Source organism: Phragmites australis, chromosome 1 (genome assembly GCF_958298935.1).
Source record: "Phragmites australis chromosome 1, lpPhrAust1.1, whole genome shotgun sequence".
Classification (NCBI taxonomy): Eukaryota; Viridiplantae; Streptophyta; class Magnoliopsida; order Poales; family Poaceae; genus Phragmites; species Phragmites australis.
Genome location: NC_084921.1, coordinates 12,091,022 through 12,163,110, shown reverse-complemented (window position 1 = coordinate 12,163,110; position 72,089 = coordinate 12,091,022). Strand labels below are relative to the sequence as shown.

At 43.3% G+C, this 72,089-nt stretch overlaps 2 protein-coding genes across 3 annotated transcripts; one reads left to right on the top strand and one right to left on the bottom strand.

Annotated features, from left to right (window-relative positions):
* Nucleotides 1–28,131: 28,131 nt before the first annotated feature.
* Nucleotides 28,132–28,950, top strand: LOC133887798 (uncharacterized). The gene is made up of 2 exons (XM_062327784.1): nt 28,132–28,666; nt 28,762–28,950. The coding sequence occupies exons 1-2, from the start codon at nt 28,135–28,137 to the stop codon at nt 28,776–28,778; spliced, it is 549 nt and encodes a 182-aa protein (XP_062183768.1). The 5' UTR covers nt 28,132–28,134; the 3' UTR covers nt 28,779–28,950.
* A 22,617-nt stretch (nt 28,951–51,567) lies between these two features.
* On the bottom strand, nt 51,568–52,960 carry LOC133887782 (expansin-A11-like). 2 transcript variants are annotated; one of them, XM_062327774.1, is made up of 4 exons: nt 52,901–52,960; nt 52,678–52,818; nt 52,274–52,583; nt 51,568–52,184 (listed from the first exon to the last, which is right to left on the bottom strand). In XM_062327774.1, the coding sequence occupies exons 2-4, from the start codon at nt 52,799–52,801 to the stop codon at nt 51,881–51,883; spliced, it is 738 nt and encodes a 245-aa protein (XP_062183758.1). In that variant the 5' UTR covers nt 52,802–52,818; nt 52,901–52,960; the 3' UTR covers nt 51,568–51,880. The 2 variants fall into 2 exon arrangements, with proteins under 2 accessions (XP_062183758.1, XP_062183750.1); XM_062327766.1 differs by having other exon boundaries at nt 52,678–52,952.
* Between the last annotated feature and the right edge of the window lie 19,129 nt (nt 52,961–72,089).

Genomic DNA, 72,089 nt, shown 5'->3' with positions numbered 1-72,089 from the left:
ACAACCAACTGCACAGGCTGATCTTCTCTTCCTTGCTTAGGGTGTAGCAAGCCGTGGAAAGTTCGTTTGCCCCATTGCCTAGGATTTTAGGATGTAGAATTTTCCTTAGCTTCATATTTTCTAGGTCCAACCGTGCATTGAGTGTATCTTTTATTTTTGTCAGGTATATCTAGTAAGGTACCAATCAAGCTATCAAACATGTTCTTCTCCACATGCATGACGTCGATTGCATGTCAGACCATCAAGTACTTCCAATAAGGTAGGTTCCAAAAAATTGATCTCTTCTTAAACATATGAGTGAGTTTTCTAGCTGGAAATTTTGCACTGCTTTCCCCTTTCCAGGGACAACTCTAAGATTCTTTACCATCTTATATACAAGCTCCCTAGTGTGAACCTTCGTAGATCGACGAGTCTCCACTGTCCCATCAAAAGCTCTTTTATTCCTACGGTACGGGTGATCTGGGCAGAGAAACCTACGGTGACCCATGTAGACCATTTTCTTACAGTTCTTCAGCCACAACCCCCTGTTTCATCCAAGCACCATACACATCCATTGTATGCTTTTAAAGTCTTCCCTGATAGGTTAGCAAGAGCAGGCCAATCTTAGATCATTACGAATAGCATTGCGTGTAGGGTGCAATGCTTACATTTCTATTCATCCCACAGTCGTACGCCATCTTTCCATAGTATAAAGAGATTTTCAAGCAATGGTTGGAGATACACATTGATGCATATTTGCCCGATCTTCCAAAGGTAATATGATAAGTCGAATGGTGTAGTTTCGATATTGATGATCCAAAGGCTCCGACAAAGACAGATCGAGAATCCTCGTAACCACTATACCACTACTCTGTGGTTATCAACTGTGCAAAAACATGGTTGACCTCGCCAAGAAGGCTTTTCTTGCAAGCGAATCGAGAACACAAGCAAGAACAAGTAGATGCAATCTGAATATTACTAATTACTAATGAAGTGCTCGAGTTGGGGCTCCACAAACCGAACAAGCGGCGAAACTGTATAAAACAAAATAATATAAGCAAAACCTGAGCCTAAACTCCAATAGCTACTGCGCATATATAGGGGGGGGGGACGTGAGGAGGTCAACGTAGGGTTGTGTAGCTATGAAAAGAGGCGTACACAACCTGGACTCCGACCCCGACACGATTACAAGATCCAACTAGGTCCAAAACAGTGGTGTAGCACCTTATTTCTTTGACTCTGACTAAACTATAAGGAATATTTGGTCAATCTCATATCCATTGGAAAGGGCTCATCGTAAGCTTTCCAGAATGTACAAGATTGCCTAAAACGGATTTCGTATGAGAGAGTTATGCCCATTTTACTGACGTGGTGTCCTGCGACTCGACCACGACCACGACCACGACTAGAGCTCAGCCTCAAGTCCGAGTAGACTTGGCCTTCGAGGGGTGACGTCCCAGTAAGGTGGTTGTGCGTTTCCCACGTTCCTAAGCAATAAAATATCAAAAGAATTTAGTAGTAATCCATCCAAGAAAATATGAACAGCGAGAAACGAGTTCACCTGGTGATCTAATTGTCATGTACGTGCTCTTGTAATTGGACCTTGTATAATTTGAGGAATATTAATAGTATTGATCGTATCTGAAGGAGCTATGGGCTCATAACACATCGATATCGTTGTCAGGTTGACTTGGCCCACTAATTAGCAAAGGCATCATAAGGAACATCCGCATAATACACAACCAAGATAGAAGGTTATAGATACAGAGAGTCATGGGCTAAGTGCTATGACTATTGCTCATGTCGCCGAAAGGATTCATCCCATCCATACTCAACTCGACCCTTATATTCCTCACTTCAGCTTTAAATTCCTTGTATTTTGTATCGAAGTTCCTCCATTGCATTCCATCAACAGGGTGTCTAAGTATTCCATCTTTCTTATGCCCTTAGGTGTGCCATTACATCAACTCGGTATTCGCTTTGTTAGCAAACAATCGCTTTAGACTGGAGATTATAAGGAAATACCAAACCATCTTAGCGGGGGATCTTTTATCCTTACTCTTCTCCCCTACGTCATCGCTATCGATATTGTCATCGTTGCACACAACTCGTTGAAGCCCTTTTCAGACCAACAATTGCTAGACTTCATTTGTAGCAATGTCCCTCCGCATTGTGTAACATTTCGTCTAGGTCATCATCATCATTGCTGACAAAAGTATCTTTGAACGCCAACATATCGATGTCTTCGTTAGTTGTCATATCGTTGCCTCCGTCTTCCTCGACTGTGGGCTACTCTTCATGCACAACCTCACCATGTTCACTGTGCTCAGTCCAGCAGATATAGCAAGACTTGAAACCCCTACGAAACAAGTATGCATGTATCTGCTCTATGCCTGACAACTGCTTCTCATTCTTGTAATCAACGCACGAACAAACAACATATATAGTGATCATCACGCTTATTTTTTGGCTTTCTGTACGCCGCGATAGCCCTAAAAAAAACATCCATGCCATTAAAGAACATTGGGCCGCGACTGTCAGACTTATACATCCATGTCCGGTCCATATGTAAATTTATGATTATCATTACGTTTTAGCAATCAATAAAAAACCAATAAAATGATAACCATGTAATATTTCAAAATGTACATCTAATTTATTGAATTACCTCGCATCTTGATTGCTCAATGTTAGATGGCATATCACCTTCCGGCACTTGGTCCGGGTCGGAGGACCCACCTTCTAAATACTGCCATGTTCGCTTGCGACAAGCAGGTGGATTTTCCATCCCTATAGCACAATATTCATATTCAATATGTTCATCTATTTAGAGATAATTTTAATATTTTTTTATTTCTCCTTAATTAGTTATGGAATTAATAATTTATAGCACGATTAATGGAATAAAGGAATTTCACTATACTTTTTCAGGAGTGCATGTATTTTTAACATGTATATTACATCAATGTGAACACAACAAAATTAGTTTCACTTTTTTTGAGCTCTAATTATTTTTTACATATTTAATAATCTTTCGGTCGATTAAACAATACAAAATATATTCATTTCATCATTTCTCTGAAACTTTATTTGCTAAATAAAATAACAATGCATCACAATGAATGTGATGACATGCAAGGAAAGATGCCACACTTCGCATGATGACACTGGAGATGCAATGCATCATGCCTGAGTTTGAAAGCATCTAAATTTTTTCCTTTATTTTGATTATTATTAATCATTTAATAAATCCTAGGATTAATTGAGCTTACAACAAAACTTAATGCTAAATAGAAAATTAATTGTGTTTAATATGATAGTGACTATTTTTAATGAATATGGCATCAACTAACAAGATTAATTAAATTGGTTTCACCAATTTTGGACTTACCAATAATTAATTCTGAATTACCTAAGCTTAAAAACATTTAAATAATTAAAGGGACTTTAGTACATATATCATGGCTCCTAGTATTTTTAATATGTACACCATGATCAAACAAAGCTAAAACAATTGGTTTCACTATTTTTAGAGCTATATTTAATTACCTATACATTTTGCAAGTTTCAGCCAATTTAATGTTTGAACAATAATTTTGTTTAGTAATTTCCGAATTAAACAATTATTAAAAGGCCCTATTTCCTTTTTCACCAGGGGCTAGCTAGCCACCGTCACTGACCATGGGGCTAGGCTGTGCTGACTTGGGTTAAAGTCGACCCGCGCCCGGAGGCGCACAATGTCGGGCGGCACTGGCGAGCTCACCAGTGGTGAACGGTGGCACGACTCGACCAGCGAGCGGCATCATCGGCACTAGCACACTCCTGCAAACTAGCCTAAGGCACAGGTGATCGACGGTGATGGCCGGAAGGCGGCCAGCGACGACGAACAATGACGGCGGTGGCTCGACGGGCGAGGAGAAACACGCCGGCGGCGAGTGACAACAAAAATGGCCCTTCTGAGAACACCTAGAGCATCTATGCGAGCGTGCGGTCTCGACGGCGTGCCTAATGGCCGATGGGCCTGGCTGTGGCTTGTTTGGCGGTGAACACACACGGGTGGCGGTGGCTCGACCAACGCGGAGATCCGCACCAGCATCAGGCAAATGGGGAAGGGATGCGAGCTATAGGAAGAGAGGGACTCGAGGAAGCTCAGCACGGGATCGGTCACGGAGGAGGAGGTCGGAGGTGACGACACAACGGTGAGGTGGCGGAAAGGGGCGCTGACGTTAGGGGGAGAAGAAGGTGCCTTTTATAGACTATAGAGTTATTAGTGCTGGCCTGTAATACGAACCGACATCGATACTCATCATTAGTGTCAGTTTATGGTTACCAACTTACACTGAAGTATCAATGCCGGTTTGTACCAAGAGCCTGCACTGATACTGAGTATCAGTACCGAAAGTTATAAATCAACACTGATACTTTATTAGTGCCGGTTCTATTTTAATTGGTACTATTAGGGCGGCTCAGATAACTGTTTCTATTGTAGTGATACTACCAGCATGCTGGAAATTCCAGGTGTGCACATCTTAACATATGTGGGCATGCCCTCTATATGTCTAGGAATTCTTCTGAGAATTTTTTTGTGTGCACAAGTCCACCAGCCTAACAGTTAACTGACAATTAAATTATGCGTATGCATAAAGATTGAAAGGTGTATTGTCATATTGGTTGTCCGATCGAGAGGCCTACCCATGAATACGCCTAGTCAGCTTGCCTACACCTTAGGGCGGATTGATTTATTTTACATTTGTTTTATATTGTTTTTTTTCTCCTTAGGCCATGCACCGCTAGAAGATTTTATACTAAACCCAAACAATTATGAAGAATCATTGTTAGCTCTTGATAGAGCTAGCTAGCCAAGTATAATCATGCATGGTGTAGCAATAGCTTGCTATGCAGCATCATGTGCATGCATGTAAGTGAGCTCCAAGGCTTTACCAATATTTATGCAGGTCACAAGAGAATAATGGCATATATCATAAGCCCCACAACACCCACTTTGTAAAAGAAATTAGCAATCTAACCTTTTTCTTAATTCATCACAAATTTGCAGAAAAGACACTGAGACGATTGGTGATCCGTCAGTGATTAACATAATCCGGAGCAGCAATTGTTGACCTTGGAAAGGCTTCAGCATTTTAAAAACCAACCAGAACACAAGCACACTTAACAAACTATAAGAGAATCTAATCTCTCTTAGAAAAATAAAAAGGCCATCCATGAGTGCGACCACCAGGTGTCAAGGAAAAGTTTGGCAGGGCCCTTGTTGTTTATGGTTCCCCTGACGCAGCCTGATAAATTAACCAGTTCCAGCTTCAACTCTTTATTGCTTAGGGTGACATGTGTCATGCAACGTTTTGTCCGTTATGATTGGATCACTAATATTGCTAAGCTAATTACTCGACAATTTGTTTGCAAATTCCCTCAACCTTTTTGTGTCAATGTGCCACGTTGGGGCTCTGAATTTGGTGTGGGTGTCTATTTAGTGGAGTTCATTAGGATTTGGACCGATCAGGTATGAAGACGCCTTTTCCGAAGGGTTTTTCTCAACTGTTTCCATGCCTGAGGAGCAAACTGTGAGAGAATTTTTAGTTCGTTGTAAATCTATCCCTGATGGTAATTTCCTGACAATTCCCCGTGGGAAATATTTTTCCTGACGTATTTTTACATTTTCTTGACGGTTTTTGGCACACAGGAATATTCTGGTTTCCAGCAGATGTATAACCTCTCACATATAGAAAAACCCTATTCATATGATGACAAGCTCTAATCAGCTCAAGTTGCTCCAAATCCACTCCATCTAGATCAACATTGGGCTGTTCTCATTGTTCAGTTGTCAACAATGATAGAGGAGTTAGCACACGATACTTTCCTGCACAAGTAAAATATATAAAAGGGCACGGAGACTCTAAAAGAAAAGCCCATAAATGTAGTGGCTCATATATGGAGTAAGTATAATTAATCATCCCTATAGGTTTCTCACTACTGTAAAGAATGACTACCCCACCATATGTTTGGTCTATTACATAAGATGATCTTATTAGGTTAGGGCGCACCACTATAAAAATAGCTATGAGTGACACATAATAACCCTCATTAGTGATGGGTCCCGTACTTATCACCCCGAACACATCACTGATGATTAGTCATTGGTGATGGGTAAGGACCCGTCACCAATGATATCATCAGTGACAGGTCATAACCTCTATCCGTCACCTTTGAACGGACATAAGTGACGGGTAACCTCTTAACCCGTTACTTATATCCTAATATAAGTGACGGGTAACTAGATTACCTGTCACTTATGTCTGGCACCCATGTACTGGGGGGAATACATAAGTGACGGGTAATATAGTTGCTCGTCACTTATGTGTATGATACCCTATGGGAATATCCTGTTTTCAGACTACATCCTGGAGTGTAGCTAGTATTTAGCAGCCGTCTTCTCCCTGCAAACAATAGCAACACATCCAAATCTATATCTACAAACACGCATATAAGAACTCGTTTCATCACATAATCGCAAAGGTTACAAAGTTCCAATCAGTTCTTTACAGAATCACATGTTACAAAATTTCGATCAACTCATATTACATATGTAAGACCTCATAACCTAGGGATTCTATAGTGGAACTCGCCGTGTGGGCTTATGACTTAAACCACCAAGAATTCTGCGATCCGTCGTTGAATCTCCGAAAGTGCACCATCGTTGAAAAAAAGAGCGTCAAATTCCTGAATAATTTGACACGTAACTAATATCATGTTATCATGGAATTAAACTAATTACTGAAATTAGTTACGAATAATCTTGTATTAACCTTACATCGGGGGATTTGATATCTTTCATGCGGAGTGTGAGGAGCATGTTCCACGCAACATAGAATTCGCAGGTGTTGCCCGGTGGTTGTTGATGGTACAACTGGAAAGAAAATTTAGTGTTAGATTAAAAGGAAAAAAGCAGTAACAGAGAATATTTGGTATTCTATTAGGTAGCATTTACTGCGAACCCGGTCTTGTGTGTCAGTCTGCGACCGGCTTTTGCGTCATAGTTAGGTTGAGCTCGAATATACTTGTCAAAAGCCCTGCATAAGGATGGATCGATTAGGGAGCATTTGAATATTAGAAAAGTTTAATATGTAAACTAAATCAGGCAAAACTTACGAGTTGAACATTCCTTTTATGTAAACCAATTGTGCCTCATTTTTGTTGGCAAACAGACGCTTTAGACGGAGAATTACAGGAAAATACCACTCCATCTTCCTAGGACCACCTTTACTTTTCTTGCCTCCATCTCCATCACCACCGTCATTTCTACGCTTATATCGATAGGTTCCACAAACGGTGCACTGATCCAGCTCTGCATACTCTTCACGAAACAAGATACAATCCTGCTTACATGCATGTATTTTTTTCTATTTCTAGTCCTAAATGACAAATTATCTTCTTCGCGTCGTAAACGCCCTCAGGCACCAAATTCCCCTTCGGTAGAATGTCCCTTAGCAGATCGAGCAATGCTTCGAAACTCTTGTCAGTCCAACTATGGGTTGCCTTTAGCTGTAGAAGCTTTAGGTTTCTAAATATCCACGTGTACTTCTCCCTACAGTTGGGATAAAAGTGCGTCTTGGAATCCCGCACAAAGTCCTGGAATCTAGCAAACTCACTATTGTTATACTCGTTGTGCCGCTCGACTTCCCATACCATAAAATCCTTGAGATCATTATCATTGAAACCTAATATATCATCATCCCTGAGATCGATCCATTTCACCAAGTGTAAGTCCTTGATTCACACTATCGACATGGAGGGCCCGATCTAACTCTCTCTCATTAAGGCCTTCCTCGCCATGTTTGTTCTAACAAGTATAATTCTCTTTAAATCCACGCATCACCAAGTGTGCATGGATATTGTCTGGTTTCAGAAACTTCTTACCATTCCTGCAATCACGACATGGACAATACATTGCCGTTTTACCATAATCTTTCATATCTGCCAAGGCAACACTCATGAAATGCTTCACCCTGCTCAGATACTCCGAACAAGTTCGGGTCTCAAGGTACATCCAACTTTTGTCTGTCATCTACAATTAATATAAAAACATTCATTCTTCATTAATAATTACCTTAATTTCGTGGTTAAGCATGCGATTAAAAATTCCAGATAAATACACTACATCTATGGCATCTCGCAGTAGATCGGACAAACCTAGTATCAAATCTAACATAAATACAACTCACTTGTACTAAGATTTTGGATCAAGATGCAAAATGGCCGATTACAACTCAAAGCACAACAAATCTACCAAATAGAGATTAGAGGAGGAGGAAAGGAGGAGAAAAGGGGAGATGCAAACCTTGAAAGACCTAGCACCAATTCAAACTTCAAATTAACAAGATATTAGAAAATCTCAGTCGGAGCTGCTGAGAATCGCCAACACTATGCGGGCGGAACTGTTGAGTAACTGTTCACCCGCACAGTGGCTGGCCAGGTGTTAAAAGTCATCTAAGTATGACGGGTGATAATATTACCCGTCACTTATAACTGGTCCAAGGAAATCCGTACCTTTGCCAAGTCTTAAGTGACGGATCGTAACATGACCCGTCACTTATGACTAGTGCATGAAGACCCGTCACTTATGATCAAGTCATAAGTGACGGGTTTAGTTATTACCCGTCATTCATGTTATAGGTAACGGACAATATTACGACCCGACACCTATTATCTGTTATCTATGATGGGTAAATACCTAGTTCCGACTTAAGACGACATAAGTGACAGGTCGTGTAATGACCTGTCACTTATATTTGTCTTCTTTATCTGTTTTTCACATAGTGGCGTTAGGCCTACTACTATATGTCATTACTTTGGAAGGTAAGACTTTATAGATCTGAAAAAGTTAGCGGAAATTAAGCCCCTATCTGCATTATTTAGAGGACAGGAATGATAGAAATGACAATGCTAACAAACAGGTATCATTGTGGCAAACTTTGATTTTAGTTCCATCCAACACATGTTTCATTTCAGCTAGGTTCCTATTCCTTTTGTTCGTAGCGTTTGTCATTATAAGAAAACTGGTGCATTGATGCAGATGGGTCACATCACATCTAAGTCTACATTTGGAACCTAATAGTGTTATTTCAAGTTTCGAACCGAGTATAATACTTGCACCATATTTATGCCCTAACCATCTATTAAATTTCGTATTCAATCCCCCATTTAGTTTCACAAGTTGAGTCGTCTCTCTTCATCTTAATTCTCAATTCCCTCTTACATATATCATTGATGATCGAAACAATGTCTCGATTGTCCTAGAATCAAATATATACAAGTACTCAATCACCTGCATGTATATGGTACTGGCACATACCAAATGTCATTATGTTTCCCAAAACCTTTTTATTAAAAAAAATCTACAAGCTGCAAATTAACCTCAGAACCTGTTCGAACGAGGGGATTATGCTGTAGGATTTAGTTTACATACATATATTGTAAACAAATTCCCTCTCGTTTCAACATAGACCCTTATTACGACACAAAATAATGGTTAATTTCTGAACTAGTGAGCGCAATTATGGGATCCATGCATGCTAGCTAAATCATTGATTAAAGCGACCAAAAATTAAGGTTCGATCTTGTCATCATATTCTCGATCCTACTGTCTATGACGTTTTTTTTTTGTTTGTCACCTCTGCATGTGCCAAAAGATGAGTTTTTCCGACAATTTGGTTAACATTTCTTTCAGATTATGACACTTTTATCGCCAGCTGCGGCCATGCTTCAAACGCGCAAGAACTATGCAACCTTGCCATGATATTCTCTATGTATATAGTGATGGAATCTAGCAGCTAGCTAGCTAGCTAGACAATCACATCCATTGTCAGAGTCACTTGGCGTGTGCATGCATGATCATCACTAGGAAAAAAAAAATACTGCTAGCGCATACATACATAGCATAAATTCCATTAAAGAACACACACTTACCGTATGAAGTACTTCATCAAGAAAATAACAAGATGGTGAAAAACATGGAGTATAGTGCCATCAGAGATGCCGCTGACTTTTCATGTTACTAAGGACACTCCCAATAACTTATGTCTTATTTGATGTCTAAGAGCAGAGAGAATAAGATATTGATAATAAGAAAAAAGATTTCAATAGATGCCTCTAAGTTTTTAGTTCTCCTAAGGTAATTAATTATTTTATAGTTGTCTAGAATTGCTCAAAGAGCTAGTACTTTTCATGAGAAACAAACTCCATCTATCTCCTCTTTAAATTGCTTGCCACATCAAATTTTTTACTTAGGTGGATACCTAATTAATACCTAAGACATAAATCAAGATGGAGCATTGAAAGAGGCCTAACCACTAAAACTAAATACGCCATCAGTGTCGGCTCAAAAACCCCCTTCAGTGGCGGTTTTCCAGCCGGCACTAATTACAACACTAATAATCAATATCAGTGTCGGCTCTTTGTTATAAACTAACACTGATACTGATTATTAGTGCCGGTTCTTTGTTATATAATCAGTATTAGTGTTGGTTCTTTGTTATGAACCAGCACTGGCAAGCACATATATAGATATTTCTCTCATCGATATTTCACTCATAAATAGATATTTTAGTCACGATAAACACTAATACATTAATTCAAACTACAAGCATTTATAAAATTACATCAAAACCATTACGTGCATAGTTCATATCTAAAATTTCAACTCCAAATATTACATCAAAATGGTTCATTGCATAAACGAGCGCATTAGCTTTTGATTCAAACAGAGTTCCATTGGGCTTCCGTAGATAACGAAACCGTTGCTATCACATTAAAAGTCAAGGTGTGACTGATACTTTCCTTCACGAACCTTCCTGCATTTTGGGCCAAGCATTGTGTACCCTCACCACTGGGCAAGAAGACATAAGATTGAGGACAAGCGATGATCCGTCTGCATTCGGGTATTCCAATAAAAATCCTAATGGCAAAGAGCAACAACATAGAGGAAAAACTTAATATTATTGAAATAATCCTAGTTACAAGCGACAGGTTCATGTCACCAACCATTTCAGCTGCATGTAATCGCGAGAGCCTAGGAGTCATTGCAAGCACATCCTTATTTTGTTCAAACGCTTTCAATTTAAAATATCTGTAATCCAGAAATATGTATCCAAGTTGTAGGTCAACCGATTGTAGAAGTGTATGGACAGTAGATCTTTAAGCTATAATTCTTTGGTCTGGTTTGGAGCTAGATGTTGTTAAAGTGATATATCATTTTTTAGGTACCGCAACCTCAAAAGAGATAGTGATCTTCATTTTATTGTTATCAGCCAATTTGATCATCACCATAGGTGGTGTGCCACCAATACCCGTAATAATGTCATGTAGCCATTATAATTTAGGAAGCATCTACATCAATCGGCATACTAATTTCTGAATTTAATCATGTTAAAATTTGTTAACTGTAAACTGCAATATTAAATTGACCTTCTTATAATTTTTAGCAAAGAGATTTTTATCACTTAGCATGCAGATGTACCTATCTACATGCCTAGAGAAAAAAAATGCCAATACCAAATCAATTGGCTCATTTAAAGTTTAAGTCAAAATTGACCTCAGATAATGACTACCATAAAGTTTTATGGTTTAGTAACTCAAATTTGATAAAAATGGTGCAACAACATGTGGATAATAACTCAATGATGTTCTTCAGCATCTTTGAATTACCATGAGCCACATGTTGTTGCACCATCTTTAAGAACCCAAAACCTTAGAAAACATCTCACAAATTATCATCATTGGCTTAAGAACAAGGTAGCACAACTTTGAATTACCATTACCATATGCTATTTCACCATCTTTAAGAACCCATAACCCTATAAAACTTCTCTAAGAACAAGGCAGCACAACTGAATTGTTAATAAAAATTTCAGGACCTAAATTGACTAACTAAAATTACTACTTACAATTTTCTAACTAAAATTGCTAACAAAAAATTGGAAAACTAGAATTTGATAACTAACCTAGGTGTTTCGTGGCCCTTCTGAGTAGGGCATGGATACGCTGTCAAGGATCTGGAGGCTGGGAGTGCGAGAGACATCACATGGACCCAGACAACCAGATAGGATGCAGCGGCCACCTCCATCCTGCCTAGATCTATGCCTTCCACCTCCACTGCCATGCTGCTCTCCATAGGGACATCGAGGAGGAGGAGGAAGTGGTCCAGCCCATGAAGAGGAGGAGGCGACGGCTCGGCGCGCGATGAGGAGGAGGCGACGGGACAACACACGAAGAGGACAAGGAGGCGGCGGTCCGGTGTGCAACAAGGAGGCGACAGCGGGCCATGGCGCGACGAGGAAGAGTTGACGGGCTGGGGTGCGCAACGAGGAGGAGACAACAAGTAGGAGTGCAATGGGGAGAGAAAGATAGTGGATGTGTGGAGACAATTAAGGGGTAGTGATATGTAGAAAGTAATATCAATGTCGGCTGATATCTATAACTGGCACTGATAAAAAGTATCAATACCGGTTCATGATTACTAGCCGACAGTGCAAGTTTTCCCTAAGAACTGACACTGATATTGAAGTATCAGTATTGGTTTGACCCCAGCTCAATCATTGAACGAGCGCGGAAAATTACGAACCAACACTAATGCTTTGTCAGTATCAGTTCTAGCTTAGCTGGTACTGATGATCCAACTTGGATGACCAATTCTATTGTAGTGAACTGTTATGAGAACCCATCTATTGCATTGCATGCGAATCAACACAATTCTTGTGCAAAAACTAAAGGATCACCTTTAAGGTTTGCTCAAAGAACGCTTGCATTAGAACCCTATTAGCATGCAGCTAAAATTTTAAATTATCAATTCGGTGCGGATTTTTACATAGAGCTGCATCTGCACCGACATATTCTGGTTTATATTGCACGATCAAAACTAAAAAAACTAATACAAAGAATCATAAAAAGATAGGTTCGGTAATTGGAACATAAGTATACACATACGGAAGTTTTTATAAATGATGACTAAATGTGTGCAGCATAATAGTATAACAAGACAAGCGGGGGACTTAATAATTATACTGCAAATAAAGCACAAAGTTCGCCTTCATTCCATGCATTTTTTGCAGGTGTAAATGTGTATTACATCCATGAATTCGTTATTAAAGTTCATAAGTGCACTTTTTATTCCTTTTGGATAAATAAGATACAATTAATTACACCCTCTGGTTACAAATGAGTGCCGTTTTAGGTTGTATGCAGTTAACATGTTGAAACTTTGACCTGACATCGTTTTGAACATTTTCATTTAACTTTTAAAATAGTATAGCTAGATTTATTTTGAATAGTAGTTTTAAAATATCATAACTTTATTATATTTTATATTTATTTTATACTATAATATTATATTGATGACCGTATCAATATTTAAAACGATACCTTGTGACTGTGCAGATAACCGGTATCATTTGCTCCGTTGTTTACAAGCCTATCTGTTACTGATCAAGCAGCCACTAGCTACAGCTAACCAATATGAGCAGATTAGACGCAGCAATTCTTGACCTAAGAAAGGCTAAACAACATATTACTAATGTGACGTATGCTCTTAAATTAGTTGAAAGCAAGCAAAAAAAACTAAAGTCTTGGAACTCGGACCACCCATGTGTCGACGCAAAGTTTGGCATGCATGTCGCACACTTAAGTGCCTGTCTACGTGTATCAGTGTATTTGTGTCACTTTTTATTCAGTTATGACTTATATATGACGATTAAACTGCAAGGATATTATATTGATGATGATGTACATGCATGTTCTATTAATATTATTTTACCATAAAACAGTATCAATCAATATATATATTCTATAAACCGTAGCATGTATAGTCCAACCGTGTCACTTGTTGGTTTTTTGGGTCGATGATCATAGTTTGTTTCAACATAGCCGGTCCCAAGTAAACCAGGTAAAAGAAGAGGGTTGTGATAGATTTGGTCAGCGAACATAAAAATCCATTCACCCCTTATGGAGATGAAGCACAAAATAAAAGAAAGAAAATCGATCATAGTTTGATTCCTATTAACTATGATGTATGTTTTAGGTGCTTTACTCAAGCGAGTGGATCTGTCAATGTGATTCTGAAATTTGATCCCGGCCCGTGACTTGGACTAACGGTTAATTACATGATTATATGCTAGCTAAGGCCTAAGTTTTGCCATGATAACCCTTAAAAAAATAATTCTTCGCTTGTTCTCTCAACCTAATCTGTCTATCATGAGGTTGGCCCTTTTCTTGATGCAAATGCGCTGATCCAATTTAGAAATAACTAGTGGCGATTAGGGGCATGGTTGACGCAAATGCTTGTTGTTATGTGATTAACATTGCCACACTACTGTAGAAATCCTCATCAGTGGCGGTTTTGAACCGTTATTATTAATCGGTACTGATAGTCACTGACTATCAGTGCCGAGTATGAAAATAACACTGAAAATCACTATCAGTACCAGTTCATGGATCCAACCGGCACTAATAGGATACCTATCAGTGTCGGTTCATATATATTACCAATCGACATAGATAGGTGTACTACCATTGCTGGTTGGTAGGTGTTTCCTGCACTTTTTAAAATCTAGTGGTTGCCACTAATACCGTGTCTTTTTTCAAATTTTGGTTGTTGTTGTCAATAGTATATGATATATTTATAGGCACGTATATATTAATTTAATTCACGAGATGTCAAATTTTATCGTAGCATTTATACATAAGAACATATAAATTTAAGTCATAAAATATCATGTCTCGTCATAGTATATATACACTGCATACATATCAAGTTTTATTATAACAACGATAAAGAGTTTAAGGTTTCTTGCTAATCAAAGAGTCTGAACTTTGCCCTTTTTTGTTGGATGAAGGTAACGAGAGAGATGAGCTAATTTCATGGAACTCGTTGGGTGAACTGATGATTTGGTTATTGATGAACCCGGTGAGTTGTTCTTAAAGTGCATTGATTTTAATAGGCATAAGACAATCTCTAGTCAGCTTGAGGTGTAATTTTAAGAATTGAATAAATGAATCTTCATGAACACATATCGGATCTAAAAATTAGTCATCAATATGTATGCCACCTACCTCAGCATCGGCCACTAGGAGTGACACGTCTCCGTTGAATCCATACATGAATTCCATTACATAAAAACCACATAAATTATTGTCTGAGCCCTGCTTGCTACAAGGAAAGTCATGTTAGACTATCTCTTCTTTCGTGAATAGCTAGTGTCTAACACTCTTCTTGATGTATTGTAGGTACATTCTGCATGTATATGATTATTACCGTAAGTAAACTTAGATTCAATCAAGTCAAATATTATAAGAGCAATAATGAAATGGTCGGGTTTTACCTTTGTAGCCACTTAATAACGGGTTGGTAGGTTTCTTTTGGATTATTTTGTGAGTTGTAGACAATGATTCTGCTAATGTCTGGCTGGATGACAAGGAGGAAGGATCCAGTGATAACTACACATAGGTCACCATAGGATAGTTGGTCCTCATTTCTAACGTTGCATTGCTAAAAAAGAGTAGAACATTTATAGAGGGAAATACATACCCAAAGCAGTAGGGTAAAAGTATGTATTTCTTTAATGTAGCTCCAGAATACACATTAATGCATAGTCCTTGGTTTTTTTGGATCGGATCCGATCATTGTCGGTTTTACATGATGTGGGTCAATGAATCCGACATGCTGGATGCTTCCGTCATGCATCTTTGTACCTCCATTCTACACAAGGAATGAGTTAAGACATTCAATCCAATGGCACAAAAATATATACTGTGAATTATATGTATACACTTATAGAGTCTAACAACTCAAGATAGACACATCGAGGGTATCTTGCTGGTACACTCGATACATTTCCTAAAAATATAAAAATAGTGCCATCACTACTGCATAAACCCCTATATATACCGACCTATCACTGCCGGTTCCTAAGGGGCTGACAGTGATGGGTAATCACTGCCGGTTCATAAGCCGTATGGAAAAAATACATTCATCGTGGCTTACGAACCGGCAGTGATAAGAGCATCACTGCCGGCTGTTGGCTTGAGCCGGCAGTGATGCCCTGCTCCATCTTCACTGCCGGTTTAATCCACTGACCGGTAGTAATAGCAGGGTATCACTTTTGGCTTATTATATGAGCTGGCAGTGATGTCTCGACTATATAAAAGTCGTCATCTCCTTTCCCAAGCCCGAGCACACAACAGAGAGGAGCTTTGTTTGCTTGGTGGCGGCCATTTTTGGTCACCAAGTTCTTAGTGGCTTCAAAATTTTGAGGAATCCTCATGCCCTAGGTGTTCCAAGGTATGTAACTTCATCTCCAATCAATTTTTAGTTGAATTTTATTTGCTAAATCGCTCTAGATTTTGAAAAGATGAAGATGCACCTATGGCCATGATGTTTTAAGATAATGTAGATGCAATTATATCTCATTTATTATACGGAAGCTTCAATTAGTAGCTTATAGTGGAAAGTGTCTTCATTATTGATTTACATTAGCTATAGGTTTGAGGATATTTATTTTTAATTAATTTATCAAGCTCCTAAATTGAAGCTTTAGGTATGAGCATATTTATTTTTGATTTATAATGCATTAGAAAAATTAGCCATGATATTTAGGTATGTTGCAAGCTCCAATTATATTTTTATATTTTAATTAATTAGCATGCTCCTATATGAAAACTTTAGGTATGAGCGTATTTATTTTGACTTTTAATGAATTAGAATATTTCTCCATGATATTTAGGTATGTAGCAAGATCCAATTATATGTTTTATATTTTATTTAATTAGTATGAGCGTTTTTTTATTTTACTTAATTAGTCCTACAAAAGGGTTTAATAATAAAGAAAATTTCTAGAGATGACACCAACAAATACTCATCGGAAGCGTACGCGAAAGCATACAAAAGGCGGCTCCTCCAACTCGGGCCAATTGCCGGTAGGAGATGACAAGGTAATTTATTTGTTGGTGATCGAAAAATTTTCTAGATGTTATAAGTTTGGATTTACAATAATGATATAATTGTAGATGTACAGAAGATAGATGTACGATACGAGCCGTGTGAGCGCAGAGTACAAGAACAGCGTGGATTGTTTCCTGGTACAAGCCGCAACGCACAAGTCAAATACACAGTCTCAATACATGTGATGTCCATGCGTCGATTGCGAGAACAAGAAGCAGTTTTCCACCACCCAACAGATACATTCCCAGTTGATGCCAATGGGCCTAAGGTCGTCGGTTGTTACATGTAGGAATGGAACGGTGAACGCAGAACATAGCGGTCTTGCTTGCAATTTAGATACAGCTTGGATTAGGTTGCTCTCATTGAAGGGATCATCATTCCCTCCATGCACAACCTGCAAGGAGGCATTTAATGCTATATCGATCGTTGTAAGTGTCCATGAGAAGCCAGTACTAGAATATCCCGCCATATAGGTATTGATCTTTCACTGCAACTTTTTTGCTCTGCACCAAAGCACGAATCGCTGGTTATTTAATAAACATTAAACGGGTACGAAGTATCATAAATGATATATACAAATGCTTAATAAGTTACTCATAAATAAGTTATGTGTCCTAATTAGTTGACAAAGATTATGTAAATTAAACGTAATTACTTGAACACTGAAGTGTATGGCATAGTACAAATGAGTACATAATATAGTGAATAACACATAGTATAGATGAGTACACAATATATTGCACTGGCTCATTAACGACGCGACACCGCAAGCAATCCCTAGGAGTGTAAGCGTCTAGCGGGTGTGTGGCCCTCATCCCAGTGGCCTGAGCTGGCCCCTGCCACGTGTGCCCTTGGTCATCATCTTTATCGTCGTGCTGTGTTCCAACTCCACCGAATGTGTATCCAGAACCGCTAACTCAGCCCTGCATGTACCACGATGTAGGATCGTCATGTGGGAGTGTGGATGCCGGTAGTACGTGCTCGGATAGAGTCCGAAATGCTGAAGTCTCAGCTTCCTGGTACCACTGTGAACCCCCAGGTGCATCGGGATATTAGGGGTATTGGCCGCTCAGTAGCTCGGTGAAGCTGCCTGCTTGCAATACAGCAGCCTAGTCAAAATTTTGTGTGCCACTCCAGGTTGGCGTCTGCTGCGTGCAGTCAATAACGTTCTCGTGGTAAGTTGATAATACTGGTGGAGGTGTCTACATAGCCTGAGTAGGTTGTGTGAACTAAGGGCGCTGGAGACCCAGTATACACTCCTTGGGAGCAGGAGCCTCGGTCACCTCCTCGGCTCTAGCACAAGAACGTGTCACATGATGGACCGCAAACGAAGGTGGCTCCCATGAATATGCCTCATGAGCACTGGACGAGCGCCTAATGTAGGAGGCACAGGACAGGTCCATGGCGGGTACGTCGTAGCCCCTAGAACGCGGGGCACAACCACCTAGACCACGTATCGCGGACAACAAGCGAGACCCTCTCATCCTCATGTAGTCCTGGAGAGGGTGCCGATCCCTTCGCGTGGATGACCCACTTGCTTCCCCACATGCATGCTCCGCATGCTTATGCATTTCGTACCCCACTTCGGTCTGTAGTTGTTGAGGGTTATGTCAGTAATACGGATGAGAAACTAATGAAAATCGTTATAAGTACAACATCACTTACCACCACATGAAGAAGCCGGGCACGATCTTCGGGGAAGGGTCTGGGAGCTGGCGGTACATTACCGCTGAGTAAGGTGGCACGCGTGCGTGAACGGTACCACGAAAGGTACTCCCAGTACGTGCTGTCGGCGTACTGTCCTGTAGGAACGACGACATCCATTGGGCCTGACTCCATCCACCGGGTTATGTGCTCTGCATCAATCTCCGACCAGTCATGTGTGCCTGCGTTCCCTTGTGCGCTCCTCCTGTACGTGACATAAACAATTATAACTTCATAACACAATAATGGTACGTACAATAACACACTTACTCGTGCGCTCGACCAGCGTCTCATGGGGGAGGTACTGGAACCAACTGACGATGACCAAACTGCCTCTATACACAGTCAGGAGAATACACTTCCACATTGTTCATGTACAGCAAGAAACATCTGGTCATCCATAAGTCAGAGTCATGGAAACAAGAGGATGCGATGAGGCCGCCGATCGCAATTTTAGCCACTCGTTCCCTACGCCATGGATCCCACTCCACGAGGTTAGCATTGAGGACGTCAAGGTCACTGATCACCCGGGAGTAGTTTCCATAGTCTTGCTGGTGAGTCCATCGTAGCCTGGCATGAATCCACCAATATCACATCGTTGACCTCATGTCGTCGGCAACGCCATCAGAGATCGGAACTGGATAGTAGGTCTTGCTCACCCACGGTCGACAAACCGGAAGATACTCCCAGCTCCAAAGCTGTAGAAGGTGTAGGCAGCCAGAAATAGATCCCATCTTTGTTGACCATTGGGTAGCGGCACATAATCCTTTGTATGTAGCGACCAACACAGCAGATCCCCAACTGTAAGGTGTCGGCTCGTACGGACGTGACGCAAGCTAACGCGCTAACCATACAATATGCAGAAGTACATAATCGCTTGTCGTGTTGCAGAACATAATGCCTCCCAGCAAGATGTACAAATACACCTCGTAATGTTGCATAACTGTTGTCTCATTCGCATCCGGTGGGCAAGGGCCGAACTGTGGTAGCCCATGAATCCATGACATGGAGAGCCCAACATCCTTCATGTCATATTGCACATTAAACCTACAAGATGCAAAGACTCAATGAACCACGAACAACACTGCAACGTATGAAATGCTTTATGTAACAAATAATTACTTGCCCTGAATATAACTCTTCCACTGCTCCTTTGCTGGTCGTGAAAGTACTAACGGGGTGCCCCTTATCGGGAGCCCAGTCAGCATGGCCACGTCCCGCAAAGTAACGGTCATCTCTCCACAAGGAAAGTGGAACGTGTGCGTCTCAAGACGCCAGCGATTGACAAGGCCTGTGAGAAGTGAGACCTCGATCGGCAGTAGGGGAGTCCTGCCACCACCCTCTATGGGAGCTCCTGCCATCATAAGAGTGAAAGGTAGTAGTTTGGCCTGTGCGAGTGGCTCGTGGAATCGATGGTCTAACTCCTTAAGCTTGCGCACACTCTTGGAACGCAACGGGACCAACTGCAAAGGTATGCAATACATTTATTGAGTAAGTACCAAGTTATCAGAGCAATTGAAATTCACGTATTATCGTTGTACCTGTTGCCCTGCGAAAATCATCCTTCCCCTGTGGTTCTCGTCGTACCGTAGCTGAAGAAGCTCGGGAAGGTGAACGTGAGTCATGCCAATGATTTCAAGCCTCACGGTTCAATTACAAAACAACGTAAGACAACAACTATTACAAAATAGGTACAACAACTAATAGGTGCATAACAAATTACAATAAAATCCATGTTTCCAATTAACTTCATAAAACAAACTCAATGGCAACAAATCTAATACATTCCAGTTCGATAATAGCCTAATAGTTTATCGCCGGGTCAGACAAGTCCTCCTGTCATAGCCAGATTGTTTGCATATTTTGTACCTACGTAGTCCATCAACAGTATCTGTTGCATCCATGTCACCTTGCAGCCTCGTGGATCTAGGCCTTCAAGGATATGTGCGTCAGGCTCTGGGATAAGGTACCCATTTAGGTCCCTCGATTGCTTTGTAGCTACTTCCGATGTTGAATGAACGCATCTTTGGAAGCCATGTGCTCCTTAGTGCATCGATCATGAAATAGGGTGATACGTATTGTGATCCGTCATTGCTGCCCATGTCCCTGCAAGCGGCCAAGACATGGGAGCACGGGATATGGTGCAGTTTTGGCTTATTGCATGTGCACTTCACCTCGTGAGGACCAATTTGACATTGTTGCACAGTGTCCCCCGCGCTGTATCCTGAAGTGTACCGACAACGACACAAGACCTCAAATTCATTGTTGGCCCGATCGTAGATCCTAGTCCAATGAAAGTGTGCCTTACTTCTCCTTCTGGATAAGATTTCCTCCACCTTAGGTGCAAACCACATGCTCCACTCCATTGCAGCTATACCACGGTCTCGAAAGTAGTCAGTCATTCTATAGAATGTGAGCTCAATGATGGCACACAACGAGAGGCCACGTACACCCTTTAGGACATTGTTGAACGCCTCCGCTATGTTCGTTGTTATGATCGTATACCTAATATAAGAGACAACAATTTTAGATGGGATATTTTCATAACCAAAAGTAAAATACGATCTTTCAAACGCTATGTTCTAACCTGGAACCGTGAGTGTCATAGATTAGGGCCCAACGCTCCGCCCGCTTTCCCGCTATCCACTAGCTAAACATAGCACGTGAACGGCTAATGATGGTTCCCCCCCCCCACCACCATTTAGGTCCGCAGATGGTCCTTCTGTGCTTCCTGCTCTGCCATCATATTTCGAGTGGTCTCATTTAACTCTCGCCATATCTCGTTGAACTTCACCTGCTGGTTCTAAAGACACAACCCTTTGAACCTCTTTACAAGACCCTTATTGCTGTACCTTGAGTAAAGGTTCGCACCTAAGTGTCGCATGCACCACCTTCTCTCCATATTAGGCCATGTAATGGAGTGGTTTGTGCTGTCATGCAGCACTTCCAACGCATGCAAGAGGCCCTTGTTGCGGTCTGAGATGATGCAGACTCGTTCCCTATTGCCGACGACATGTGTCCTCACCAAGGTAAGGAACCACAACTAACTATCATTGTTCTCACTCTCAACCATTGCATACGCGAGAGGAATGATCTGAATGTTTGCATCCGCTGCCATCACTGTCATTAGGTTACCATGGTACTTGCTACTAAGAAATGTGGCATCCACACATACCACCAGCTTGCAATGTCTGAAAGCTTCGATGCATTGGGCAAAGGACCAGAAAAACCTAATGAGGTATCGGTCGGTGCTGCTGTATGACCCATCCTCCAGCCTGATCGGCTCATCCGCCATGGCCCACTGGGTCCCTGGATTGGTCATGGCAATCTTCTACAGCAGCCTCGGTGCATAGTGGTAAGACTCTTCAAAACTTCCAAACAACATCTTCAACGTCTTCTGCTTCGCTCGCCACGCGGTGTGGTAATTGATCAGCATACCCGTCTTAGTCTGCACCTCCTCCATAATGGATTTTGACGATAAATATATGTTTGTGCCAACAAGGGTGATGAGGAGTTAGGCTATGAACCTCGCATCAACAGCGTGGCTCACATTCCTAACAGCCTCTTCGCTGCATGTATGTGGGGTGTGTCTACTTAGCACAAAATAGTTCTTGTGCTTTGGCTTATGTGCTCGTATGAAGTAAGGACAATTCGGGTGCTTGATACACCTGACCAAATACTTCATATGGTTAGACCGGGCGCACTTGTGGTCCCTTCTTATGATTATAGCATAGTTGCTGATAAAGTGGATGATCTCCTCCCTGTTCTAAAACCGTTGTCCCACCTAGATATCACTATTCTGGTATCCCCAGTTAGATATGGTGTTATACTCAACGATGGTACAATCTAGCAGCCCAGCACCATGAAAGTACTGGATCACCGGCACTAGGTCATCGTTGTCAGCACCTTCTTCGTCCCCACTACCACCGGCTTCATCATCCATGCATCATGCATCTACCTCACCATGGTCCACTTCAGGTCCCTCCGTACCGGAAGTGCCCTCCCCAACATTCCCTCCCGCCTCATCATGCAACACATTATAGTCTGATCCTTCCACGCTATGCACCGCTTCACCTTGCACCAGTCGTCATACTATGTTTACGTACACTCCCATTTCAAAGTTCTCCTCTAATACCTTGCGTGAGTACAAAGCACATGCGTTGTTCCTTCTCAAATCGAACAACGTATGGACAATGAGCGAGCTATTTGGCACAAGCCGTGGCCGCACAGCCTCTAGGACAACATTGTAGGACTGCTGGTTCAGACGCAAAAGGCTCATAACATGTGATTTTAAGCCTTCTAAATCAATAGGTAGCTTAACCGTATTCTCTATGTGCTGGCAGTTCTGAATTGACACGAGCCTCTCATGCAAAACAGCGGGATGTTCTCCATAATAAATATGGATAGTCATAGCGTTTATGCTAAACAAACGTAAATAGGCAAATAACTACTTAGATGTATGTTCTATACCTACTATATTTTATCAACTTAATATCATTGAACCAATGTATTCTAACAGAATAAATACTCTACTTTCTCTAATTACATTTTTTATTCTAAATATTAAGTATATACATAATCTACGTACAAAATTACTGTTACACTATAATAGATTCTGTTACGAGATCATAAAATATGCAAATATTATACCTACTCTATTTTATCAACTTAATACCATTTAACCAATATATTCGAACGGAATAAATACTCTACTTACTCTAATTATATTTTCTAATCTAAATATTAAGATTACTGTTACACTATAGTATATTCTGTTGCGAGATCATAAAATATGCAAATATTATACCTACTCTATTTTATCAACTTAATACCATTTAACCAATGTATTCGAACGGAATAAATACTCTACTTCCTCTAATTACATTTTCTAATCTAAATATTAAGTACATACATAATCTAGGATCAAAATAACTAGATGATTCTATTACGACATCATAAAATATGCAAATATTATACCTACTATATTTTATCAACTTAATACCATTTAACCAATGTATTCGAACGGAATAAATACTCTAATTCCTCTAATTACATCTACACATCTAAATATTACGTACATACATAATCTACGTACTTACTATTACGGAAGGCTGTCCTCTTCACGCGCTGCTGCACTACAGCTCCTCGCGCTCGACTACTGCTTCAAATGTTGCTCGTGCTCGTGCTCACCTTCTGCTCTACTCACGCAGCGAACTCGCTCTACTCGCCGTCGCTCTGCTTGCACTCGCTCTGCACGAATGCAGAAGATGGAGTGAATGGAGCCCTTTTATAGCTGCGCGATGCGAATCTTCAATTCCGGCGGCCGACAGCAAACATAAAGAAAAAGCGAAAAGTGAAAGCGAAAATAAAAGAAAAAGTAAAGCGCGACGCGACACGAAGTGACGGAAAAAGTGTATTTTGGCACACGGTGTGCCGAAAATGCCTTTTTCGATACACCGTGTCCCGAAAAACCATTTTCAGCATACCGTGCACCGAATACAGATGCTAGAATCATAAATACAGAAAAATATTATCCATTTCATTAAACACGCTCAAATATATTGTACAAATTCATATTTTTGCCATATATATATGAAGCAGTAGTATTTATTGGTTGTTGCATGAATTCACTATCAAAGAACCTATATCAATACATCGCGTGAATTATTTGTGCCTTCAGTGCATGGTAGACTGGTTGTTGCATGCATGCATTATCAAAGAACGAGTTGGTTGATGAGCTTACGTGGTGTCACAGTTTTGGACACTGACCTGACACCTGAGTCAGTCATTCTCGAGTTAAGTATATATTTTTAGATAATGGAAAGTTCCGGCCTTCACCTGGAAGAGGCTATGACGTAAAATATTACATCATTGTGCAGCACCTCCGTCTGCAATAAACATAAAAAACCAAACTCCAAACACGTCCGGATGACGAGAATTAATAATGAGAAATCCTATTACTAAATCTCCATCCATGGTATGTAAAAATCTGCATTACCGCCACCTCCAGGCTTCGGCAAGCGCTCTTTATTAATTCTTGGTCTTCTTCTTTGGGTTGTAGATTTGTTCAAAACTTAAGCCAGTGTGTCTCCCTGTATAGTACCTGCATATATGTTTTCGTAGGAGTTTTGTCAAAGACAACGTCATTCCGACTTAACCAGATAGCCCAACATATAGCTGATGCACCTAATAACAAATGTCTTTTTAAATTGGTGCCCACCCCTTTCAACCATGTCCCAAACATATGATTAAAGCTAGTGGGGGGCTGTAACCAAAAAGTAATATGAACCAGTCTCCACAGAAACTTTGCAACATGGCAATCAATAAAAAGATGTTGAATAGTCTCATTATCAGAACAAAAACAACACCTCTCACTACCATGCCAATTTCTCTTAACTAAATTATCCTTAGTTAAAACAATTCCTCTATGCAGATACCACATAAATATTTTAATCCTGAGAGGTGACCTCATCTTCCAAATGATTCTAGAGTGCGCTACATTGCCGTTAGTCATTAAAGCTCTGTACATTGATTGAACATTAAAAAGGCTCGTATTCATGAGATTCCAACGAAACATATCACTATCAGTGTTCAAAGTCACATGAGAGATCCGGCCACTAAATCGTGCCATAACACTAAGTTAGGACCAAGAAGACCTCTACGAAAAGAAATATTTAAAGGTACAGTACTAAAGACAGTAGCACTGTAGCACCTTTAGTACATGAGATGTTATAAAGCGAAGGGTATTGCTCTTTCAAGTGAAGTTTCCAACCCACTTATCTTCCCAGAACCTAACATGTTTTCCATTATTAAGGTGAAAGGTTCCCATCCCTAAGAAGGTTTCTTTCACCTTCATTAACCCCGCCCAAAAATGAGAATCATTTGATTTCCTCTCAACTTGTGTTATTGTATGGTCCTTTAAGTATTTCTTTCTAAGTAAATTTTGCCACATGCCATCCTCATTAATAAGCTTGGAAAGCCATTTGCTAAGCAAACACTTGTTCTGGATATCTAAATTTTGTATTCCTAACCCCCCCTACGTCTTTAGGTTGGCATAAGATATCCCATTTGGTAAGTCTATACTTCATTTTGTGTTCACCACCTTGCCAGAAAAAACGTGATCTAAAAGAGTCCAACTTTTCAAGGACTCCTCTAGTGACCTCGAAGAAAGACAACATGAACATAGCAATACTGTTGGTGATATGCCCTAGAGGCGATTGAGTTTGCGGATTGGATCTGCTAATGGGCTTTAATATTGATTAAAGGACCATTAGGGTTTAGAGTCATAATGGGCTTTAATGTTGATTAAAAGCCCATTAGCGTGCTCTATATAAGAATAGGCAGGGGCCAAGGCGCAAGGTGTTCTTTAGAAACCCTAGCCGCCTCCTATTCCCGAACTCCCTTCGAAACCCTAGCCGGGCGCGCGGTGCTAGCACACCGGCGCACGGCGATTCCATCCTTGTACGTGTGGATACCGTGGAGGCGCTGCTACTATTGCGGTGCTGATCTGCTCGGGAGTACTCGGGACGTACCCGCGAGTACTCGGAAGGTGCTCGGGACGTGCTCGGGACGAGGTTGACGATCGACTACTTGACGCGCACGACGTTGGATTGGTCTGCTCCAACTCTTCTTCCGCTGCACTGCTCGTCAAGTGGTAACGATTCATGATCCCCTACTCGCATGGCTTCCTGGTTGAATGCGGTAGAGAAAATTTATTTTGTGCTAGCGTAGCCTACCCGCAACCCTTCAGTGGTATCAGAGCCATCCTGCGTAGTTTTCGATCTGGATCAGTCACATATAGAAGATATGTGATAGAAATAGATTAGATCTATTGTTTTTGATCAGTTCATATGATGGATTGATCAATGCACGGTTGGTTAGGTGAATTAGAGATCGGATGAGATGCCAGTCGATGAAACCACATAGCCAAAAAGATTAGCTCGATCTCCCACCTGTTTTTGCGTGCGACTTGCCCCTACCGGCTGGAATCACCATCGGGGCTAACTGCGTGCATCGCGACATGGTCGGGAGAACAGCAGATCGAGGTTGTGTGTGCTGTCATCGTTTCTGGAAAAACCTCACGCGATGATCAATGGGATTGATCTAATGGAAATTGAGGCATTATGAATGACTCGGAATTGGCTCGATACGATCGATCCGATGAGATTTTCATAGCGATTTCATAGATGCGATCTATGTATTTCCGAGAGGTTTTCAGGGCGTTGCGTACACGCATAGATTGTTGTAATAACATGATCCCATCACGACATTAGAATTCGATTCTACGCTTAACTCGTTTTTGCAGAGAATGTTGTGACTGGTATGGCCTTGTGATATGTGATGCATGTGTGTAATTTTTCATGGCCTGCGAGTCATGGCTAATTGCAGCCCAAGGCTGTCATGTTATTGTATAACGGCCTACGTGTCGACTTGTGATGCTTCTTCTCATGTAATTTATCTAGTGCTATTAGGTGTAATAGACTAGTACAAGATCATGGAGATTTGAAGCATGATGACCCGGAGGACAGGAACCGTGGCGATGGAGATCACCATGTGAAGGGGCCATACTATGTCACAGTTAATATGATTGCCTGTGATGTTTTTATGTTCCTGTCATACTATTCTTTCATGTTTTATATGTGGTGGATATGATTTTCATGATAGAGTAGTTTCCCTCAGAAAAATCAAAAGTAATTGATGCCCTTCCAATAGCTGCACCTACAAAGGTTTTGATCATTGTGTGGTAGGTCTGCCAAAGCAGGGTGCCATCATTTATCTTAACCAGTTAGAGTGGATGTCGGACATCCACACGCATAGTATTGGTTTACTTGATAAAGCTATCAAAACGGTTTTGGGCTTTGGGGCATGATGTTGGGCGCCGGGGCATTCGATGCCACCCAGCAAACAAGAGTCACATAGGGATGTGATTAGCAAGGCGTTGCTTACCTATGTCACTAAGTTTCTAGCAGTGATGCCAAAGCTCACTAGAACTTAGTTGAATATGGATCTTGATCCTCTATATGTTGTTAGAGGGAAAACACATATAGTGGAGTATCTTTTGTTAAATTGTTTAATAGAAGATTCACATAGGCATAGTGCTGAACTTGCATTTTCTGTTGTAGATCATGGCACCGGCCGCTAGTAACACTTCCAGTTTTAATTTGCGATCGATTCTTGAAAAAGAGAAGCTTTCTGGAACAAACTTTATTGATTGGTATAGAAATCTGAGAATTGTTCTCAAACAAGAGAAAAAGGAATATGTTCTAGAGGTCCCCTATCCTGATGAACCAGCTGATAATGCTCCTGCCGCGGATCGGAGGGCTTATGAGAAGCACACCAACGATTCACTGGATGTTAGCTGCCTCATGCTTGCCTGTATGTCCTCTGAGCTTCAGAAGCAATATGAGAACAGGGATGCCCATGATATGATTGTGGGACTCCGAGGCATGTTTGAGAACCAAGCTCGGGCCGAGAGGTACAACACCTCAAAGTCCTTGTTTGCGTGCAGGTTAACAGAAGGCAGTCCAGTCAGTCCTCATGTGATCAAAATGATTGGTTACATTGAAAGCCTGGAAAAACTTGGTTTTCCCCTTAGCCCTGAGTTGGCTACGGATGTAATTCTCCAGTCGCTCCCTGCGAGCTTCGAGCCGTTCATTTTGAACTTTCATATGAACAGCATGGAGAAAAGCATGGCTGAATTGCATGGGATGCTAAAAACTGCTGAGGAAAGCATTAAGAAGAGCTCTAGTCATGTGATGATGGTTCAAAAGGATAGCAAGAAGAGAAAGCGCAAGGACAAGGCTAAAACTTCGGATGAGATCTCGAGTTCTAAGCCTAAACCTGTTGGAAAGCCCAAGGCTGGCCCTGCCGCTTCTGACTCTTGCCACCACTGCCATAAGACTGGTCATTGGCGGAGGAACTGCAAATTGTACTTGGAAGAACTCAAAAAGAAGAAGGGAAGTAAGACTTCATCTTCAGGTATAAATGTTATTGAAATTAATCTTGCTACTCGTCCTGATGATTCATGGGTATTTGATACCGGATCAATGATTCATACTTGCAAATCGTTGCAGGGACTGAAAAGGACTAGGAAGTGTGCAAGAGGCGAACTGGATGCTCGCGTCGGCAATGGTGCAAAAGTTGCTGCGTTGGCCGTTGGCGTTTACTCCTTATCGCTACCCTCAGGATTAGTTTTGGAATTAAATAATTGTTATTATATTCCTGCCTTGGGCAAAAACATTATCTCTTCTTCATGTTTGGAAGAAGACGGTTATGAATTCATAATAAAGAACAAGTGTTGTTCGATATTTTTGAATGGTATGCTCTATGGTAATTGTCCATTAGTAAATGGATTATATATATTGGATCTTGAGGATATAACTATCTATAACATTGATACAAAGAAGCCTCGGCTTAATGATTTGAATCCCACTTTTGTTTGGCATTGTCGATTAGGTCATATAAATGAGAAGCGTATGCAGAAGCTCCATAAAGATGGTCTTCTACATTCATTTGATTTCGAATCATTTGATACATGCGAGTCTTGTTTACTTGGCAAGATGACTAAGACGCCTTTCACTGGTCGAAGTGAGAGGACAAATGAATTATTGGCCCTAGTACATACAGATGTATGTGGACCGATGAGTTCTACAGCTAGAGGTGGTTTTCAGTATTTCATTACTTTCACCGATGACTTTAGTAGATATGGTTACATCTACCTAATGAGGCACAAGTCTGAATCCTTTGAAAAGTTCAAGGAGTTCCAGAATGAAGTACAAAATCATATAGGCAAGACAATTAAATTTCTGCGATCAGATCGTGGAGGTGAATATTTGAGCCATGAATTTGGTGATCATCTAAGGCAATGTGGAATCGTTCCACAATTGACTCCACCGGGTACGCCACAATGGAACGGGGTGTCCGAGCGGAGGAACCGAACCTTGTTAGACATGGTCCGGTCGATGATGAGCCAATCTGATCTTCCATTGTCCTTCTGGGGATACGCTCTAGAAACTGCTGCTTTCACGTTAAACAGGGTTCCATCTAAGGCTGTAGAGAGGACACCATATGAGATATGGACCGGGAAGCGTCCCGGATTGTCTTTCCTTAAGATATGGGGTTGTGAGGCTTATGTAAAACGTTTGTCGTCTGATAAGCTCACTCCCAAATCTGATAAATGCTTCTTTGTGGGGTATCCTAGGGAAACCAAAGGATATTATTTCTATAACCGGGAAGAAGGCAAAGTGTTTGTCGCCCGGAATGGTGTCTTTCTTGAGAAAGAGTTTCTCGCGAAGAGAGTTAGTGGGAGTACGGTGCAACTCGAAGAAATTCGGGAACCACTTGAAAGTGTTTCAACTCCTATTGAACCACAACTCGGTATGCAAGATGTTGCAGAACCTGTTGTCGAGACACCAGCCCCACGTCGGTCGGAAAGGTTCAGTCGTGCACCCGAGCGGTTTATGTTCCTAACCACGGGGCAGCGCGACATATTATTGTTGGACAATGATGAACCTAAGACTTACTCGGAAGCAATGGTGGGACCAGACTCCGAAAAATGGCTTGGAGCCATGAGATCCGAGTTAGAATCCATGCGAGAAAACCAAGTTTGGAACTTGGTCGATCCACCTGATGGTGTGAAAACTATCGAGTGTAAATGGGTTTTTAAGAAAAAGATAGACGTTGATGGAAATGTTCACATCTATAAGGCACGATTGGTGGCGAAAGGTTTCAGGCAAATTCAAGGTGTTGATTATGATGAAACGTTTTCGCCCGTCGCAATGCTAAAGTCTATTCGGATTCTCCTAGCAATTGCTGCATATTTCGACTATGAGATATGGCAAATGGATGTCAAAACGGCTTTCCTTAATGGAAACCTAAGTGAGGATGTGTACATGACACAGCCTGAAGGTTTTGTCAATCCGAAAAATGCTGGGAAGATTTGCAAGCTGCAAAAGTCCATCTATGGACTAAAGCAAGCTTCTCGGAGTTGGAATCTTCGTTTTGATGAAGTGATCAAAGGGTTTGGTTTCATCAAGAATGAAGAAGAGCCTTGTGTTTACAAAAGGACTAGTGGGAGCGCACTTGTGTTTCTGGTCTTATATGTGGATGACATATTATTGATCGGAAATAATATTCCAATGCTCGATGCTGTCAAATCTTCATTGCAAAAGAGTTTTTCAATGAAAGATTTAGGAGAGGCAGCATACATATTGGGCATAAAGATCTATAGAGATAGGTCGAAAAGACTAATCGGATTAAGCCAGAGCACGTACATTGACAAGGTATTGAATCGGTTCAATATGCAGGATTCCAAGAAAGGTTTCTTGCCAATGTCACATGGCATCACTCTCAGCAAGAATCAATGTCCTAAGACATCTGATGAGCTCGAGAGGATGAGTGCGATCCCGTATGCTTCTGCTATTGGGTCCATCATGTATGCTATGTTTTGTACACGCCCAGATGTCTCCTATGCTCTAAGTGTTACGAGCAGATATCAATCGAACCCAGGTGAATGTCACTGGGCTATAGTAAAGAGTATCCTCAAGTACATGAGAAGAACTAAGGATATGTTCCTAGTCTATGGAGGTGAGGAGGAGCTCGTTGTAAATGGTTACACCGATGCTAGCTTCCAAACCGACAAGGACGACTCGAGATCGCAGTCTGGTTTTGTGTTTTGCCTTAATGGAGGTGCGGTGAGTTGGAAGAGTTCCAAGCAAGAAACGGTTGCTGATTCCACGATGGAGGCCGAGTATATCGCAGCTTCAGAAGCTGCAAAAGAGGCTGTTTGGATCAGAAAATTTGTTTCTGAGTTGGGTGTGGTCCCTAGTGCGTCCAGTCCAATGGACCTCTATTGTGACAATAGTGGTGCCATTGCACAAGCCAAGGAGCCTAGGTCGCACCAGAAGTCCAAGCACATACTTCGGCGCTATCACCTCATTCGAGAGATTATTGATAGAGGTGATATAAAGATATGCAAGGTGCACACGGATTCGAATATTGCTGATCCGTTGACGAAGCCTCTCCCATAGCCCAAGCATGAGGCACACTTGAGCTCTATGGGTATTAGATACTTGCGGGATAGACTCTAGTGCATGTGAGAGAATGTGTTCTGTCTATGCTAATGTACTTTTGGATAATTGTTATCTGGTTCCATGAATAATTATCATTTACATTGATCAGCAAGTATGTGACTTGTTTGTGAAACTCTTTGTTTTTATGATGTTATTCTAAATAGTCCCTAATCTCATATCATTGTGTGGGACAATAATGATTTATAGATTAGCACATTTGACTGAATGATGATCATGTTTCACGGATCATAGATATGGAGATATCAAATCAGTAATGTGGACACATGTTAGAGAACATGATGTTGGATAGACCCACCCTGAGATACTGCTGGGATTGTTATTTTTAATGTGCCATCAGTTGTTATCTCAAATGGTGTACCTACAGAATCCTTTGACCTGAGATCATCATTGATTCCAGAATGTGTAGTAACACACTTAGGGGCTTCCAAACGCTATTCCGTAACTGGGTAGTTATAAAGGTTGCTTTCGGGTATGTTATGAAACATGTCGTGGGATGTGAGTGATCAAGATGGAATTTACCCCTCCTAAATAACGGGAGAGATATCTCTGGGCCCCTCGAGGTAGTTGGATTGGAAAGTGCATGGCCATGCCAATGTGATTAAAGAGTTAATCATGGTGAATCCACTACTTGATCGAGTGAATGGTCGAGCTATCACAAGGGTGGCACGAATCTCGCCTTGAGCTTGACTGGTATCGTGTGGTAAAGGGATTGGTGCATGAGTATATCAAGGTTCAGCCGATATGATCTTTGTGTGCATTCGGGAGTCAATATGTCCTGCTAGGTACCGCTGTTGACTTGCAATTCGGAAAAGGGTTTCCGGATAGCGGCCGTTTACACATGAACCTAACGGGTCACACACTTAAGGGGATGGAATATAAAACTTGTACTGACTCTAGTGCAAGTGGGAGATTGTTGGTGATATGCCCTAGAGGCGATTGAGTTTGCGGATTGGATCTGCTAATGGGCTTTAATATTGATTAAAGGACCATTAGGGTTTAGAGTCATAATGGGCTTTAATGTTGATTAAAAGCCCATTAGCGTGCTCTATATAAGAATAGGCAGGGGCCAAGGCGCAAGGTGTTCTTTAGAAACCCTAGCCGCCTCCTATTCCCGAACTCCCTTCGAAACCCTAGCCGGGCGCGCGGTGCTAGCACACCGGCGCACGGCGATTCCATCCTTGTACGTGTGGATACCGTGGAGGCGCTGCTACTATTGCGGTGCTGATCTGCTCGGGAGTACTCGGGACGTACCCGCGAGTACTCGGAAGGTGCTCGGGACGTGCTCGGGACGAGGTTGACGATCGACTACTTGACGCGCACGACGTTGGATTGGTCTGCTCCAACTCTTCTTCCGCTGCACTGCTCGTCAAGTGGTAACGATTCATGATCCCCTACTCGCATGGCTTCCTGGTTGAATGCGGTAGAGAAAATTTATTTTGTGCTAGCGTAGCCTACCCGCAACCCTTCAAATACTTGTCAGGACCGAATTTATCAGAACTAAACGACCACCCACCGACATGTGTTTGCCCTTCCAGCTGCTTAATTTTCGTTCAAACTTCTCTTCTATCACCTTCCAATCCCCATTACTTAACTTTCTGAAATACATTGGAATACCTAAATACCTAAAAGGATAAGTACCCATTTGGCATCCAAAAAGTTGAGAATATTGTTGTTCATGCTCTTTTGCTTCGCCGAAGCAAAATACTTCACTTTTATGAAAATTTATCTTTAACCCCGACAGTTGTTCAAAAGCACATAATAATAACTTCATATTAGTTGCTTTCTCAAAGTCATGATTCATGAAAAGTATAGTGTCATCGGCATATTGTAAAATGGACATGCCACCATCCACCAAATGTGGAACGAGTCCCGCTATTTGTCCATTATATTTTGCTCTATTGATCAAAATAGCTAGCATGTCAGCAACAATATTAAAAAGAATTGGGGATAATGGATCTCCTTGTCGCAATCCCTTAAGTGTTTGGAAATTTTGACCTAATTGATCGTTAATTTTAATACCAATATGTCCCCCTCTATTAAATGTGTCTATCCACTGACACCATTTGTGTGAGAAACCTTTCATTCGAAGGGTCTGTTGCACAAAAGACCATTTCACCTTATCGTATGCCTTTTCAAAATCAATTTTAAAAATGACACCACTTTTTTTTTCCGGTGTAACTCATGGATGGTTTCATGTAAAACAACAGCACCTTCCATTATATTCCTACCGGGAATAAACGCCGTTTGTGTAGGACTAATGATCTTATGAGCGACAGTTGCAATCCGATTGGTAGCCACTTTGGTAAAGATTTTGAAGCTCACATTTAAAAAGACATATTGGTCTATATTGCTGTATTTTTATTGCATCTTTGCATTTAGGGAGGAGTATGATCGTTCCAAAATTGAGACTGTATAACGGTAATGTTCCGTTATGGAACTCAGCAAATAAGGCCATTATGTCATTTTTAATCATATGCCAGAATGTCTGATAAAATTCCGCATGGAATCCATCTGGGCCTGGTGCCTTATTATGCTCCATTTGGAAAATTGCCGCTCTAACCTCATCTTCCGTGAAAGGCTGGGTTAACAATTCATTTTCCAAATCTGTGACTTGGTTAATATCACTAATCCGATTTTCCTTCAGTCTAAAATTATTACTGTCTGAAGGACCGAACAGACCTTTATAATACGTGGTGATATACTTTTTAAGCTCAGCATCCCCACTTATTATCTGGTCCCCATCACGTAATTGGAAAATGCGTGTTTTCCTGTGTTTGCCATTTGCAATGAGCTGGAAGTATTTTGTATTGGAATCTCCTTCTAGTAACTCCTTAACCTTAGCTCTTTGGTACCACTTAATTTTCTCCTCTCTTAGTAAATGTGCCAAACGATTATGAAGGCATTGTTTTAAATCCATTTCTTGTTGCGACAACACAGTGATCTCCGCCTTTTTATCAAGGCAATCCAGCTTATCTAGCAGCTCTTTCTTTTCTTTCTTGTATTTACCACTAGTGTTCTTTGCCCATCCCCTAAGGTGTTGGCGAAGTCTACGAATTTTGGCTTGCCATCGTTCCATAGGAGTTTGTCCACTATACTTACTGCCCCAAACCTCCTTTACCATATCTGAAAATCCTTCACGCAACAGCCATCCAAGTTCGAATTTGAACAAAGGTTGGTTGTTATACATAGTTGAATCCCCAGAGTTTAGTAAAAGAGGAGTGTGATCTGAGATATCTCTAGATAGTGCGACCACAGTGGACAAAGGATATTTTGCTCCCACTCTGTGGTAATCAAAATTCTATCGAGTTTTTCAAATGTAGGGTCTTGTAGCGAGTTAGCCCATGTATATTGTCTTCCTGACATCTCTAATTCCCGCAGGTTTAAACCATCTATTATAGCATTAAAAAGAAAGGGCCAACGATGGTTAAAAGTATCTTTGTTTTTTTCCTTTGGGCTTCGGAGAATGTTGAAGTCACCCCCTATCATCATAGGAAGGTTCTCATGACTACACATGTGAACTAACTCTGCTAGAAAAAGCTCTTTCAAATCATTCTGTGCTGGGCCATAGACCACTACAAGAGCCCATTTGAAGCCATCATTTTTGTTGCACAAATGGAACTTTACATAGAAATCCCCCTCATCTATGGCACCGATGTCATAAAAATCTAAGTTTACCCCCATGAGTATGCCACCTGATCTACCCTTAGGCTCTTTGCAGTGCCAAATATAATTTTTTCCAGCACATAGGTTTTCTAAAAATGGGTCGGTAAAACTTTTCCGTACTGTCTCTGAGATGGCAATAAAAGAAAGATTATGTTCCTTTGTTAAATCTGAAATAAATCTCTGTTTTTTTGGGTCCTTAAACCCATCACTATTCCAAAAGACTCCTTTCATTGGGTCTTAGGGGATTGGGTTTTATTATTCTTGGATTTCCTAGATTTGGTTATTTTCTTGGATGAAACAGTACGAGCCAACTCAACTTGCTCACTGTTCAAATCCATAACCTCCTCCATAATGTCACTACAAAGGTGGTTAAGAAGGAACTTATCTAACTCATCCTCCGCTACCATCTCTTGCTCTTGTTTATCTAAAACTTGTGTTTTAAAGTCTAGTTCACCTTTCTTTGTTGAAAGTCTATCATTTTCTAATTCTTTTAAACGACAAATAGTTTCCTCCACAGTATTGCTATCGCCCTCTATAGTAACACCAATTGAACTAAGACTAGTGACAATATCATCATGCTGAAAATTTAAAAAGGATTCAGCATCTCTGATTTTACCTTTAGAAATGATGCAATCCATGTTACGGCCTGCCTTGATCCTTGCTGCACGGTCCAGAGAGTCCTCATCAACAGACCCCAGCCCTCTGCTTGCTCCTGCGTAGGACTGAGAGCTCAGAATCGGCTTCTGGTATCGCTGCAAGGGACGCCACTTTTGCTTCTAGATTAGGCTCAACATCAGCCATCCTGTCCTCGGCTCCCATGTCAGTCATGTCGTCCTTCATCATGTCCATCATGTCATGCTCAATCTCTTCCATAGGCTGCTTGCCGATGCCACTAATGTTTGGCAGATTGAGACAGAATATAGGCTTTACAGTGGCCATTTTGTTCGGCACTGTAACCAATCCGGCAACCTAATTTTTCGGACCCGAGGTTTTTTGGACTCATGCTGCCTCATTATCCTGTGTCCCAGTGACGTTTTGCTTCTTATTCACGGGATCCTTTCCATCACCATTGTTGTTGTTATCCTCCGCATCATTACCTAAATCATCCATGTCCATAGGCTGTGGGTTGGATTCATCAACGTTCTCCTCCACCCGGAAACGGAGCTCATATAGAAAATCACCAATGACCACATCCACTGAATAAGGAATCAGATTCGGGTCAAGAACAAGAACCTGCAATCTGCACATGTCATGTTTCCGAGTAAAGTTCATGTCCACATCTTTGGTGACTCCAAGTATGGAGCCTATTGCCCAAATGACGGGAAACTCCCTCAACTCTCTTGGAAGGCCTGTGAATTGCACCCAAATCTTTGGCATGATGAATTTAATCTCATTACCCACTATCCTCTCTTGAATCTGCATCTTGGCGTTAAATCTTGTAGTAACTACACCCCATTCAATCATACGCTGAAGTTCCGCCTTTGATGGAAACATTGTTCTGAAAACATTGTTTACCATGTCATGAACATTCCACTTCCATTTGGCGGAGACCAACCGCTCCAACTCAGCTATCACTTGGGGGGCTGTTAGTATGCCATCTGTGACGCTAATTGTCGCTGTCCTAGACTCATTCTTTTGTTTCTGCGTGACCACATGGGGTATGTAGTAAAAACCCAGACCTTCAACAGCATAACCACATGGAACAGCTGAAACCTTTGTAGCTCTGTACACTGGGCACCTCATCCTGTTGTGAGTATCACAATCGCAAATATCGCAATAGAACACAGCCGTGCATTCTTCTTGAACATGGCCCTTGGTGTAACACCGGTAGCAATACGGCGGTTTGCCATTGCTGTCCTTGTTCGCACCTTGTACAGATGATTCAGGAATCTCAGACCCAGTCTTTGGCTTCGAAAGAACCTTGATCGGCTCAAGCTTGGGCATTGATTTCGCACCCACCATTGAAGTGGTTAGGTCCAGTGCTGCTACATCCAATGACACGGTAGTATTCTGTGTGAGCCCTGTAGACCCGCTCTGATTCGACGCTACTGTGGTAACAGCTGCTGAGGAGGAGCCCATGTCACCATTCTGCGAAGCGATAAAAGCTTGTTGCAGGAGCGCTGCTGCTTGGGCAACCAACTCCGGCGACAAGTTTTGTAGCGGTGATGGCACTGGTGCAGCACCACCAGCATTTGGCATCCCCGCCACCGAGTTAGCAGCCGCATGACCACCAGTCGATCCACGACCTCCTCCGAATCCGTCGGAGTTGCCACTTGCATGGACTCCCGCAAAACCTCCACGGTATCCACCAAATCTGCCCTGGAACCGGCCACCCGGGCGACCATGATTGTTGTAGCCACGACTACCCCGAGTACCGTAGCTGCGGCCGCCGTCACCATAGCCTGGATGGAAGCTCTGCTGAAAACCACCGCGACCAATGAAACCGCCCTGCGCGGATCCACGGCCAGCACCCTGATTTGATCCGCCTCCTTGCTGCCCCTGGTTTGCACCATTGTTCTCCATCGCGATCCTCGCCGCCTCAGCGTACGTGAGAGCAGGAGAACGGCGTAGACGAGAATGTGGTGCCCTAGGGTTACCGGAGCGTGTCCCAGTTTTTGCAAAGAAGGCTACGAGGCCAGGAGTGGGCCGATATGGGATTTTTGGGCTGAGCTTCATTATCCGATGGCCTTCAGAATTGGCCTGCGTTATTTCATTCCGTGATTTCGGATCAATTTTTGAATTTTTAATGCCCTGGAATCTCGCGCGATTACCGCTTGAAGCGGATCGGGAGTCCGTCACCATCTCCGGTGCCGGCGCGTGCCGTCCCGGTGAGGAAGACATGGGGCTAAAACTCAAAAATTTGAAACGAGAACCTGAAAGAGAACCAGACCGGTGCGGGGAAGATCGTACCTGTGCTTTGTCCATTGCTGCAGCGAGAGTCATTGGGGGAGACTTCCGTGGCGGCGGCAATGAACCCTTCCACGGTCGAACCCGTGGCTGTGTTAACCACCGCATCCACAATCCGTTTTGCCACTGATCTTTCATCTAAGGCAGAGTACGATGCATCTGAAATCTCTTTCCCCGCAGCCGCGAGCTCAGACATGGTAAATCCACAGTCATTTGCTCGTTTGACAAACTCCGGTGTATCCAGAGACTCTGGTTCACTTCCTTCATCATCACTACTGGAATCAGATTCACTCAGTGCCCAGAACCTGGAACCTTTGAAGTCCTCGACACCATGCACGTGTGGCCAAGGTTTTGACGTCATCGCAATTGCGATCTCCGTCTCCCTCGCCATACGCTCACTATCAAGGATCCACTCCGCTTCGTCGAAGAGAACGCCGTTGTCGACATCATCCTCCGACTGAGCCGTCGGAGCCAAGGTGAGACGACGGACCCGCAGTCGCCTCTTCATACCTTCTCTCTCTTGATTCATCTCGAGAGACAGAGATTTCGCACGAAATGCCTTGGCTGGTAGCTATGCATGGGATGGGGCGTTAACGAATTATCTTAATAAACAAAATTATTCGTTAGCAATATACAGTTAAGTTTGGTGAAACCTCTCCATATATTGATCGGTCACAAGATTTTTTTCAGTAGTAACTGGTCGGGAACTCGATCTCTGGAGGGCAGCATCTCGTCGTGAGTCGTGACCACGTTAACATCGACGAGATGGACAGGCAACACAAAGGAAGGATGCATGCTGTGAATTCAACCCTTGACTATTCATTCAGATTCAGGTGGATAAAGAAAAGGGCCGCTATATTTTAAAATTCCAGAATTAAGCATCCATATATTTCAGCACTGCTACTGGTATAACCATTTAAATACAACCTAACCATTTAAGTACAACTTGCATACTGCTCAGTTGGTCAATACCTCATGTAGAGGGGATCGACGGCCACCTCGATTCAAACCCGGAGCACATCAATTGTGGATGTCTTCCTAATAAAATTAGTTTCAACGAGTTTTCTGATTGGCTAAGAGTTTGATACTCACTTACCTTAAAAAATTAAAAATGCGCAAAAAGAACCTCGTGGTCAAGAAAAAATTTAAGTACAACCTAGAATGAAATCACTTCGATAAATGCTCATAAATATATCCGATCAGATGTTTTAAATGCATAGTTATGTACTCAAATGGTTGTGTACGAAACATTTCCTCATACATTTGAAATTGCATGATTTAGATAGAATTTGTATGGATTTGAGTTTAGAATCCACAGCAAAACCACGCATGGGATAACTCCTAGGCCGACGTACGGTGTAATATGCACACGAAGTAACATCATTTTTGTCCCAATGGTACGGTCCACAAGTTGGGCCTTTAGGTCTTTTTGTTTACATGATGGGCCGTAAATGTGACACCGAAACATGTTGGGCCGAGCGTTAAAAATGCCATCAAATTTATCTAGCCTTCTGAGCCTGAAAGTATTTCTATTTTCATCGGCCCGCCACTTCTTTTTCTGATCCCTCTTTCTTTCTATTACAAGATGATGCACATGTACTCGTATATACTATCTCACGCGCACACTACCCTGTCACGCTTTTCAGAAGATTTATCACTTGTATTCTTCTGCATGCCGAGTATTTTCCCTCTCTTATCAATCCTACGATTCTTTTTTTAAATAAAATACTAAATGGTGGGTTATACAACCACTACTACAGAACCAGCTATAAGTAGCGTCTTATCACTATTGGTTATGTAAAAACCGACAGTGAAATTGTATTACTACTGTCGGAGGGTAAACTTCTATCGCAGGGATCCGGAGGGACCCCTTTTTGAGATTCGGCCGAGGGATGATTCTGAATATGTTTGCGGGAGAAATAAATGGGTGTAAATGCGATGGCAGGTGGGATGGAATGATCAAATGTAAAATGCAGTAAATGCACTGGACAGATTTTTAGACAGGTTCAGGCCGCACTGAGCATAATACCCTACTCCTGTGTGGATGCTATAAATGAACTGAGAATGTTTCTCAGGAATGTTTGCTGGTTACAAGAATATTTGTCTATCTTAGAGCTTCGGGCTACTTGTTCTTCGATGGTCTTAGCTTCTGTACGTCTCCGTATTCGAGAGTTCCCTGAGAATTTGTTCTTGTCCGTGCCCATCGGCTCCCTTAAATACTCGCCGGCGGTAGCGTGCCCCGAAAGGGAGGGCACGAGTTTCAAAGCGCCATAAATGGAAAGGCAGTCATCATGGGCTGCTGCGCGAAGTGACGGAAGGTTGAAAATGCGCCCCCCGCCCGGTCTCGGTCGTCATGATGGCGTTGGCAACGAGCGCCGCGGAGAGGGCCCACCGGACAGCCACAGAGCAGCCCGGTTTGCCCACCCAGTCTTGTTCGTCTGACACAGCAGGGCGGCAAGTGGGGCACCTTGGGCCTTGCGATGCTATCCCGAGGTGTGTCGGATGACACGAGATGGGACCCGTGCATTAAATGTCCCCACGCCCTACTACCAGGAAGTGGCTGGGACTGACACCGAGCGTGGCAGGAGCAGTTGGAAGTGACAGGCCACGCGCCCTCTTAAATGCGGTATCGGGCCTTTCACTAGCTGACACCTCACCGCTGGACCCCTGTGGGGGCCACCGACGAAGGGCTTCTTGGGCCGTCGGGGAACCGAGTGCTCGGGGTCACTATTCACATCCTCGAGCACTCTCTCCCGGGAATGCCCTTTCTTGGTCCTCGGGGAACCGAGCGCTCGAGGGCCACCGTTCACGGCCCCGAGCACTCTCTCCCGGAATTGACTGTTCAGATCCTCGGGGAACCGAGTGCTCGGGGGCTGCTATTCGCAGCCCCGAGCACTCTCTCCCGGAACTACCTTCCTTGGGTCCTCGTGGTACTCGGGTGCTCGGGGGCCACTGCTCGCAGCCTCGAGCACGTCCTTCCCAGTACTCGGCTTTTCTGGTTGTCGGGGGACTAGAGTGCTCGGGGGGCACTGTTCATGACCCCGAGCACTCTCTTCCCGGCACTTGGTCTTCGCAGATCATTGGGGAACTCAGGTACTCGGGGACCACTGTTCATGGCCTCGATCGCCCTCTCCCGGGACTTAGTCTTCTCGCACTTCGAGGAGATCATCCCCGCGGGAGGTCGCCACGTGGCAACCTGTTGGTCTGGCCTCGGGATTCGGGGACCCCTGGTTCCTGATTCACCGACAACTACCGGTTCTTATCCTCCCGCGCTCAAATCATGGTAAAAGTGCTAAGAACTGACACTGATACGGATTATCAGTACTGATTTATAACAAAAACCAATACTGATAGTATCAGTGCTGGTTTTTAATACAAACTGGAACTGAAGTCTAGCCTAGACCCGAAATTCCAATAGAATAGCGTTTTGGCTCGCACCTCTTGCATTCGTCTGCTCAGCTCAGTCCTTGTCCTCACGCACTCAGTATGGCTGCCTTATCCTCACGAGGGTGCTCACGATCCCTCCCCCCATCTCTCCCTCTTCTCTCCAACCACCCACTCGATGGATTCAATGTCGGCCATCGAGTTCTTCTCTCTGGCCACCGAGCTCTTCTCCCACATCTCAGTATGACTTCTCTCCCTCTTCTCTCAGACCGCTGAGCTCATCGGAGGCACCACCTTACCGTCGGACGCGGGGGCCCTGGCGCCCAGCTACGCCATCCACTACTAAAAAACCCTTTACTGCCGACCCATAAAGGGGTTTCACTGTCGGTTTTGGAACCGGCGGTGGCCAACAGGTAGTGATAGTCTCCGACTATCATTGCCGGTCTGGGGACCAGCAGTGAAGGGATTATCACTGTCGGCTGAAGCCTTCAACCGGCAGTGATAGTCGACTATCACTGCCTGCTGAAGCCTTCAGCCGGCGGTGATAGCCAGGTGCCGAATTGATCTTTTTGGGCTAAAAAATTAAATATATATATATATTCACCCGAGAAACCCTCACACCCGCACCGTCGCAAGTCACAAGTCACAAGTCACGTGAACCTCATCGTGGTTAGAGCCAACAGTGACAGTGGATAACAGCTTATTTTAAAAAATATATATATAACTTTTTCATACGAAGTTGGATGGGGACAAATTTTATATCAAAACTGTAGCCCTCGACGAGATCTACAACTTTGCAGTTGAAAACTTTTTCATTTGATGTCATTTAGATATCCAAATAATTATTTGAAATTTTAGACAGAAGATGTCAAAAGGATTGCATATACTAATAGTATCACTGGTACTTCTATGGTGGGATGATAATGACGTACCATGCGAGCTGAGAGGTTCTGAGTTTGAGTGCCACGAACCTTTGATATTTTCACTATCACATGACACTTATCACTACTGTAAGTGATAGGTGTTTTGGAAAAAAAAAAAATAGATCAAGCTAGCACGGATCTATTTGTCATGTGGTAGTGGATATGTTAAAGGTCCTAGTACTGGTACTGGTGTGATTTTAGAATCGGTAGTGATTTCTTTTTTATAGTGAATATAACTGTGTTGGTTTAGCTCCCAACTTCCGAGACCGTGTCAAAAAAAATCTTCTGAGACAGTTTTGCTCGTGGCATGCATATGCACAGATCCATTTGTCATGTGATTGTTGAGCTAAGTCCAGATCCTGCCACTACCCCTTGGTTTTCCTCTCTTTGGTGCTATCACTTTTACCATAGTATCTCAAGTTTTTTTTTTAACAAAACAGACAGGAAAGCTGCCTATTTATATTAAAATGTAAGAGTAAAGCTTAGACAAGCGGAGTACAAGTGGCAACGAGATCCGCAAAAAACAAAAGAAAACTATACACTCGGATCAGGCCAACCAAACACCATGCCACTCTGGCCTCCTCGTTTATCCTTCCACATTCCTCGTCTGGCAAGAATCTCAAGGTCGACAAGGTCTTGTTCCACGGAAACAGAGTGCCACCTCGCATCCAGTGTTCGACACTATTTCTACGATGACCCTCCGAGTAATGTGTCGTTACTCCTTGCTTGCTTACCGATTGATACCGCCATGCTAACAACATTTGAACTTTTTGGATGCCTCAGGTCGGCTAGGCCGCCATTGGAGTAGCCCCCGGAGCCGCCACGTATTGCAATTGCAAGTCGGCGTCATCTTCTCCGACCAGCTTAGTTAGGACGCTTTTACATCTAGATGAGGTCGTCGTTGTTAAAGTTGAAAGTATCGAAATCACTTCCGGTGGTAGCAGACCATCAAACATATCCATGTATTCTTGTAGAATGGATTCTAACGGCTCGAGCTAATTGTGGAGTAGGCCGAGCTTGCGCCATAAGTTAAGCAAGGCTTGTTGCATGGTCGTCAGTGACCACCTCGAAGCCATGCGTGCGCTGCGGAGGATAGTGGACATGTCAAAGGTTCGACATCAATGTCTCGCTAGTGCCACTGTCAGCGGTGGAGACGACGTGTGGTTATGCAGGAGAGACTCAGCCCTCGTGATGCTGATGCTCGGGGGAGATCGATGCCGCCTGCGGGGTTCCATTAGTGACTGGAATGGTGGCAGCAGAGATGTAGCAGAAGTCCAAGCCCTCTGTCTAGTATAGGGATGGACGGTGCCGGCCTGTCGAGGGGTATGCTGCAGCCGGCTGCTCACAGTCTAAGAAGGTCGTGGGAGAAGGTTGTGTGGCAGCCGAGCTTCGGCCTCAACAACATGAGTCTTACGTGTCGCGTCGCCGCCGGTGATGATCGGCGAGGAGCAGTATCTCAGGTCTGAAACGTCTGGAAGGAAGGATTCAGAGTGAAAAGAATTCTGCATCCATACTTACTCGAGAAATCGCAAAACTGAATTAAACAATAATAGGGCTAGTCATTAATCAAGAGGGGTTTGCAGATCATTTTATTATTAGTTATGTCTAGCTACGCAACCCTGTGGTTCAGAGGAATCTCTGCGTGCATCAGATTTCGCACGGGTTGGACAATTAACTAGTCCATCCTTTCTTTTCTTTTTGATTAGTTATGTCTGGCTACGCAATCCTGTGGTTCAAAATCCACTAACTACACGCAATACTGGTTTATTCAAATTTCTAGAAATTTCATCCCGTGATCTCTTGATCGATTTGGTTTACGATAACTATCATAACAAAGTTTGAAAAAAAATAGTAGCAAGTAAACCAACATACCGTACTGATCACTGTAGCTCAAGGGAAATGGATCCACCGTTTCCCCTTGTTAGCAAGCAATCTCCGGATTCTCCTCCTTGCCGGTACAGGACCTGCCTTGCATGGCTCTGCATGCAAGCCACTGATTCACTACTGGCCAGTGCTAGCTTCCTTGCATGGCTGAGTCAACTTGCCTTGCATAGCTGCGTCCTTCTCGCATATACGCCTGGCCGGATATCTCTCTGATCATTTGTTTCTATAAATCATGAGACAATATCCTGGCACAGGCTATATATATTGTAACACAACACCTTAAGCAAATCAATCAACGATTACACGTGAATCATATCCTCTATCATGGTATCACGAGATCTCACATCCTGTGACTTCCTGCTTCCGCTAACTCCATTCTAGGCGCCGTACCTCATCTCTACACCGTCGGCACGATCCGTGCGCTGCCGTTCATGGCCACCCCACCCGCCTCTGCTGCTGCTATTGATGCCGAACGCGCGGCCGCCCTCGCGCGTGAGCACGCGGCCATCCAGCAGCGTGAGGCCGAAGCAGTTGCTGCCATAGAACGGGACGCCGCGGCCGTCCGAGATCGCGACCGGGAGGCTACCGTCGAACAGGATCGCGAACGCACCACCCTCGCCAACGCCGCCGAAGCTGCTGCCAGGGCCGCGTCCGATGCCCAGGCACGGGTACGCGCTGCCGCTGCCGCTCTCGAACATGAGCGCGACGCCGCCGCTGCCCTGGAGCGCACGGCCGCCGCGGCGCGCGAACGTGCCTCCTTCGGGCAGGAGCGCACCACTGCATCGACCAACGACGACGACATCGCCCAGTACCACGAGGCCGCCGCCGTTGCCAACCTCCATGCCCAGGCAACTGGCGTCCAGAACATCAGGGCCCTGGTCCCTGTCGTTCTTGACCTCTTGTCGCCTCACTACAATAAATGGCGCAATCTGGTCCTCCTCACCCTCGGCCGGTACTCACTCGCCGACCACATGACATCCGACGCTGCCTTCCCCGACGTCCCCGCTTGGCACCGGATGGACTGCGTCGTGTTGTCATGGATTTACGGCACTGTCTCCCCTGAGCTCATGGAGGTCGTGCGCATCCGTGGCAACACTGCGCGCACTGCCTGGATCGGCATCGAGCAGCAGTTCCTCGGCAATCGTGAAACTCGCGCCCTTCACCTTGATGCCGAGTTTCGTAATTTTATGCAGGGTGACCTCACCGTCTCCGATTACTGCCGCAAGATGAAAAGCATGGCTGATGCCCTTGCCGACCTCGGCGAGTACATTCCTGACCGCACCCTGGTCCTAAATGTCTTGCGCGGGCTCAACGGCAAATTTACGTACATGTCTCCTCACTTCAAGCGGCAGCGCCCGTTCCCAACATTTGGTGAGGTGCGCGCCGACCTACTCCTCGAGGAGTTGACGATGACATCCACCTCCTCCATGGCCTCCACCGCCCTGGTCGCCACGGCGCCCTACTCTACCCCAGGAGCAGGCGGCTCCTCTACGCCTAAATGGGGACCCTCGGCCCGCGCCCCCACACGCACAGCCGGGCAGTCGGGCTCCGGCGGCCGTCGTCGTCGTGGAAACGGCAATGGCAAGACCCCCAACACCAACACTGGGTCTTCCACTACGTGGCCTTCGTTCTACAACCCCTGGACCGGCACCATACAAATGTGGCCCGGTCCTCCATCAGCTTATGGAGGCTCCCAGCCTCGCGCCCGACCGCCCGCGCCAGCTGGCATGCAGCAACAGCAGCAAGCTCTGCTCGCTGCCCCCGGCCTTCCTGGCTACCCGCTGCCTCTTCCACAGCCTGGGCTCCCATCACCAGCGCCAGGCGCCCAGCCCCCAGTACTGCCAACACCGCCGTCGCCATGGACACCATGGTCTGGGGGCTCCTGGGACCAGCAGTCGCTCGCCAACGCCTTCAGCACGGTGTCCCTCAATCCCCCTCCCGCCACCACTGAGTGGGTGATGGACTCTGGTGCTTCCTCACACATGACGCCCGACACCGGTAACATCTCCTTGTTCCGCCCTCCATGTTCCACTTATCCTTCGTCCATCATTGTTGGTAATGGATCTACTCTACCTGTCACCTCTACTGGTCATACAATCTTGCTCGGTCCCTTTTATCTTAATGATGTTTTGGTCGCTCCTACCATTATCAAATCACTCATTTCTGTTCGCCAGTTTACCACTGACAATAATTGTTCCGTCGAGTTTGACCCTTTTGGCCTCTCTGTGAAGGATCTTCGTTCCAGGAACGTGATCGTCAGGTGCAATAGTCCCGAGCCCCTTTACTCCTTGCACCTCCCGGCATCGTGCCAGTCACCGAGTGCCTTCCTCTCCGATGTCACCTCCACCCTTTGGCATCGCCACCTCGGACATCCCGGCCAGGAGGTGCTCTCTCGACTCGCCAGCGCATGCGCCATCTCCTATAATAAAAATAGTTGTAATACTATTTGTCATGCATGTCAACTCGGTCGCCACATTCGTTTACCATTTGCTACTTCCTCTTCTCGGGCCATCAAGAATTTTGATCTTATTCATTGTGATCTGTGGACCTCTCCCATCCCGAGTGTGTCCGGTTACAAATACTATTTGGTCATTCTTGATGATTGCTCGCATTTTGTTTGGACGTTTCCTTTGCATCTCAAATCTGACACCTTTTCCACTATAGCTAACTTTTTCTCTTATGTGGCAACTCAGTTCAAATGCATGATCAAAAGTGTCCAATGTGATAACGGACGCGAGTTCGACAACTCCTCCGCTCGCACTTTCTTCCTCACCCATGGTGTCACCATGCGCATGTCCTGCCCCTACACCTCTCAGCAAAATGGCAAGGCTGAGCGCATCCTTCGCTCAATCAACAACATTGTACGTTCTCTCCTGTTCCAAGCTTCCCTCCCTCCCTCATACTGGGTTGAGGGCCTTCACACCGCCACCTATCTGCTCAACCGGCTGCCCACTAAAACCCTCGATCTGGGTACTCCTTACTTTGCGCTTCACGGGACACATCCCTCGTACACCCACATACGTATTTTTGGTTGTGCATGCTACCCCAATATGTCGGCCACCGCACCCCACAAACTCGCTCCTCGCTCCACCCTCTGCGTCTTCTTGGGCTATTCCTCCGAGCACAAGGGTTACCGGTGTCTTGACCTCTCTTCTAATCGGGTCATTATATCTTGACATGTCACTTTTGACGAGTCGGTGTTTCCCTTCTCCGAGCCCCAGACAACGCATTCTAATAATTTTGAGTTCCTAACACACTTTGAGTACAGGCCGGTGCCTCTTGGCACACCTCACTCACCTCCTACAGGTCTCCGACAAGCTCCTGCGCCACGAGCGGCCCCGGTGGCCTCTGCTGCGCCCCAAACGGTGCCAAATGCTCCAGCCTGCACGCCACGTGCGGCAATGCCGGCCTCTACAAAGCCTCAGGCGGCGCTGGATGCCCCGGCAGCCTGCATGTCCCGAGCGGCCACGCCGGCCTCTGCTGCGCCCCAAGCGGCACTGGATACTCCGACCTGCACACCACGTGCGGCAACATCGGCCTCTGCTGCGCCCCGGGCGGCGCTGGATGCCACGGCACGAATGCCACGTGCAGCCACACCGTCCTACGCTACGCACCGGGCGGCGCTGGACGCCCCGGCTTGCACGCCACGTGCGGCCACGAACACCCCGGCCTGCATGCCACATGCGACCCCTGCAGCTACTCCGCCCCCGGCGCCAATGACAACCTGCACGCCACGTGCGGCCACACCGCCTACTGCGCCACACACGGCCATGATAGCTGCTCCACCCCCGGCGTCCCCTGCAGCGCCAAGCCCGCTGACCGACGCACCGTGCACGGCTCCGGCCATCACTTCTTCTGCAGGCACCGAGGACACTCGTACGGCTGCCTCTGTGCCACAGATTGTTGCCACCCGTACTGGTCCACGCACGGTGGCCACTGTTCCCCCGGTTACCAATGCACATCGCATGGTCACCCGTGGGAAGGACGGTTTTCGCGTACCCTCCGATCCACTCAACCTTCACGCGGATGCTCTGTCACCAATTCCGATGACATACCGCAGTGCACTCGCCAATGCGCATTGGCGCGCTGCTATGACTGACGAGTTTGAGGCTCTTCAGGCCAATCGCACTTGGGATCTTGTCCCTCGTCCTCCTGGAGTCAACCTTGTGACGGGGAAATGGATTTATCGTCACAAACTTCATGCTGACGGCACCCTTGACCGTTACAAGGCCCAGTGGGTTCTCCGTGGTTTCACTCAACGGCCTGGCATTGATTATGATGAGACATTCAGTCCTGTGGTGAAGCCTGCAACAGTCCGGACCGTGCTCTCACTTGCCCTCTCCCGAGCATGGCCCGTTTATCAGCTTGATGTCAAGAATGCTTTCCTGCACGGCACTTTGTCCGAGACCGTTTACTGCTCCCAGCCGAGTGGTTTTGTTGATACCTCCCATCCTGATTGGGTCTGCCGCCTCAACAAGTCACTATATGGTCTCAAACAGGCACCACGTGCATGGTACAGCAGGTTCGCTACCTACTTGCTCAGTCTTGGCTTTGTGGAGGCCAAGTCCGACACCTCTCTTTTTATCTGGCATCGCGGATCCGAGACAGTCTACCTGTTGCTTTATGTGGATGACATTGTCTTGACTGCCTCCTCTCCAGACTTACTGCGGCAGACTATCTTTTCTCTTCAACGGGAATTCTCAATGAAAGACCTCGGCGAGCTCAATCATTTTCTGGGAATTTCGGTTCAACGCTGCCCTACTGGACTCTTCCTCTCTCAGAAGCAGTATGCACTGGACATTCTGGAGCGCGCAGGCATGACGGACTGCAAACCTTGCAGCACCCCTGCGGACACTCAGTCGAAGATGTCTGGTTCCGTTGGCTCTCCAGTTAGTGATCCCACTCACTATCGCAGTTTAGCTGGGGCACTCCAGTACTTAACTTTCACCCGGCCTGACATCTCCTATGCCGTTCAGCAGGCGTGCCTTTATATGCATGACCCTCGAGAGCATCACCTCTCTGCCGTTAAGCGCATCCTGCGCTATCTCCGTGGCACTGTTGACCATGGTCTACTCCTACAACGTTCTGCACCGTCAGAGCTTGTAGTCTACTCCGACGCCAACTGGGCCAGCTGCTCGGACACGCGGAAGTCCACATCGGGCTACGCTGTTTTCTTGGGCGCCAATCTCATCTCCTGGTCTTCCAAGCGCCAGCCAACAGTCTCCAGATCCAGCGCGGAGGCCGAATATCGGGCCGTGGCCAATGGCGTGGCTGAGGCCACCTGGTTGCGGCAACTTCTCAAGGAGCTCCACAGTCCCCTGCCTCGAGCGACACTTGTCTACTGTGACAACGTCAGCGCCGTATACCTCTCAACGAACCCCATTCAGCACCAACGCACTAAGCACATCGAGATCGATCTTCATTTCGTCCGCGAGCGGGTTGCTGTTGGGGACGTACGGGTCCTTCATGTACCGACCACATCCCAGTTTGCTGATATCTTCACAAAAGGATTACCGACGTCGGTCTTCACGGAGTTTCGATCCAGCCTGAACGTCTGTCGGGCCGACGCTCTGACTGCAGGGGGGGGGGTGTTAGCAAGCAATCTCCGGATTCTCCTACTTGCCGGTACAGGACCTGCCTTGCATGGCTCTGCATGCAAGCCCCTGATTCACTACTGGCCAGTGCTAGCTTCCTTGCATGGCTGAGTCAACTTGCCTTGCATAGCTGCGTCCTTCTCGCATATACGCCTGGCCGGATATCTCTCTGATCATTTGTTTCTATAAATCATGAGACAATATCCTGGCACAGGCTATATATATTGTAACACAACACCTTAAGCAAATCAATCAACGATTACACGTGAATCATATCCTCTATCACCCCTGATCGCTGCCACTACTTAAAAAAGCAAATTAGTGTTGATTGAAAAATAATTTTACTGTCCGCTCTGTCGCCGCGCTAGCTCTCTGACCTGCACATATGGTACAGAGCCCGATGAGAAGCAAGATATGGATCTAGTTATACCAGTACTACCATGCACATATGGAACGCCATTGTTCTGCAAACTAGCACTTTTAGGAGAGTATTTTTACTTTCCGCTAAAATGAAAAGCACAAATTCAAGTAAATTCTGAAGCATCACACATCCTTTTCTTGTTACAAACAAAATTCAACACCAAAATTCGTAAAATAAACAGTTCTACCAAGGACGAACATTACACTTCATCCAGCAATAGTAATCAAGAACAACGCTAAGGAAAGAAATCATGTGAAATTCCTGTAATATTGACTAATTATAGAGTAAGAACCTTGTGAGAACGAACACGCCGCAGGCGGCACCGAAGAGCATGAAGACGACGAGGTCCCTTAGCCTCAACACAGAGGCTCCTGGCCCTACGCTACGCAACGCATCCACCTCCTTAAGTAGGTCAAACTTGAGACCCTTGCGTTTGAGCTTGGTGACACACTTGCCGAGGAACAGCGTGTCCTCGCGCCCTGTGCAGCCTCTTGAGGACGGCCTCTGTGCCAAATTGTACGGCAACTATAGGAGTGGTTGGACAAGGGAGAGAGAGAGAGGAGGAGAAGAGATAAGGTACAGAGAACAAAGGAAGAATATAAAAGGTAGCGTGCCGGCGAGGATGAGCTAGCCGACCGATAAGCCAAAATAATGTTGAATAAATTTTTTGAGTCTAATCGCAATATTGACGGTTCGTGGTTAGAACTAGTACTGATACCAACTTTTAGTGCTGGTTCTAACTATGAATCGGCACTGATAGTCCGTTTCAGTGCTGATTTCAACGATGAACCGGTACTGATAGTTTGTTTCAGTGCCGGTCTTAGCGGCTCAATTATTATTCGCGCGTGGAAGATTAATAACAGGCACTTATATATATTTAGTCGTAGTTATTGTTCAACCGGTTTTGTTGGAAATTACTTTTAACCGGTTCTGTAGTAGCGTGCATGCCTATTATCACATATAGTTTTCTCGTCACTGCGGGGTTTCTCAACCATTTCGATCGAAAGGCACGAGGGAAACATAATTAGCTCGGGACATAAACGTCGCCACCATTACATTCCATCAGTTCAAGCAAGCGTAGATATGCAATTAATTTTCTGAGCTCGAGCCCTTGACTAATCAAGATTCAAGCATCCCTGCAAAGCACGCCGACTGAGTGCAAAGCAGGGCGCAAAAACGTAAAGTCACTGTACGTAACCGCGCCACAACAGCAGAGGCATTGCCGCCGCTCTCGAGAGAGCTGCTTCAAAACAGAGCCCTCCTCCGGCGACGCACACACGCTGGGTCTGGTCATCGCGACAGAGTTTGCGCCGGTGGCCGGCCAGCTAGAACTGGTTGCCGACATAGGTGTGGCCGAAGGTCCAGCTGGCTGGCACGGCGTTGGTGGACGTGACGGTGCGGTCGTCGCTGGTGGTGACCTGGAACGATAGCGGCTGGCCGTCGAGCTTGGCGCCGCTCTGCCAGTTGGCGCCCCAGTTGTGGCTCATGGACTGCCACCCTGTCCGCGACCCCCTCACCGACACGGCCGTCACGTCACCGGCGCCACCGACGTTCGTGATCAGTACCAGGTTGAAGAAGGAGTGGCCGGTGATGGTGAACCGGATGCCGCCCGTCTTGGCACACGCCACCCTGCACAGCGCAACATCGTATCAGCATGACACACACGTGGGCCGTTAAGTCGGGGTTCGAGAGCTATGGTTGGTGTCAGTGTCACGTACCGCCTGTACTGGACGGGCACGACGCCGGCGTGGGCCTGGGCGATCTGGGTGAACACGGGTTCGGCGAGGTCGAAGTGCGCCTGCGGCGGGTTGCACCACCCGCCGTTGTTGCCGGGGAGCGCGTAGTTGGGCGGGCAGAAGTTGGTGGCCGTCACCACGGCGGAGCCGGGCAGGCAGCTGCTGCCACCGGTGCAACGGATCTCGAAGCACGCGCCGCAGCTCCGGCCGTTGTTGAACAGCGCCGTGCTCAGAGCTGCCGTGTTCGTCCCGTACCCCGCGCTGTACATGTTGCCGTATCCGCACGCTCCTCCTGCACAACACAAATATTAACATGTTATGTTATACGATTAACAGCTAAAACAAGCCCGTCCTTTAGGTGCACTACGAAATTTGTATGTGCTCACCCATTGTGCCGGAGGCGTCGTTGCCGCCGTAGAACGTGGCGCGGGCGCTGTTCCAGCCGGAGTCGGCGCCGGCGAGCTCGAGCACCGCGGCGATGAGAAGAACCAGCAAGCCTAGCGACTCCATGTATAGTATATATCCTTCTAATAAAAAGGAGCAACAAGCGGGTCAGTAGAGGCAAACTAATTAAGATGGATGGATCTAGCTAGGGATTTGCAGACGTACTTGCAGTACTAGATGAGTACCACTAGGCTTGCTATTGCTACCTCAACTTGCCGCAGTGCGAGTGTACACGATGGTAGGAGGAAGCTGGGGTGCATATATATAGGCGCCAATTGCATCGGAAGTCGTGGAGAGGCAAGTGCTACGGGTGTGAAGGAATCTCTCTTTTTGTCCTTATGGAAATTTTATTAGAGATATTGCTGCATGTTGGATAGTTTAAAGTCCATAAACTTGGTAAGGTCCACTTGTCATTTTTATTACAGAACATGCAGAAAGATTCGGTTGTATGTAGGCAACGTTTCGGCGGGAAATAGGGGGAGGAAAGTAAACTGGTAACATGGGCAAATTACCCAGTTGGGGCCTGGGGGGCACCCGTACTGCATGCATCCCTAGCAAACTGTAAGTAGACCTTGACTTCTCATTTATCAAGAAGAGGAGATCAGATGGTTATGGGCAATCAGGCAAAACCTAAATGGATAAAAAAAGGTTCTTTTACTTTGACAATGGACGCGAATTTCAAGTTCGCTTTGACTTTGAACTCGCTTGAATTCAAAGCCAGTGTTTCATGTGATAGCTTTGATTGTCACGAGGTCATTAGCCATTTTATTAGTAGATGACAATGTCGGCTGCCGTTAAAATGGCATGTCTGCAAGGTAAACAGATACTAGTAGTAACAGAACCACATTAAGGGATGGAAATATGGGAAGTTAAGCCTTTTGCATACGTTTTGCACTGTCCTATTGGACTACACTAGAGAATTTAGAGTTTAGGGGAGATATATAGTGTTGTTCTGGTGTCAACTGCATTGATTATAGGCCTACAATTACTAGCATGTGACAGAGAGATCAGAGATCATATACTATATGTACTCCTGATCTAACGAGAAACAATTAAGTAAAACAGGAATAGCAGGAACGGAAGCTGAAGTTAATGTAGAAGAACTTTTGAACTACATAGCTAGGATGAAATTAAAGGATAGAGAAAATGCTACTTGATGAAGTATATGAGCTCAGAAAATTGAGATGTTTAATCTACAGGAAGCAACTTTGGTATTTTTCTCACCTATTGATCTAATCTACTGTTACAAAAAAAGAAAAGAAAAAAACAGTAGTATCTTGCAGTGAACTAGTAGTAGTAGTTGGAAGCAAGCAGTATATATACACAACTCAATCTTTTTCCTGTCTAATAATGTGTTCCTTTAACAGCAATTTGTTCCCCATCCTCAAAAGGGCAAAACTAATAACAGGTACACGGAACTCACGGGAGGAGCTTGTTATTCTAGGGTACTTGTTTAGTGGCTCCAAAAAAAAAAAAATCACTTGTTTAGCGATACGGCACGACCTGCAAGATGCAGATCAGATGCTCTGGCACATGGCTATGGGTTCCTACTAATTTGACTCTACATTAAGGGCTCGTTTGGCAGGGCTCCAGATTCTCCTAGAAATGTTTCGGTTTCAGATTCTTCCTGGAAACGTTTCTCTGGTAAATCACCTTCAATTTTCTGAAAACGTTTGGCAGGGATTCTGGATTCGGATTCTTGAAGAAAAATGACCTGAGTGATTCTAGAAACGGGTGAAACACCATTTTAGGTGATTCTCCTCGTAGTGTTAAAAATGAGAAACGTTTCAGGTGATTCAAGGTGAAACGTTTCACGTTTTAGTGCGTTTGGCAGGGATTCTAGAGAATCACCAGAGAATCTGAAACGTTTCTTGCAACCAAACGGGGCCTAAATTTAAGGCATCAATTTTGAAATTTTTGTCTTTAAATTTCATATAGTAAAATCTCCTTAACCGATCATGCGATCACATGGAAACTGCAGGCTAGAATTCTAGAACCAAAAGGGATCGTGTACTGTGAAAAGGTTTTTCTATTGGCCATTATGTATAATTTGGAAGTCGAATCTGTACGATTACACTTAGATTAAATTTTGCACTTGATATGTCACCTTTATACAATACCCTTGTTATTGATAACTAAAAGTCGCCTGATCTTAATTTAGCACCGGTGGATTTTGACAATTGGAGCTGATGCTACGCGAGTAACACGACTAGTTAACTATTTCAGATTTGGCTCTTCTCCTGCTATAGTGGTCAAGCAGATCACATGATCAGCAAGAGCAGTATCGCCTGAGCAAGGAAACTTAAGTACTGAACCAAGATATCTAGCTTGTACACCTCCAAAAAAAGTATCTAGCTTGTAAAAGAAAACTAACAGATTTGGCAAAATCATGTGTGCCACACCAGCAAATACAGAAGAAAGCTAGAAAGCACTACTGATTTATTTAATACCCTGTTTAACTGTTTATGAATATGGAATACCTCATTATTTCAACAAGGGCTGTCAAAAATACTTGGAGCTCGATGAGCTACTCACGCTTAGCTCAAAGATTTTTTTAATATTTTGTTGTCCACAGTACATAGCAGTTAGCCAGTTACTTCCTCCGGTAAAAAAAACATGATATTTTTGACTTTTCACAATCTTCGATGTGTAACTTTGATCATTATTTTCTATTAAAATATAGTTATAATATCTAATAAAAATATAATATTATGATAGTATTTTTCAAGACAAATCTACACGTGTGTTTTTTATATTTCTAAACTAAATATTTTGGAAACTATTACCCGTCAAAATTTTATAAGTTTGACCGGATCTTGGTCAAAGTGACAAGTATTTATGACCGAATGGAGTACCGTCCGAACTTGATTAACTAAATCTTTAATCCAAATATCAGGCTTATTTAATATTTATATCATGCGAAAGAGCTGAATGAATCATATATTCAGATGAATAAGCAATGAGCAATTGTATGTAGACAGGTGATGAGAAATTCAGTAATAGCATCTAAGCTGAACCACTTCAGATTGGAAGTTGAAACTCAGAAGCACTGGCTTGCGTCATTTAACATGTACAATATGAAAACCCTTAGAAAGTACCAGCTCAGCTTACATGTTGAGATGATGCTGGATATATACCAGATTCGTTCATATCGTGCTGCAGTGCTGCCACCAGAACCAAGTTCAAGCAGTCACTCCAAGATGAAGTTCTTTGGCTTCAGCTCCAGCTGCCTGGCTTGTTGAAGGCCATCCACAAGTTCAGGTATATCCAAGTTTCAATGATGGGAAGGTCTGGTATAAGTCCGTACCATATTTTTTCCTGCTGTTATAAATCCACTCCACCAGTCACAAATGATCTCCCCTGAACCCTGAATCCTCACTGAGCTCCACACAGTTCTTTTTAGATTCTAGCAGGGTTCATTCTGTACCAAAGTTTCAGGGCAGTAGCAGTTGCAACTGTTCTGAGGCCTGAGAATTAAAGTGTCAGTGTTGTACTCACGTCGTTCCAGGTATAGCTCAATGCTTTTTGGGGTTCAGAGACCCTCTACATTCAAAATATGTAAAGTATTTCCAGAGATGCCATGTACCAAGAATGTACAACGGTGCATATTCAGCATTCAGTCTTGGTGCGATGTGCTTCCAGTGTGTCATTTTCTTAAGTGTGACGATGCAAATTCTAGAAAAACTTGCAGGTGTCAAGCCTTCAAGGACTGCCATAATCACAGGCTTAACACATAATGATTTATGTCAAACCAGGCCTGAAATATATAAATGAAATGCATTGACATGGCAAATACATATTTGTTAAGGATATGCTGCTAGCACATCAGGAGAACAGAATCTATGCAAATGGCACAGGTCCTTTTATGAATTGAAAATGAAAAATATTACGAAAACAGTATTTAAGATGCTTCTCGGACATACTTCGGAGAAAATGAAAATTTCCACAAAATTATTACAAATTTTCCCCAAATACCAAAATCAATGACAATGAACTGAATAGTGAAATAAATAGTGCTACTTTGACAATATTATTTATAAAATTGGCTCTAAGTGCATTATTTAGGGAAACTATTCCAAACAGATATCTCCAGACGTTCAAGTAATTTGCCTCTCCAAAATATAATATTGAATAGTAAGCACATCCTATGTACATGCTGGGACTTTTGAAGACAATATGACAAAAAAAGGTCCTCTTTGGTTAAATACAGAGGGAAAAAAAGGGTTGTGCTTCTATGGCTCTATCCTCTATGCACTCTGAAAACAAATTGCATAGATCTTTAAGGCATAAGTAGTGTAGGTAGTAATGGTGTTATGGGTGGTTTGTAGTAATGGTGTAGTGGGTGGTTGCAAATCAAACCCTTAGGGCTTGTTCGCGTAAGGGGATGAGAGTACGAGACTCAATCCCTTCTGATGGGCCTAGTTAAAAGGATAGAAAGGTGCAAAGAACAAAGTTGTTGATCATTTTTTTATCTTTTTGGAAGACGGCGGAGCTATGATGCCAATTATTTCATCTTTTGGGAAGACGGCATCGATCGACCAATGATGTATAGTTAGGAATTGTGTTTAGCTAGCTAGTTTTATGTGTTATGAACAATGTGTGATGTGCATCTGTTTGATGTTCTTAACCTTTGTCATATGTAAATGCATGTGTTTTATATTCTGAATAATGTGATATTAATGTTCACTACTAAAAAAACTATTTTTTAAGACACCCAGGGTCCCTTTCCACGGGCGGGTCATTTGGCAAACCGCTCGAGCAATTTCTAGAGGTGGGCGACATAAGAAGCCGCATGTGCAAAGATCATTTCCACAAGAGGTTCCTTACGTGAATCGTATGTGGTAATAGTACCATTACCATAGACGATTCACATAAGAAACTGCATCTGAAAATGACTATTTTTACAGACGGTTAACCGTCTCTAAAAATAGAGGGCAATTTTCAGAGATGGTTCACATAAGGAACCGTTTGTGAAAATGGTTGGTATGTTATATTAAAAACTTTGTAACTTTTTCATATGAATTTGGATGGGGACAAATTTTATATGAAAATTATAGCCCTCAATGATATTTACAACTTTATAGTTGATTTTTTTTTTATTTCAAGTCATTTATGTTCAAATAATCGGTTAAAGTTTTACACATAAGTTTCATTTCTATTGTTACCACAAATCCTATTAATACAAGTAAACTCAAGAATAAGGAGAAGAAAAAGGAATACTACCAACTCTAACATCTCCAACAAGATCAACAAAAACAAGATGAAAGACCTCCACTATCGATAACAAGACTTGTCTTATAGAAGTACTAGTGATAACAACAGCATATATACTTCTTTTGATCGATATCTTATGTCTAAAATTTCAAACGATTATTCTGATATCTAAATTACTTCAGAAGAAAAAATCAACTATAAAGTTGTAGATCTCATCGAGGGCTACAATTTTTATATAAAGTTTGTTCTCATCCGAGTTTGTATGGAAAAATTATGGATTTTTAGATAAGCTATCATCTATTTTTAGAGGCAGTTCACATAAAATGGCCATCTATTTCCACAAACAGTTTCTTATGTAAACAGCCTCTAAAAATGATACTTAATTTCCATATACGATTTCTTATGTTAACCGCCACCCTTCCAAAAAAGTTCTTAATATATTTCAAAATTTGACCTTTTAAATTTACTATAGAAAATTTTGAACAAAAACATCTAGCAGGTCTTCAAGATGTCCATGACAATCTTAGTTTTCCTTTAGAATATTATATTTGTAATTAAAAATATCGAAAAAGACAAAAGATCGCATCACATGTAGAATTAAAAGTTCACAAATACTCTGACAAGAAAACATGTTTTTCATTTTTTGCTGAAATCAGGCTTCGCAATAAAACGAAGCTTTATAAATTATGAATCACTGAAGCTGCTGGATATTGCCTACACAAGAAAAATTACAGATTCCATATCATCTAGATTTTAAGCAACAGAATTTTGAGTTTCTAAAAGCCAAAAGTAGAATCAAATTTCAGAACAAGCATGCACTGTACGGAACACGGTGCTCTACAGGTTTAGGGCAGAGGTATTCATGTATATTCATTAAATGAACCTCTAGATCATGCCTTTGAAGGTATATATTTGATAGATATTTTTAGAGTAAATTTCGTAAAACTACATTATAATTGTCAAAACTATCATAAAATTACACTTTTTTCCTCCTATTTCACAATTCATACTTATTTTGTATCACTTTATTATAAAACTACACTTCTATTGGTTTAACTATCACAAAACTATATTTTTCCCCTCTTATTTCATAAAATCACACTTTGTATCACTTTATCACAAAACTACACTTCTGTTATTTTAACAGATCTGACAAGATAGGTTCATGCATCATACTTATAGGCTTCAGTCCTCACCGTTTGCTGGTGTGATCGACTACACCATGTCACAATTGCTTGCTAAGTTAGTATATCCTACATGGCCTTTGGGCTCCCACTACCACAAAAATAGTCATCAGTGCTGGATCAAAAATATCATTAGTGACGGTTTTTGAACTAGCATATACGATCAGTGTTGGTTTTTGAATCAACATTGATAATGAGTATCAATATCGGTTCATGAAAAAAAACCGGTATTGATACAGAGACTATGAATGCCGGTTCATAACAAGGAACTGGCACAGATACTTAACTATCAGTACCGGTTTTTGGTATAAGCCAACATTGATTGTCTCCGTATCAGTGCTGATTTTTTATCATGAACCGGCACGGATGGCCCCTCCCCCTTGTACAGAATCTAGCCGTTGCCGATAACATCATAAATAGACATACGACACATACAGCAAGATAAACATGCATTCAAGTTTCACATGCACATATAATTATCTCAACACATATAATATCACACACATACATAATTCATTCACATCTCATCTCATTCATGGTTACGTAACTTATTTCATATGTCATCTACTAGAGATCATAACTAATACAAGTTTGTAACAAAAGTTCATAATTAATAGAAGTATGTAACAAAAGGGTAAGAAATGATGTCATTCAATTGTTCTTGTTGATCGAAGACCCTGAACTACATCTTTTGCCTTTTGAAGAATTCGGCAACGAACTCCACATGCTAGGTGAAGGGGCAGCGTTCGAACATCACCATTTGATAACATGGTACCACCTGGACTCCGGAATGACTTGGTCATTGATGAACCCACAGAGTTGTTCCTGAATTGCATTGATTCTCTACGGCATGAGGATACCTGTTTCCAGCTTGAGATCCTGCAATTACCAGAAATGAAGAAATCAATCAATTTGAACACGAGTAGGAACTGACAATTAAGCATCAATATCTATATCACTTACCTCAGCTTTGGTAACGATACTATAATTGTTTTCAGTCCATCCATGCATGAAGTCACATACATAGTAGCCACATAAATTGTTGCCCAGGGTCTGAATCCTATAAGGAAAGTCTATTACGATTTTTCATTCCTTCCTGAACAGAAAGTGACACCCTTTCTTCTTGACGTAGCGCACGTACACCCTGTACATGTGTGATTATTGATCATAACTAGACTTAGATTCAATCACACTACATGAAAAAAGCTCAAAAGTGACGGGTCATAATCGTTATGGGTGACAGGTGCCGCACCCGTTACCCCGAACGTGTCACTGATGACTAGTCATAAGTGACGAGTAAGTATCCGTCACCAATAAAGTCATTGGTGATGGGTCAAAACTTTACCCGTCACTTATTATGGTCATAAGTGACGGGTCACAGTTATGACCCGTCACTTATGATTGATTTACGTTTTTCGTATTTTTTAGACAGAAAAAGTCAAAAAACATATTTTTTCACCCAAACCATCCTAACGCATGCCTATCACCACTGGTCACGGGTCGCTTCTATTTTTTTAGCACTATTTTCAGTCTTTGCGTCAAGCAGGAATCGAACCCGCCACCTCCCCTCGAGCGCGTATGTTACCACCTCAGCTATCGTGTGTTTGTAATGTACATCATATATTTTATCCTTTTACCTTTTTTGTAGAAGGTCATAAGTGACGGGTCATAACCGTGACCTGTCACTTATGAAGGTTATAGGTGACGGATCGTAATCTTGATCCATCACTGATGACTGATTTTTTTTATTTTACATATAAAATTTGTATTAATATTTACATATAAAATATGTATTAATATTTACATATAAAATTTGATAGGTGACTGGTTATAATTTACCTATAAAATTGTATTAATATTTTATGAATTTCTGAATATCTCATGCAAACGGTCGCAATTTGATAGGTGCCCCGGAGTGTATTTGGTAAAACAGACAAAACTTTTGCATACGAACTCCGATTTTGAATTTTTTTGACCCTACAGACATCTACAGAAAAAGTTACATCCGTTTCTCCCCCACTTTGTCGAGTTTAATGAATTTTTCGAGGCCAAAAATAGCATCGAAGATTGAGTTCTCACCCCCTGAAGTTTCTCCACCGTTTTTGGAACGTTCGTTTGTGTCCATAGCCGCCACCCCTTACATCAAACTTGAGCAAAAATTATATATATTTCCTATTCTAATGCTGCTTAGGTGATAAAAAATAAGAAAAAAATAAAAGAGAAATAAAAAAATATTAGTGAACTAAGTATCTATGACTATTATCATTAGTGATAGGTCACAACATAACCCGTCATTGATTTCAGGTCATAAGTGACGGGTCACCTTAGGCCAGTCATAAGTGACGGGTCAAATTGTGACCCATCACTTATTCCTTGTCATAAGTGACGGGTCACCTTAGGCTAGTCATAAGTGATATGTCAAGTTATGACCCGTCATTTATGACCTGACATAAGTGACGGGTTATATTACGACCCGTCACTAATTTCATGTCTCATTTGTCTGTTTTTCATATAGTATCAATTCGAAGTTTACTAAAGTGTTAATGAAATGATTAGTTTACATTTGTAGCAAGTATATGATGGATGATATTTGGCTACTGGATTTCTTTTCCAATCGAGGACAACGATACGTCTATATTCAGTCTGGATGACAAAGAGGGTCCAGTGAAATATGCACATATGTCACCGTAGGTAATTAGTCCTAAGTTCTAATGTTGTGATGCTCAAAAAGAGTGGTACAAACATGGAGGGAAACACGTCACTAAACTTGTAAGGTAAAAATATGTATCTCTTTAATTGATATGTTTGAATAAATTCAAGTGTCTAATCCTCGGTTGTCTGTGGCTAGGTGGCGATAATCATCTGGTTTATTTTCATTGGGTCAAGGAATCCTACTTCAGTGATGCTCTTTTGACCGCGTGTATGTATCTCCATTCTTCTATAAATAAGAAGTTAAGGCATTCAGTCTAATGGTAAAAGACCAAGGATGTTGCACAAGTCTTCTATGTAAAGGACCTGGACCCAGCTAACAAGGAAGAGCGTCAAATGGTTCTTCAAGGAAAATGAAAGATTGTCAGTATTGAGGATGTTGTCGACGAAGAAGACTGCGACAAATTCGATGACCTACCTCCTTTTGGAGAGAATGTCGAACTTCCTCTCATTGATGACACTGAGGAAGCTACCTACATACACCGCGATCATAATGAAGCATTAATCGTTTAATGAAAGTAACTTTCATATATTTGGCGACCATAACAAGGAGTAGCTTTTTGAAAGTTCAGATCTGAGTGTCAGACCAGGCGATCAGGCTTATGTGACACCACACTTTTCTCTTGTTGGAAATCTGAACTATTAAGTTTGTGTATGTCTAATTTGGTTAAAATTCAAATTTGGTGCACATTTCATGCATGCAAGTATTCATTACTTTTTTTATTACAAATTTGATATTAATATTACAAATTTGACATTAATATTACAAATTTTACATTACTATTACAAATTTTACATTACTATTACAAATTTAAACTATACAAAATCAACTTTGACATTGATATTACAAATGTGAATTGGTTAGAATTCAAATTGGATTAAAAGGAGAAAATCAAATGAAGAGCTCAAAATCACAAAGTTAAACAAGAATCAGTGGTTAACGTTAATATTTATGTAAAGAGTATGAAAAATTAAGTTTAACATAATTTGTTTCACATGTTTTTTTATACGGATATTTCATAATTTCATTACGGAATTAACAAATTACAGACTTATTAATGAAATAAAGATAATTCAGTGCACATTTCATGTATACAAGTATTTTTATCATGTAGGCGACAACAATACAAACTCAACAAATTTGGTTTCATATTTTTCTCAACTCTAATAATTTTTCTATAAATTTTCAAGTTTTCAGCTAAATTTAGCAATAGAAGAATATTTCAGGGAAAAAATATTTATCATTGATACTCCACATATCAGTGCCGGTTAGAAACTAGAACCGGCACTGATACGTGCATGATGCTTCTGTACATATATATACCAACACTTAGCCTCATTCGTTGCATTCACCATTTCAGCCCGCTCCTCCTCCCGATGCTCCTCTTCTCCGCCGTTGTCACTCCTCCCCGACGGTCGCCTCCTGCCTGACCGCCGCCTCCTCCCCGACCGCGCCACCTCCTCCCCGGCAGCCCCGCCAACCCCTGACACCCCGCCTTGCTGACCCCCGACGCGTCGGCCCTCTCCCGACGTGCTGACTCCTCCCCGACGCGCCGCCGCTCCTCCTCCTGACACGCCGACTCCTCCCCGTTCGGACTTGGCATTGATTTCCCGTAACGGTAAGGAACCCTAGCTCCGCCTCTACATGATCTGCACTACCTTTGTGAGGGATGGGTACATACTATAAGTGACAGCAATAAATTGTGGAGCACACTTGGATGGTTTGCACAGAAAATTATTTGTTGTAGTTTCTTCGTCAAGTTGAGCTTTCATTCTGGTCATATTTTAGATCGATGTACACAATTGGGTCTTTCTAGGTTTGCACAAATGCACTTTATTAAACTTCACCATCCGTTCAGAGCATGGTGCGTTTAATTGATGTTTAAATTGATCTGTCTGGAAACCTGTGCAGGACATGGGTCTTGGAATTTCCATGCACAAAAACATGGATCTATATATGTTGGGGAAAAATAGATCAGTCTGAGAATAATAGTTGATGATTGCTATCAAAAGTTCATCCAGAGCTTTCAGCTTTCGGACTCAGCAGAAGGCACTATCCCCAAAGCCTACAAACTCCTTCGGGTTGCCTCTCCAGCACGTACGTAGTCTTCCGAAGACTCAAAGCTACAGCAAATCCCTCCAAAGCCTTTGACCTCCGAATTCAGCAGGAGACCGTATCCCCAGAGGCTGCGGACCCCTTCGAGCCACCCCTCTGATGCCTATGCGGCCTTTCGAAGCCTAAGGACACAGCCGGTCTCAGAGATAATATCAGAGAAGAAAGGACGCCCCTTGTAGCCGACCTGACATGAGGTGACGGGCGATTAATGCCGGTGCAAGTAGTACTTATCCTGAGGCCCCAATGCGATGCAAGTCGTCCTAATACCCCTGGCAGAGCGGCGCCGGGCTGCAATTTGCAACCGGCTCATCCCTTAGAGGGCAGGCACCACAATAGTTACCACGATAGATATTTATCTTCTATGTAGGATAAAAGGTAGTTATTCAGGATAAGGTCCAGTAATTTGGTCATGTACTAGATATTTGTATACCATGATAACTTGTACACTAAGCTACAGACTACCTTATAAATAGAGGGTCGTGGTCACCTGGAAGAAGAGGTCAAAAAAAAAAAAGAGCCCGCTCAACATAGCACGAAGGAGCATAATCACAAAGTCTTCCTGTGATACTCCCGTCCTAGCTCAGTCCATATTTTTACTATCAATACATTTGTGGTGTTCCTTCCTCTCAAACTTCGTCTCCAAACTTAAGTCTTCTCCTTAGAAGAAACTCTCGCCGTACTTGCGAGGGAAAGACGATCTCTTGCTCTAACAATATACGAAGAGTGTAATAAAAATTTTCTAATAGATTTGAATGGCAAGGGGCCAAACTCAGCTGCTGGGAGCAGCTGATTAGTGGGTTTCTGAAATCTACAAAATTCTGAACATTTCAGACCCCCCCCCCCCTCAAAAAAAAAGAATTTAGTGACTAAATCTTCAATTACAGTGATTAGAACATGCTATTCATGGGGGAGGTTGGATCTATGGTCTATGCATTGATGCCTGGGGTTAGATGAGCTGTATGTAACCTTGACAATGAGCAGTAATAAGATTTATTTGGGTGAGTTGAAGAACATCGCACATGCGGCTGCTTTTTTATTTATTTATGTTTTTAGATAAGGGTTTAAGTTTCGATCTTCATGAGAGACCTATATATGAGTGACAGGAATCAATCCTCAACTGACTCGCACCACTCTTGCGACTTGCGAACCGAGCTAAGATCGGTTCCCACATGCGGCTGCTTTTCCTGCAGCGTGTGAAACTCTTCAATAAAACACGTCCAAAATGGAGCTCAAAGGGAACACAACCACATGAGTGTTGATTGGTAGACAGCTAGCAAGGCAGCCAGACAGGGAAATTTCCATGAAACTTCAGAGATGTAAGTTGCTGAACGGAAGCAGTACTTGGCTACCATGCAAGTTCTGAGAAACTTTCTAAGATATTTCATCGATGCTTGATTCGTCGATACACACAGCAAGATATGTATATGCTTCAAAACGTGCCCACAATTACATTCGAATTCGTTCCATGCCTAGCTTGACCTATCCAGACCACGACTAGCAGGTCCTAAGCTATATATATGCTTATGTTATATTGATTCTCATCTTAGTACTAAGGTTAGTCTTGATTTATACATTACCTAGTTGCTTTGCCCATATATTCTTTTCATACTGGTGATTCATTTATATTTTAGTTATATATACTGAATCTCTATTATTATATACCTGAAAGAAATGTTATATGAATTAAGGAATACATATAGCTAGCCGTCGGTGGTGCTCATGAGTTCCAACTTCCAAGCCATATATATCTTACGAATTAATTCAAAGATACCACTGAGTTAACTAGGCAATTTATCACCATAAAAGAAGCCACATTACTTGTGTTAGTACTGGTCCAGCGCGTTCGTGTCATTTCTTAAGAGAAATACAATCGATCTAGATAGCATTGCTTGCACGCAGACGACACACTCCAGCACCACCACGCAATTATCATTTCTTAAGATATACAAGACAATTTGACGTTACAGTCAATTGTGTTTATCTAGATGACTCAATTCAGTCATCTAGACAAACACAATTCTAATGCACAGTCAATTTGACGTTATGTTCTTGAAAAGAAATTTGCTTTGTGCACTGCTCGTGGTGGTTTTTTTTAGACCAAGTGCTTGAGTGGATTCGAGTTGGCCTAAGAAGCTTGGTTTGAGTATTATGTTTCGAACTTTGTAGGGCATATATTTTTTATCTTATGTATATGTTGTTATGACATGTTTCTTCATTGGAAAAATATTCCCATCCCATATTTCCATAAGCTTATCAATTTCTATTTTCTAGTCTCTAATATAAGATTTTGCACTTGGTTAACATACAGGTATATGACTTCTGAGCCAATCAAGACGACCCAAAGAAACTAAAATAATTGCTTGACAACCTAAAGACTAAATTAAGTGCGAGATGAAAATCTTAGCATCCTTACTCAGAGAGAATAGAAGAAAAATAGTTCTTTATTTTGTACTGTTAGTTTATTTTGTTAATGTCTTATCTTTTTAATCATTCATAACGTCGACTTAAACAATATTCTTTATGGTCCACCTAGTGTGTTTGGCTATATTGCGTTTATGTTGTTGCTTTGTTATCTCTAGATGTTCTTGTATATAGACCTTTCACATTAATCTAGTGGAAATGTATATATTATATTTGACGAAGCGTGAATGTTGTACCGATTTCTACTACAAATGTATGTATTTGACTTTGACCAAACATGATTGTCGCTCATGATTATGCACTACAACACTAGTTCATTTTGATTGCACCAAGATCCTCACTACAAACAATCTCTGTGAAAAGTTGAATGCAGAAGTAAACCTAAACAGGGGTGACATGTCCATGAGCAAGACATCGACTTGCTAACCATCTGCACGTTTTACTTGGTCTTTTCCTAAATGTGAATCGATGCATATATTGTGACCATAATTTGATTACATATCTCATTAATTTTAACTCTAAATCAAGTGCTTCTTGTGTCAAAAAATTTTATATAGGAATGACACGTACAAAATCCAACCATCGTGCACAGCCTCGTCCCGTCCCCCCTCCGATACAAGGCCCCTCCTCAGATCCAGCTCCAGCCTCGGTACAGGATGAGCCTGCAAACATGGAGCTGGACCAGATGGGAGGTGGTAGTCTGAGTGCGTACCTGAACATGGATCGGTTTGAGTTGGAGACAGCCGCTGAGGCTACGTAGGGTAGGGCCGAAGATCATGCTCCAGAGGGTCAGATCGATCCAGATGCTGATATTCCGACGAGTGACGAGATGACAGGAGAAGAGAGGAGTGGATGAGGTCCCAGCAGGATGCCCGAGGGACGTTTCATCATCACGGATGTCAATTCAGTCAGGGATCCCACGAGACCTAAAGTTATTCTAAGTCCATTCAAAACAGCAATTGGGTGTCTAGTGAGGGACCATGTTGCAATCACATATAGAAGTTGGAGAGGCAGACGAGATGACATGTGGGTGGTTCCCGATAACATCAAGGATCTTATGTGGGGCAAGTTTGTGGCAAAGTTTGAACACCCTGAAGGATGCAACATGGTCAAAGTGAAGAGTCATGCCCTATCAACAATGGCCATCGCATTCAAGAATTTCAAGGGTAAGCTGTGGAGAAATTATTACTTGGTGGGCTGGACACTAAAATAGGATGATTATCCGACGGTGGAACCATTTTAGAATGATTTCGTAGAGTACAGGCGGTCAGAGGAAGATCAACGACTAAGTGAGGTAAACAAGGCAAACTCCCATAAGAACGTGTACCCCCACAGAACTAGCTCGCGTGGGTACGTGAGGAAATGCGATAAGTGGGAAGAAATAGAAGAACAAGTAACCCGCAATGGTGTCACACCTCAGACGGCCAACTGGATTGAACGAGCGAAGCACTATTTGTACGCGAGAGGGGTGACTTTGTCAGCAGATGGCAGCCTAAACTTCAAAAGCGATAGAGAACAGGAAGTGATGCAAAGAATTGCAGATGCCTACACCCAGTCTTCCCAAGGCTCTTTCAGGCTAGAAAGGGAGAAAGACCAGCTAACCTTGGCTCTGGGAACCAAGGAGCACCTAGGTCGCACAAGAGGCAAGGGTGTGGTGTCTTGGAAAGAGGGATTTCTAGAAGTCGTTGAAAGTTAGAGGAGTCGGAAGAGAAGGAGAGAAGAACTAGAAGAGCTGCTGGTTGTAGTACGATAAGAACTTGTACATGAGCATCAGATGACAGACGCCAAAATCAAAGAAGTACATCAGCAAGGAAATAGGCAGCAGCAAGGCGAAGAAAATGTTGTGAGCCCTGGTGGTCGTCGGAGCAGTTGCGCGTTCACGAGGTTTGCAGAAGAAGAATCAGCTCGTTACCCCGTGGACGACATCATAGAAAGCAAAGTGTGCAAGCTTGTCGTGCCCACCTTGAACATTACCACCACGGTGGCTATGGGGCAGGTCGACCAATGCGTGGAAGAAGCTCTCTTCAACGATCTTCCAATACTGTGGGGATACGCCAAGGTCCACGTGGACTCTGTGCGAAGGCCGTACCATAAGATTGATATGGATTACCCAGGAGAGACGAGTTCCAATAGGCTCGGATCAAACGTGGGTGGCTTTGTTCTGTGGCCCAAGCGCTACATAGTGTTTGAAGATGAGACCGACGAGTCGTCTGATACAAAGTCGGACCCACCACATAGAATTTCTTTGACTCCTCCACGGTCGCCGCCACTGCCATCGTCACAAAGAAGAGAGCCAACTCCTCCACGGTCGCCGCCACCGCCACCGTCAGCCAGAATAGAGGCAAATCCTCCCACTCCGAAGTTGCCACCAAGGGAGGCAACTCCTCCCCCTCAGAAGTCAGCACCAGTGCCACCAAGAGAGGCGACTCCTCTCCTTCCGAAGTTGACAACAGCTGCACAGTCTAAGAATTTGAGTTCATCTCAGAAGTCGGCTTCATCCCAGAAGCAAAGGGCACCTAAGAAGGTGCCAGCACCTAAGAAGTTACTTTATGAACAAACATCAGAGGAAACCAGAGCGATAGTGGATGCCAGTGTCAAGAAATTCTTTCAAAAGCCAGAGCCTGAGAAGAAAAAACCAATTCGTGCAGATACACAGAAGTTTTTTTTGAAGATGGTCAAACATGTTGAGCATAAAAGTAAATCATACTATGCGCGTATCAAAAGCAAGAAATACTTGAAAGAGTCTTCTATCGAACAGATACGACAAGAATAGAATTTATAAAGATTTCTTGAAGATGCTAAAATGATAAAAGAGAAATTTCTAGATGAGTCCCTGGCACCAAAAGCAGCCGAGAGATGGCAATTTAAGTTGGACGAACTCTTGATCGCACCAAACGTGTGGGACAAACTGACATATCAACTTCAAAAATTCCATGCGTGGTACATGAAGGAGTCGCGGAATGGTAGAGAATGTTCGAGGCCAGATACAAGGATCGAGATTTCCTCCACGGGAAAGGCTCTATTTATATATTATTTGAGGAAATGTATCGACTGTACCAATAAGATACCCTCGACGTGTCTATCTTGAGTTATTGGACTCTGTAAGTGTCGTATACGTATAATTCATAGTATACATTCATGTACCATTGGATTGAATGTCTTAACTTATTCCTTATGTAAAATAGAGGTACAAAGATGCAGGACGACGGGCATCGACCATGTGGGATTCATCGATCAACATTATGTAAACCCGACAATGATGCAATCCGATCCAAAAGGAACCGAGGACTATGCATTGAAGTGTATTCTGGAGCTATAATTGAAGAAATACATACTTTTGCCCTACCACTTTGGGTATGTGTTTTCCTCCATAAATGTTCTATTCTTTTTTAGCAATACATCGTTAGAAATTAGGACCAACTAACCTATGATTTTCTATGTGCAGTTTTCACTAGATCCTCCTTGTCATTCAGCCAGACATCAGCAAGATCATTATTTTTGACTCACAAAATAATCCAAAAAAACCCTACAAACCCGTCATTGACTTGCTACAAAGGTAAAACCTGACCATTTCATTATTGCTCTTGTAATATTTGATTTGATTGAATCTAAGTCTACTTACAGTAATAATCACACATATGCAGAGTGTACCTACGATACATCAAGAAGAGTACCAGACACCGGCCATTCGCGAAAGAATGGATTATCCGACATGACTTTCCTTATAGGAAGCAGGGCCTAGGCAATAATTTATGTGGTTTTTATGTAATGGAATTCATGGACGGATTCAACGGAGACGCGTCGTACCAGATGATCGATGCTAAGGTATGCGACATATATCTTGATGACTAATTTTCAGGTCCGATACGTGTTCATAAGGATTGATTTCTTCAATTGTTGAAATTGCAGCTCCTCGCAGTGTCCAGAGATCGACTCATGGCCATTGAAATCAACACACTTCAAGAACAACTTGTCAGGTTCATCAATGACCAAGTCATCAGTCCAACCGATGAGTTTCATGAATTTGGCTCCTCTCTCTCGTTACCTTCATCCAACAATAAAAAGCAGAGTTCAGAACTTCAATTAGCAAGAAACCTTAAACTCTTTTTCATTGTTGTAATGAAACCTCACATGTATGTGGTGTATATATACTGTGACGAGACTTGATGTTTTAGAAATGAAATTTATATGTGCTTGTGTATATATGCTACGATAAAACTTAACGTCTCGTAAATTAAATTTATATGTGCATGTCCATAAATATATCGTATACTATTGCCGATAACTGCCGAAATTTGAAAATGCCACGAAATTGGCGGTAGCCGCCACATTTTGAAAATGACGGGACATACATATCAGTGTCTGTTGGTAAAAACAAACCGACACTGATAGTACACATATCAGTGCCGGTTTGATCTACAAACCGGCACTGATACTAATTTTCAGTACCGGTTCAATACCCGACACTGATAGTCACAAACTATCAGTACCATGTAATCAGTGTTGGGTCCAAAATCGATACTGATGAGGTTTTGGAACCGACCCTTTTCACCTATTTTGTAGTAGTGTCTCCATGCCCATCAACAACCCCCTCGCAGTTTCAATATGATCTAGCTTGCAATAACTATCCATCAATGTATTATATGTAACATCAGGCAAAAAAAAACCCTTTTCTCTCATGTCATAGAAGTACTCGAGAGCTTTCTCCATGTCCCCCAATTTGCAGCATTATACACAAACAATCGGTTAGCGAAACCTTCCTTCTCCATTTCGTGAAATAGGCTAGCTGCTTCCTCGAGCTTACCTTCTTTGCACAATGCGTCTAATAATGTACTGTATGTAAATTCATTAGCTAGGTTTAACATCACGCCTAGGATGCCTACACAGCTTCATCTGCCCTCCCTTCACTGCAGAGACCGGACATGAGCATGGTGTACGTGACAAACATTGGGGGCAATCCCAAGACCGACCATCGAATCGCCCTCCGGCCATCACGTTTCTTGCATGGCGAACTTGCCCGCTGATACAAAATCCTTTCACCAAAGCTGTACTTGTCACGACGTTCGGCGAGCACCCAACTGCCAGCATGTCGCCAAGGAAAACCTCAGCCTGGGATACCCATCTCCGCCCGGCACAAAGCGGCCGCGAAGCCTGAGCCCTGAGTACGACACAACATTGCCTCAGTACCCCCATCTTCTCCATCCTCCCGTACCGTGCCACCTCCTGTTTCACGTTGCCAACCGTGCACAGCCCGGCGAGCAGGCAGCTGTACGCGGGCACGCTCGGGAACAGCCCGCCACGCGGCATGCCGACGAGGAGTCTGAGCCCGAGCTCTGGCTCCGGTCCCCGCGGCGCAGGCGCCGTCGATGAGAATGGAATAGGTCCGGCTTGTCTGGGCGCACCCGCGCGCGGCGCAGGACGTCGAGGGCATCGCCGAGGCGACCCGCTCGGCAGTATCCTGTGGATAGGGTGTTGCAGGAGACGACGCTGGGGAGGCGCGGCGCCAGGCTGTGCATTGCGTCGAACAGCCTGCGCTCGGCCGCCAGAGACAGTGGAGGCGAACGTGAAACAGGCGGTGGCACTGTACTTTTGGATGTGTTGTATACGTCCCAATATACTACCATCTCAACGTATTGCGATCGGCGCCCAAAGAAAACTAGAAGTTTACGTCGGGTTTGACTGTGAGCATCGAAGTGTTGTCTTTCCTTTC

Bases quoted from the DNA above. Each gene is read 5' to 3' on its own strand.
- LOC133887798 (XM_062327784.1), top strand. From the start codon at position 28,135: ATGTTTGAGAACCAAGCTCGGGCCGAGAGGTACAACACCTCAAAGTCC.
- LOC133887782 (XM_062327774.1), bottom strand. From the start codon at position 52,801: ATGGAGTCGCTAGGCTTGCTGGTTCTTCTCATCGCCGCGGTGCTCGAG. The intron at 52,584-52,677 runs GTGAGCACATAC...TGTGTTGTGCAG, and splicing joins CGACGCCTCCGGCACAATGG to GAGGAGCGTGCGGATACGGC. The intron at 52,185-52,273 runs GTACGTGACACT...TGCGCTGTGCAG, and splicing joins GTGCCCGTCCAGTACAGGCG to GGTGGCGTGTGCCAAGACGG.